Genomic DNA, 72,089 nt, shown 5'->3' with positions numbered 1-72,089 from the left:
AACCTGAGAAGTACGTCATGGGAACCTTTGATTTATAGTCCTTTGATCAGAAGCATAGGTAACAACCTAGAGTTGCAACTGGAATCTGAACTGGGGAGGTGGGGGGGTGTCTTATAGGACTAAGCCCTTAACCTATGGGACCTAACACGCTACCTCCAGCTAGAGAGTGCTAGAACTGAGTTAAATTGGAGTGCACCAGGTCAGTGTCTGCTGAGAATTGGAGAATTGCTTGGTGGTGTGGTAAAATGAATACACATGCTACACTCCAAGGGGCAACAGAAGCTCGTGGATTGGTGCACTCTTCTTTCATGTTTCAGACAGACAATTCTAGGACTCATTCTACAGGGTTTGTTGAAGTGGAGATTTAACCCCAGTTGCACACAGTTATACAGTTATAGCAAATTAAATCACACACCTTTAGACTGGCTTTCCTACATTCCAGGTTTGCCACTTCTTAGTCTCACTTCCATTCCTTTGGTTCACTTCCCATATTGAACCACCTGCACTCAAGCACTGGAGCTAGACTCTGCTTTTGGAGGAACCCAAATTTCCATCATTAATAAGAGAGGTGGATCTGTAGATGCAATTCTGGGAGAGAGTCACTCTGCAGTCAGAGGTAAGGACCCTTACCCCATTTTTGGTGTTTTGAGGCATGATGAGAACCTTGGGCATTTAGTAGGATCACAATTAGGAGGACTCTCACAAGTGGAGGACTGGATTGACTTGCAAGTATATGGTGAAGCATTAGCTTATGGCAGGCATGGGAGACATGACTAGTATGGGGCAGTCAGTGTTTGTTTTAATGATTGTAGAAGTTACTGGCTTCTGGCAACGGCTTTAGAAGCCCAGAAAAAAGTAGCAGCCTCAACTTAGCCAATATCAAGTCAAAGAATATTGTCAAAGTTAAAACACCTCCAGGACAGTATATAAAGAGATCCATAGCTTCTGTAAGCATAAGGAAGACTCTCCTGGAAACTCAGGTCAGAGATGTAATTAATAACAAAGATAACAAAGGGGACAGAATACATATTGTCAAGAGCTCTCTTTGCCAAGTTTTCTGACAGGGAAAGGCTGGACACTTGGGACCTAGACTCTCCACTGAATACTTGCATAGAAAAGCTTGAGAATCCTGAACATACACATTTCCCCTAACCCTTTGGTCATGTGAAAACACCTCCTTTACCCTCTAGGAGGAAACACTGCAAAATTCTCAGCCAATTATGTTGTAGTTGATTTTGAATGGATTGGGTCAGGTAGGGTAAAATGTAGAGCTTGATAGGGGATAATTTATTGAAATGAAGGTGTTTACTCATGAATCACGTTTAATATCTTGGGAAGGAAACATGGGACAAAATTTAAAATGCTTCTAGGAATAGTTCCATGAAACTTGGAAACAAGGATGGCTTACAGTCAATGAGGTAGAAATGTCTGGACTTCCTTAGCAGAGTATGGAGTCAGATTGTTCTGGACTAAGGTTAGAATGCATTTATTAGGGAGACCACAGAATTTACCACTTGAATATACTTCCCAGGAGGACCTAGAGGATGCAATTCAATAAAGCAAAAAGAGCAAATAAGAAAAAAAATTTCTTCAGTAAGAAATAAAAGATGAAGGACACTGGCATGTTTGAAAAGCTCAGTGGTGGTTGCCTTTGTAAATCAAAGTTAATAGTAAGATATGTGACCATGGAAATGTGCTCCCTGGTTTCATTGAATTAAGAGGATTCTGAAATTTCAGAAGCCCAGGAGTTCCAATTAACTGATAAAGAAAAGTGGATATAGTTACTTTAATGGGCATCAAGGTTAGAATGGGAACCTGCATGGCTTGACCTGCAGGGATAACTTGCAATGCTAAAAGACCACAGTCTTTCTAGGTTCAAGATACCTCTACAGATAACCAGGCTGATTCTTGACTTATTTATGGAGAAATATAAAATTGAAAGCTGAGAGCAAAGTGCTGACAGCAGCTGCTACAATCACATTCTCTTACTAGTTTCCAAATCTAAGTCAAATTTTAGACCCAGAGTAAAGGAGAAGACATATTCTTTTGAACAAAAACCCTGAAATGTTACACTAAATATATAAGACAAATATGCACGACAAGAATCTTTCCAATCCTTCCCTAAAGGGATTTATCACCATCCATCAACAGAGTAGGGAAAAATGAATACCCTGATCATGTAGGGATATTAGGAAGGTTCTGAGCTCAAAACTGTACCAGGGGACCCCACACACCATAATTGTCCTCTATATAAGGAGAAATTTATGGAATTCAAGCCATAAATGGAATCACGGTCCATGTCTATCTCAAGTGGTTTCAACGGGTCTGTGGACCCACTCTCTGTTAATTTCCTTGTCCCATAATGAATAATTAGAATGGATATAGTTAGCTGCCGACACTAGGAGGCATATGGTAGGAAGAACCAAGTGTAATGTCCTACACACAATCTAAGATAGACAACAGTATCAATATTAAATTTTATCAAAATGTAATAGAGATTAGCACTAACATCAAATACTTAAACATTACAGGATGGTGATCACTATAATATGCACTATCATGGCTACTTCAGTAAGCAAATGGGCTTTGGAGGAAGTGATGGAGGAATACTATAAGCTTATCCATGTAATTCCATTGCCATCCATTCCACAAATATGGTATTTTTGTGGAACATATTAAAATAGCTTCTGGAATTTGGTATGTAGCTATTGATCTGGAAAATACGCTTTTTCTCAGTATCTGTCAGTAAACAAAATCAAAAGTATTTTATGTGTGGAAGACAGCAGTGTGTATGTAGTCACTGTCTTTTCTCAGAGCTTTCATTTGCACTGCTTTCTGAACATTATATTCCTAAAGGATCTTGACATTCTTGATATTTCACAGACTTCATCCTGGTTCACTATATTAAATATGTTATGCTAAATGGACCTGATAAGGAGGAAGTGCAGATACTCTGGATGCCCTAGTAAGACACATGCATGTTAAAAGTATGAGATGAACCCCCCAGTAATTCTGGTTATGCCATATAAATAAACTAGGAGTCCTTTGACTTCGAGCATGTTAGGCATATTCTCTAAGATTAAGGACAGATTGCTGCAATTTGCAACCCTTTGAATGAAAAAGAGACAGGGCACTTGATGGACCTCTTTGTATTCTGAAGAAAGACTATACCACACTTGAAAACTGTGCACATTCTTATTAATCAGATGACTCAAAAGGTAGCCAGTTTTTAGTGGGGCTCAGAGAAAAGAAGAGCTCTGCAACAGATCTTGCATGTGATTTCGGGATAAATTTCTAGCAATTATCAAGTAATCAGAGGTAACCATGTTGAAAAAGATTGATATGAGTAGTGTATGACAGGACCACAAAAACTGATCCGATTTACTGACAGGATCTTTCACCAACACAAAACAAAAATTCCATTTTACAGTGAAATATGCATAAAAATGGTATACGATGTGAGGATTACCAGAAGTAGCCAGCCTAACAGAATGACAGATTGTCCAATAAATTCTCAGGTGAAGTGATAGCTGAGGAACAAGATGATGCAGATTGAGGATCTGTCATCCAAGATGTGGCATTTATCAAAGTAAATGGTAATGAACATTTGTAATGAACCATCGCTGATTTATGGTGAGGAATAACTAGAATAGGTGAGTCTGGAAACTAAGGGTCGAAAATAAAATTGTACCTTCTTTTTTACCAACACTCTCAGCAGATAGTTTGTGAAAACTGTGTCTCCCATTCCTGCTGCCTTAGGTTCAAGACAGGAATTCCTGAATCTCAAGGCAGGAGGAGGCAGTAGTGTTTCTATCAAGGGGCATAGTAAATATTTTACTTGATCTGAGGCTATAACTACCCCTGATTTTTGGATATTCTCATGCTACTGGAACAATACTAAGAAAGGATGTACTATATTTGTAGGAGGTGCTGACCTTCATAATGAAGAGGAGATCGGTTTGCTGTTACCAATGGAAAGAGGAACTCATAAGTGGAAGACAAGAGATTGCATGAGATGTTTCTTGGTGATTACATGTCCAGTAATTATCATGAATGGTAATTTCAATAGCCCGCCCCACAAGAATAAAGTGACTAAGGGTTATAATGTCTTAAGATAAAAAAAACTAGTTAACTAGTTATCTGGGAAAGAGGAAAGGTAATATAAAGTGGATAGGAGAGAAGGGAGAAGATAAATGATCAATTACAGCCTTGGGACCAGTTGCTGCAGTGTGAAATGTAGGTGGAAGCATCGCTCTTCCTATGTTGAATTTATCTTATAAAATAACTCCATGGAAGCTCTGTGACATTGTATTTAGTGCAAATTATGGACTCATCTCTGTGTGTAAGGGGTGTATCACAGACCTCTTTTACCTACCTTATTTCCTCTGGGCTCATCTTTTCACTCCAGATAGTGCTGTGACAACCGGCTGGATGCAGTTTTAAACCAACACCTCACCTCAGTTACAATATATTGTACACATTTCTCATTTTCTGCCCCAAGTCTTCTCTGTGGTCACTGAATGATTTGCCTGCAGGAAGCAGCTCAGCTATTCTAATGCATATCCAAACATGGAAATTATAGTTGTTTGCTATACTGTATTAACCAAATACTATACAAGTTCAACATCAATGAAGCAGGGGAAAATTTTCCACTTATAGGTGTAAATTTTATGACCAAAGGTGTGGATATATTTCTCTACAGTGGTGAATAATTGAGACAATATCCCATTTCTATCAAAACATGGTTATTCTTTTAAAACTTACTTTTTGATCAGAAATTGTGATCAAAATTAAATGCATTTTATTCAGTTTATCGTGAGCATTGAATATCATGATAAAAATATTTTTTATAAGATGAAATTCCCTAATTTAACTATGATGGATAAATTATTTTGATTTATAGAGTTTGATTTTTTTAGTTAAAGTCCCTTTCCTCTTAATATTATTTAAGTTAATAATCAGAGTATATGAATATTTTCTAAAAAGGTAAATTTTTTTAAAGAAATACATGAAAATAGTATTCAATAACACATTCACTTAGAACATATAAATGACATGGTGGATGTGACTAGCTATAGTGAAGTGATATAAGATTTGAGAATATAAGAATAGAATGTATGGAACAGGAAGTTTTTTGTACTTCAGTACAGATAGTAAGAGTAGTACAGTAAAAGATTATGAGATCCTTTTAACTGCCTGAGTGGACAGAATGGAGCTCCTGAGAGGTGCCCTTGGGTAGAGTTATAGATTTTTAGGCTTCATTATGAGCTCTAGATTTTGACCTGTGGAGAACTGTATTAATTATCTATCTAGGGTCCCTTCAACAAATGATATAATAGTGTTTGGGGTTGTTACTCTAGCTTAACATGTCATTTTAAAGAGAGTAGATGAAGCAATTAGCCATAAACAGAGAGCAGAGAGAGCATTACCAGCCACAGATGGGTCAATAAGTGTTAGTCTAAGCACACAGTAGCCAATGGTGTACTAAAAATGATTTGGAAGGCAACGCTGGTGAGTTCATATTGCCAAAATATGAATTGACTTCTATCGTAAAACTTCACTTGGTGTTTAAAACATGTTATTTTTCTTTGTACTAAAACTTAATATGAGAATTACTAATTATTTTTACTTTTCCTTTAAAACAAAAAAATGTGAAGAACACAGTCCTTCAGGACAAAAATAGACTCTGCTTCAAAATAATTAAAGTAAATATAAAGTAGTTAAGTTACTCTTGCAACTAGTACCTTGTTTTAAGTAGTATTCCCAATGAATTTGATGGTGAGAAAAACCTCACTAATTGTAAACTGATGCTTGTACCTTGTTACAGTAGAAGTAATCAAACTCAGGTCCCTTGACTTTAAATCCAGTGATCTGTCCACTAAGTCACACTGCTTTTCATGGGGCAGAGAAAACTGAAAAGTATCACAAATGAAATTGTCTACCAACATGTATCAGTCTCTTCTTTTCTTTTTTTGTGAGTAAATGTATTATATGTATATAATATATATTTTCTTATATTTTATGTTGTGCTTCTTAGTATAAGGTGGCAAGATGTTGACTGTGTAACAAGGAGTGGAGAGATATTTATAAGAATAAAAGAGAATAAACCTTGAAATAAAGACTAAGAATTTTGATGTTAGATGCTACGATGTAATGTTGACAAATGTATCATATATGATACTGTTTGTCCTATACATCACCAGAAAACAAAGAAAAATAAATTGTATTTTCCTAAATGAGAAGTCATGTTTACCTTTTACGAGTAATATAAAAACACTTCTCATTGTAACATGAAACAATATTTCCCTAAATTTTTAACTGACCAGTTATATGTAGTTTATTTTAATCAGGTTATTCTAGAACCACTTCATTTACTTTCTTTGAAAAAAGTTTAATGCCAAGCTAATCATTCTACTTAATTTATAACCAAATCCAGGATGTACTTCCTATAATATTCTAACGTTGTAGCCATTATGAGACTACTCATAAGAAGAAACAAATATAGCAGAAAGGAGTATAAGAATTTTGATATTCTTAACTTTACAAATATTGGATATTATTTATTTTAAAAAAGGTTTGAACTTGTACATATGCATCTTCCTATTTGAACTTCCATCATATTTATAACATATTATGAGAAGGCTGTCGATGATATAAGCAAGAACTCTGCATCTGAGAACTTTTCAAAACATATATAGATATAGATACGAACCACTTCAAAGTTTGGAGAATGGGGGTCAATCTAAGTTATAAATAGATAAATGCTTTTTAGTATTATATCATTTTCCCAAATGAAAAATGTATACTAGGCAATTCTTAGTATAAAAGGATTCATGCATAAACATTTTAAATATATTAAACAAATCTGTAAATGTACCAAATAAATTTCCTTCAAAAATAAATGCTAGGTGAAAACTCAGTTGTATTTTCTTTTGTACAAAATATCAAATCATGGATATTATATTTACACATTTTATATCCTGATCTGTTATGTTTTACTATTTATATAAGTCCAATTCAGTAAAAATAACTCCTCTTTGCAGCTGCATCATGAATTGTAATTCAGTTGAATACGTCCTTGGAAGCGATATTAGATTGATTACCCAGAACTGGTTAGAACCACTCATGTATGGGAGACCTTTAGCCTTCTGGATCCCTAGGAATTTCTAATAAAATTTATGTGGTTCTTTCATTTTAAAAACATTTTAAAAAGCTGTTGGCTCAGAATGGAAGTGGGAAAACCTTTAAATTACCAATCTTCATTTACTGATGATCAGAATTTCTAAACACTCAAAGGTCAGATGCTTTCCAATGAGTAGATCCCATCTAAAACATCACTGAAATGTGTTCTTATCATCCAGGGAACTAACGTATATAAGTAAATATAGATATGTAATACAAAAGACTAATGTTGACCATTTAAGTCAGAAATTAGAAAACCCTCAAGAAATAGACGAACACTCTGTTGACAGGTCTTGGGAAGACAGGCCCTCTCTTGCGTTCATAGGCTCTCTGTTGCATTTAGGAAAAAAATGATAAAACACGTAAGGAAGGAGAATTTGGCAATAGCTGATATATGTGGCTATATTTATATAATTTATATAAATTTTGTATGTACAGATATTTATATAATTATATGTACTTGTCATTTTGTTATAACATTCTTTTTTAAGTGCTATTTTTTTAGTATTGAGAGCTCTGTGTGTTCGTTTCCTATTGCTGTTGTAGCAATTTACCACATACATTAAAATACACATTTATTACTTTATAGTCCTGTAGGTCAGAACTCTGACACAGGTCTCACTAGGCTAAAGTCAAGGTGTCTGGAGGCTCTAGGCAAGAACCTATTTTCTTGTTTTTTCCAGCTTCTTCAAAGCCAGCAATATTGCCTCTGACCATTCTTTCATAGTAATAGCCCCATCCGTTGCTCCCCAGTTGAAATACCCACGTGATTAGTTTGGAACCCCTTGACAATCCAGGATAATCTCCCATCTCAGGGTCCTTAATTCAAGTGACATCTGCAAAGTCCCTTTTGCTATGTGAGTCAACAAATTCACAGGTCCCAGGTATTGGAACATTAACATCTTTGGAGGGCATTAATCTTCCTACCACAATTTGATATTTCAGGTATGTATTTATATATATTTTTATATTTCCAAACAATCAGTCAAACACAAGACATGATTCCAAGGATTCTAATATTTTTATTGCATTTTTATAAGACCATCTGCTAATTATTTTTATATCTCATATAAGATTAAAAATCAAATCAATTTTTGTCCCATAATCATCCATTCATTTGATATTATGCTTATATATGAGATGACATGCTTTACGTTCAATCTTATTTATTTCATTTCCTTGAACTTTCTAGGTATTATACTGTTTCATTATTATACCATAGGAAAAATTCTTAAATTGCATAAAATACCATATTTATCAATGTCTCTTCATTTACATATGTCTCTCTATGCTTCAACTTTTATATTACTGATGAATAGTATAAACTCTTGGTTTAGCCCCAGAGGGGAATATATATATAAATTACAATGAGAAATATATTAAGTGTATGGATTAATTTGCTTTGTTTTTGGTGCTTATAGAACATTCAAAATGAGACACCAGTATGTAGTTGGTTCCAGATTTCCTAGCAAAAATCCCCTGAATCCCATGCTTAATTGTTAAGTGACTTTGCACATAGTACCCAATGTACCTGGCCTCCATTATCTTAGATGTAGCTAATGCATTGCTTTGGCCAAAAAGTTCGTTTGGATGTAAGATCTTATGGAAAAACCTGAAGGAACTTTTTGACCAACCCAATAGTTAATGTTAACACGAACAATGTAAGTAAAATGCATATATGAATGCCTGCCATTGTTCAAGGGTCAACTATATATATATATACACATATATCTATATCTATATCTATATATATATATACACACATATGTATGTATATATATACACATAAATATAGGCATAGACATACATACATATATACACATAAATATATATGTAAGTATATATTATATTTATATTAATATAATAAAATTTAGCCATAAAAAAGAAGGAAATCCTGCCATTTGGCTGCAAGGATGGATATCGAGGGCACTATGCTAGGTGAAATAAGTCAGACGGAGAAAGACATACTGTATAATCTCACTTATATGTATAATCTAAAAGAGCCTGACTCATAGAAAGAGAAGAAAAAAGAGAATGCTTGAATGCCTGGCACAGATATATACTCAAAAAAGTTATTTGTTACCATATAAGAATAATAAATATCATCATTATTATTATCTATGGATCTCACATGTGAGTGCTACAGTCTGACTTCGAGATTTGAGAACCCTCAGTATTTGAAAAAGTTAAAAATATATGAGATTTTCAAGGGAAAACAGATGAAATGTGAAGAGGAAAAGAAAAAGTTAAAAATCAGACTCACCAAAAATTGTCTAAGATCAGATGACAATGAATTCAGGAAGGATGTAGAGTGAAACAACATAAAATGGAAGAAATCAGTGATCCAACATTCTGATATCAATTAATGTAATCCAACACATCAACAGACTAAAGAAGAAAATTCATAATTATATCAATTGATGAAGAAAAAGCATTTGACAAAATCCAATGCCCTTTCATAACAAAAATTTGCAGTAAACTAGGAATATAGGGGAACTTTCTCAACTTGATAATGACTATCTACAAAAAACTTATAGTTAACATCATAGTTAATGATGAGAAACTTGAAACTTTCCTGCTAAGCTCAGGAGCAAGTCAAGGGTTTCTCCTCTCACCACTGCTTTTTAACAACATATTAGAAATCCTAGTCAATATAATAAGGCAAGGAAAAGAAATTAAAGGTATACAGTTGAGAAAGAAGAAATAAAACTGTCTTTATTCACAAATGACTTATCTATGTAGGAAATCCAAACAAATTGACAAAAGCACACCTGGAACAAATAAGCAATTATAGCTAAGATGTAGGATACAAGGTTAAAGTATAAACTTCAATCAGTTTCCTATACATCTGTGACAAACAAGTGGAATTTAAAATTACAAACACAACACAATTTACAATAGCACCCAAAAAATGCAACATTTAGGTATAAATATACTAAAAAATACATAAAATATCTACATGAGGAAAACTGCAAAATTCTGATGAAAGAAATTTTTAAAAAATAAATAAATGGAGATTCTATGTCCATAGATAGAAAAACTAAATATTACCAAAACGTCAATTCTTCACAACTTGATTTATAGATTCAACACAATCCCAATTCAAATCCCAACAAGCTATTTTGTGCATATCTAGAAACTGATTCTAAAGTTATATGGAGAAGCAAAAGACCCAGAATAGCAAACACAATATTAAAGAAGAACAAAGTCACACAACTGACACTACATGACTTCAATATTTTCTATACAGCTATAATAATCAAAAAGGTGTGGTACTAATGAAAGAGCAGACAAATAGATCAATGAAACAGAATAGGAAGTCCAGAAGTAGCCCCACATTAATAGGGTCAACTGATTTTTGACAAAGGAGTAAAGGCAATACAATAAAGCAAAGACAGTCTTTTTAACAAATGGTGCTGGAACAACTGGGCATCCATATGCAAAAAAAAAAAAAAAGACTCTAGGCACAGATTTACATGTTTCACAAAAATTAGTTCTTATAACCTAAATTTTTTAAATATATAAAATTCTTAGAAAATAACATAGGAAAAATCTAGGTGACCCTGGGTATGGTGATGATTTTTAATAAACAACACCAAATGCATGATCTATGAAAGGAATAATGAATAAACCAGACTCCTTTAAAAACCTCTGCTTTATGAAAGACACATTCAAGAGAATGAGAAGACAACCCACAGACTGGGAGGAAATATTTGCAAAGGTGTGATAAAGGACTGTTACCCAAAATATACAAAGAATGCTTAAAACTTGACAATAGGAAAATGAACAACCTGTTTAAAAAATGGGCCAATGGCCTGAACAGATGCCTTACCAAAGAAGATACACAGATGGCAAATAAGCACATGAAAAGATACTACATATATCATCACTGAGATGCAAGTTAAAACAACAATGGGATACCACTGCACACCTTTTAGCATGGCCAAAATTTGGAACACTGGCAACACCAAATGCTGACAAGAATGTGGAATAACAAAGTCTTATCGCTGGTGGGAATGCAAAATGGTAGTCACTTTAGAAGACAGTTTGCCAGTTGCTTACAAAACTAAACATACTCTTCCCATAAAATCCAGAAATTGCACTCCTTATTATTTATCTAAATGACTTGAAAATTCATGTCCATACAAAGCCTGAACACAGATACTTATAGCAGCTTTAGTCATAATTGCCCAAACTTTGAAGCAACCGATATGTTCTTCACTAGGTGAATTGATAACTAAACTGTGGTATATCCAGACAATGAAATATTCAGTGCTAAAATACAAGATCTATCAAGGCATGAAAAGACATAGAAGAACCTTAAATTCATATTAGTAAGTGAAAAAAGCCAACCTGAAAAGGCTACATGCTGTACAATTTTATCTATATGCCATTATGGAAAAGGCAAAACTATAGAGATAGTAAAAAAGACCAATGGTTGCCAGAGGTTAGAGAGAAGGACAGAACACAAAGATCTTCAAGGCAGTGAAACTATTCTGTATGATACTATAATGGTGATACACATCATTAAAAATTTGTTGAAATCCATAGAATATACAATACCAAGAGTGAACCTTAATATAAACTATGAACTTTGGGTGAGAATGATGTGTCAATGTAAATTCGTCAGTTGTGACAAATATACCACTCTGGTGTGAGACGTTGACAGTGGGGAGGCTATGAGTGTGTTGAGGTAAAAGGTATATAGGAAGTCTGTACTTTCTCTTCAATTTTGCTATAACCTAAAACTGCTCTTAAAAAATAAAATCTATTTAGAAAAAAAATTAAAAAGAAATTGAGGAAGGAGTGATGGTTCTAAAAATTATATAAGAAATAAAATTTAAAGATAACTAGCTTTATTTTTGAGTGGCTACTTTATAACAGGCTCTGTTTTCAACATTTTTGTACATTGTCTCATTACTCTTCTAATGGTCAAGAGAGCCAAAAGACTCTTCAAAAAGATAATAGTAGTTAGCATCTTTAAATCACTAAGGTGTTTTCCACCACATGATACTTTAGGGTCTCACTTTCCTCCTGTATTTTGACTTCAACATGTGTAGGTCTTGTTAATTTTGCAGGTGAGAGAAACATAGGGCACTGAAAAGGCTTATTTACCGTTTAAATGCATTGGCCAGAAAGTGACATTCTCTAATAGTGATTATATTTTATTGGCAAGTACTAGTTACATGACAACATATAGAAACAACTGAGAAATATAATATTGCATTTGGCTTTTCAATCTTTTTCTAGCAAGAACTATATATTAAGTAAGAGGACCCACAGTTCTATGGATGGTTATCTGTTTCTACCTCATAGATTCTGAAAAACTATGAACTTGAAAATTCATGTCCATACAAAGCCTGAACATGGACACTTATAGCAGCTTTAGTCATGATTTAGTCACTGAACTTACCCCTATTTCCCTTCTCTTACAATATTATTTCGTTTTACCCAAGTAATGGAAGGGCAGAGCCAACTGTGAGCGCTCCATAGAACACCTGCTAATATCCCTTTCAAGAAGCTAAAGGGGAACCAAAACTGAGTTCACTCCTCATTAACCCTCAGCTTGTTTTTAAAGCCCATACAATTCAGAAGGTCTCTTTTTAGAAAAAAAATACAAATTAGTTTTTAAAAGGTGAATAAATATTTATAAAGAGAAAATCATGAAGCATTTTCAATTTTAAAAAGCCTACATCCACAAACACTATTTTTTAATAAATTAATAGTACAACACATATCTGTAAGGCTTTCTTGCTATACTTGTTGCTTTAATTCTTATGGCATATAAGGTGCAAATGGAGAGAGAAATAGCCCAAACTCAGATATATTTGGAAGTACAATCACTGCTGATAGATTAATTGGAGTCAAGAGTCATTGAGGGGGAGGATTCAAGGACAATGAGCAACACGTAAGTATAGTCATGCCATTTATGGAGATGGGGCACTCTGGAGAAAGATCACAGTTGGTATTTCTAGAGACATTAAAATTAAGTCAAAATCTTAGTTTGGGAAATTTTAATGTTAAGATGCTTGAAAGATTTCCAGTAGGCCCTTCTACATAAGAATCAAGAGCTTTGCTAAGAGGCTAGGGCTGGAAAGATAACACCACAACTTATTTGAACTTACCTAGTCCCCCCTATCCATTTCTACAAAAATATGAGTAGATCCAATATTTGCTTTCAATTTTGAATAATGATATTTGGACTATATCTCAGTAACTTGTTTCTGTCAAAGCAACGTAGAGCACAATGATGGCAACATGGCATTTTTCATCTTTTAGATTCTTTGTCATTCTTTCTACATTCTGGCACCCCAAACCCACTTATACTATGGGGTAATAATGGAAAGAATTATTATCCCCCCTTTTTTTAATTCCATTTCCATCACAGGAAAAATAATAGCACACTGCAGCATCTTGAGAATCTATATTGAATACAGATAACACTTATCCTTTCCAAATGACACTTCATGGAGGAATTGACGATGTCTACAAAATTTTCTAAGGTTTATATTACAATGGATGTATAATGTGGAGGAATACTCCAGTTCTTCAAAAATCTTGACATTCTATTTAAAAATCTGAACCATAGCCATTTTCTCCTTTTATCAATCCATCCTTCTGAAAATCCTCCTTTTCATCACAATGATTATAAAATAGAATTTAAAAGTTTTCTCTGAGTTAGATTTAGTTATCCTCTAAAATACTGGACCATATAGTACTTAGGATATAAATCACTGATCCTGGAATCATAGTACTTTTTCTCTACATTCAGTAGGTTAGGTAAATATTTGGCACTCATTTAATCAAGTAATTAAACTTCTTTACACCTATCTTCCTTCATAGAACAATATAACCTGCCAAATTTGAAATGTCTAAGATATTAAAATTGGATATATTATTTACTTAGCTTCTGCAAATCATTCCAATATATTAAACCAAATGAATGCAAAACATTTTCCTACCATCAATGATTATTAAAACCCTTTTGAAAGTCACCTAAAAATCCCTGTATTTTAATGGTGACACATATTGAAAATCCCCAGGGCTAAGGTATTTGCTTTGGCTAATTTTTGTGGCTCTGTGATATGTCAACTTTCCCAAGTTAAACTATATTTTCCAGAATTCCCATTCTTGTGTGTCTCTAATTTGGGTGGGCCCTAAGAATGTTTCTTGTGAGAGATCTGAAAGGGTAGAAGTGAAGCTGCAGCCATTTAGTAGCTCATACCCATTAACACAAGGGGATTCACCTGATGGGTATGAGGCAGCAGCTGTGCCTCTACTTCTCTGCCTTCCACTGGACCCTCCTTTGACTTTTCTGACTCCAGGACCAGGTTTGTGTGTGTTTAGCTCCAAGACTAATGCCCCTAGATCCTGAGGGATACCCACACCACCAAGGCCAGAAACAACCAATACTTACGTGGATTTCCCTCTGTCCCATGGTTTGAGTTTGTGCTTATGGGTTCCATCTTGTCCTTGCTCTCCCTCACTTGCTGCCTACCTGCCCTATGGGCATGTAGTTTTAGTATTAGGTGTCAAGACAACAACCTTACAGAGCCTGCTCAACCAACCCTATATAAGGTCAAATTCCTGTAACAAATAACTTTATCATCTATAGAAAAAGACATAATTAACAGCCCTAATTTTAATGAAAACTAGACACTATCCCTGAAATTTAACATTTTATAATTAGTAAGAAGGTAGAAAATATTTAATCTGAAAAATTAATTAAATGAGATGCATGAATGCATCTCTTTTACAATGAAGTGATAATCAATAAATCATGATCTAAGGAGAACATCCATGACCAATTTACACATTCAGGAAGGGAAGGGGAACAAACTTGGGACTCAATCCCTGTTTTATGATTGCAGATAAAGGGAATAAAGTCATACATCAAGGGAGTGAGTGCTGATAACTGGAGCAGAAAGATTCTAAGGGAACGTAGATGTCACATCCAGAGCACAGAGAGAAAGGGTAATTTCACATAAACCATCCTTAACCCAGGAGACAATGAGAAAATAGAGTGAAGAAAAATGTAATTATGCCCTGGAATTCAAAGTCTGAGTTGTTTCAGCAAAAGCCAGGAAATGGTAAGGATGCCAACCAGGAAATAAAACAATTTTTCATGTTTCATCTCTGAGGCATTAGAGAGAAAGGGGCAATAGTTATTCTTTGAAAATAATCCATTAGTGTAAAAAAGGTTTACCCATGATTTTTACACTCAAAAAGTATGCATCAGAGAAAGTTATTAGATTTTCTAAACCACAAGAAGGAAAAAATATATTAAAAACACAAACGCAAAGCAATTAATTCCTTTAGCTTTTGCAGAATAATAAATTATAATGAAAGATTAATACAAATTAGGATAATTGGAATAAGGCAAAAATGTCTATTCAGAATTGAAGCAGATTGACTGAATTTTCCTAAGAAAAGCAAAAGAAAATCCAATTGTAGTTGGCAAGCAAACGAAGTCCACCCACATGCATACTGTAAAGAAAGTTTACTCCTAAAATGCAATGTCTATGAAGGTCAAAAGTAATAGTGTGTGCAAAAATATATGACAAATGCGAAACAGAAAGGATTTTGTGGCAATATTAATATTGGTTAGAGAACACTTTAGGATAAAGAGCATTTAATGAAATGTGATATTTAATCATGATAACATAATCATCATAGAGAAATAATGAACCTTTAGGCACTTCTTGAGATATATGGCAAGTATCATAGTTAACTCTGAAAGTATTTTATATCCCATAAATGTGGCTAAAAACTCCCCAGCCTGCCACCAAATCTTTGTTAGTATATTCCTCCTAAGAAGAGCCTAGTTACAACAGTCAGTCGTGTGGCCAGCAACAAAGAAAGAATGGCAGATGTACAGTAATACAAGGGGCACATTATAGAAAGACAGGAAAGGAAAGAAGTACAAGAGGAAACAAAAACAAAAGTAAATCCCATTAAAAAAAATTTGCAAATTTTTATTATAAGATAATCACTATACTTTAAAATACACGCTGTTTAAATAATCCAGTGCTGTTCATTTCTGGCACCAAAACCTCTATTTATGTGTCCATGAGAATTAGGTCATTTAACAATTAGGAACATCAAAAAGCAGAGTTTATCTGATTAATATCCGATCTCATTATTATTGACAAGAATTATGCCATAAGAATAAGAGGAAACAACACTAGTGACAGTCATACTCAAAGTAGGGTTTTCATTTTAATTGATCGAGTATGCACTTTTATGTGCCTATATTGCATTATATTTTACTATAATACTTCAGTGATCTTGCGTTTATATATTATTTTTTAAAAGTTAGATTTTTTTGTATCTAAATCTATTATAAGAGCACTGGGTTAAACTGTGTAAAATCTACACTTCTTATACAGTAAGCATCTTGATCCTAAAATCAGTTGCTATTCACATTATAGATGGTGATTAAAGTATTAGAACTCTCCTGAATATAATGCATTTTTAAATTATAATAATCTTGGAGAATGTTATAAGTGAGCCTTACATACATATTTTCCCTCAAACTTATTTATTTATTTATTTATTTATTTATTTATTTATTTATTTATGTTTTTGTATTGGAGTATAGTTGCTTTATACTGCTGTGTCAATTTCTGCTGTACAGCAAGGTGAATCAGCCATACATATACATATATCCCCCCTTTTTTGGATTTCCTTCCCATTTAGGTCACCACAGAGCATCGAGTAGAGTTCCCTGCGCTATACAGTAGGTTCTCATTAGTTTTCTATTTTATACATAGTAGTGTATATATGTCAATCCCAATCTCCCAATTAATCACACCCTCCCCTTCCCCCTTGGTATCCATGTTTGTTCTCTACGTCTGTGTCTCTATTTCTGCTTTGCAAATAAGATCACCTTTACCATTTTTCTATATTCCACATGTATGCATTAATATACCATATTTGTTTTTCTCTTTATGACTTACTTCACTCTGTATAACAGTCTCTAGGTCCATCCAAGTCTCTGCAATGACACAATTTCATTCATTTTTATCACTGAGTAATATTCTATTGTATATATGTACCACATCTTCTTTATCCATTCCTCTCTTGATGGACATTTAGGTTGCTTCCATGTCCTGGTTATTGTAAATAGTGCTGCAATGAACATTGGGGTGCATGTATCTTTTTGAATTATGGTTTTTTCCATGTATATGCCCTGTAGAAGGATTGCTGGGTCATATGGTAATTCTATTTTTAGTTTTTTATAGAACCTCTATACTGTTCTCCACAGTGGCTGTAACAATTTACATTCCCACCAACAGTGTAAGAGGGTTCCCTTTTCTCCACACCCTCTCCAGCATTTATCATTTGTAGATTTTTTGATGACAGCCATTCTGACCTGTGTGAGGTGATACCTCATTGTAGTTTTGATTTGCATTTCTCTAATAATTAGTAATATTGAACCTCAAACTTCTTATAATTACTGATTTTATATGTTTTACCAGTGTATGAATTCTTTCATAAATTTTAATATAAAGTACAATATTCAGTTGGGGTACTCAATAAAATAAAAGGGGGACTATAAACTGATAAGTAGAGAAAGGAAGCTATAAACAGTAACCATGGCTACATGACCAATAGGAGAAACAAGAACTATAAAAACTAGGTATATTTTCTTTCTTACTTTTATGTACATATTTACATATATTAGCTAGCTCCTCCTTTTCCTCTTCTTGATAACGTTAAACCTCTAATTCAAGATTTATGTTACAGCACATCAAAACATGATAGGAACTAAGCTTGAATAATATTAATTATCACCCACAAATGGATACAGTGATTTATGGGATTTATATATTCTGTTTTAGGAGAGAGCATAAGTATGTTTTCTATTGTGTAAGAGATAGTTGAACTGTGTACAGTGAAAGTGTTGGGTGTTCTATATTGGTCCTCAGAGGTTTAAATTCACCTTAAGGATGTGTAGGGACTATGCGTCTACCAGGTTGCATAGCATGACTCTATGCAGCTGCATAGATCACAGATGGGAAGCTGGAGATTTGCTCAGGATCCATTTTTCCATGTGGCTTGCACTAGAATCTACTATAAGTTCTCACTAGAATTGGAAGAAAGAAAAGAAGAAAACTTTTTTCTATGGAGGAAGTTGCAGGAAAAACTTGAGCAGAGACAAATCTTTGGAAATCAACAGCACTGATACAGTAGACAGCTAAAATCGGCAATGATTCACAATTCAATTGCTGAGATTTACTGAAGCTTCCAAGAAAGTGGCTGAAAAATCTCTGGGGTGGCAGCTTATAATAAAGTTGCTGAGATTCACTGTGTGTTCCAGATGACCTCCTGTGAATCACCCATTTCTGACATCTTTTTGTGATTTAAGCTTCACTTGACTTACCAACAGTTTTGGTACTTTTAATTCCTTATGATCAATCTCTTTCTTCGTTATACCTAAGGTATCTTCTGCTCTTCTGATTGTAACCTCACTGATTAAATTACTCATTCATATCATATTTTAAAGTATTAATTTTAAAATAAATTTAGTTTATTATTTTGGAATATAATCAAGTTAAATCACAAGATACCATTACAAATTATGTCTGGTATTACTAAGTGGCAGGGAGTATTCTGAGGAAAGGATCTTTCATGATAGATAATTGGAGCATAAAGGATAAAAATAAGTTGGAAAACCAAAGAAATTGTCTAGAAAATTTGGAAAGATACATAATTCTGACCCAGCAACTTTATTCCTGATTAAATACCCTAGAAAAATGCTTGCACCTATTCATATCAGACATGTACAAAAATGTTCATAGTGGCGTTTTTCATTGTATTTAAAAACTACATACAGTCTAAATATCTACCAACAAAAAGATAGATAAGCAAATAATTGTGGTATATTAACAGATAAACCATACAATAATACAATTATTGAACTATAGATACAAGTGACAACTTTTTTTTTTTTATGACCTGGTGGTAACAGCCTTCAAAGCTAATACAGTCATAGTTGGACCACAATCATTACCTCAAGTTTTCTTTCACTTGTTTCTTCAAGTACCATGTTCCCAATTGTGACCATTACTGTACCTCAAGCCTCCTGGGAGAAGGTTTCAGTCAGCAAATTTGGGGGCTTTTCACCATGGTAATGCTAGTGTGTCACCAGCTTAATTGGAGTCTCCAGTTAAAAATGGGGCAGGGAAATAGCAAGATAGAAAGCACTTTGAGAAGGAGGAAGGCATTTAAATAACGTTTATGCTCAAATGAGCCCCTCAAACAAACAAAGCTATCCAGAGTGGAATGTTCACTGCGGCTCCACTGATGAGAGATTTAAAGCGGATGTCTCCTTCTGGAGCTCCCAGAGTCCTTCAAGCTCATGATAGCAAAAATGGAACTCACTGCGACCATCCCTCAACCATCTGTTCCTTTTCCCTCATTTCCACTTCTTTCTAATTAATGGAGCTTCTTTCTAATTACAGGACCTGGGAGTTGTTACCAATTCTTCTGTCTCCCTCACCATCTCCACATAATGACTCATCAGTGAGCTTAGCCAGCCAGCCCACAGAGACTTAATTTAAATTTACTTTCGTTTCACTTTATCTGTTAAACAAGCAGTAAAAATTGCAAAGGTGATACACAAGTAAACTTGGACCCAAGTAACTGGACTTGACTGCCCAATAGCCTCCTTAATTCCTCCCAGAGATGTACCAGAAGAGTGAAGGTCAATGCTAGCCACGTGGAATAAAAAAATCTACTAATTAGAGAAGCCCAGATTTGGGGGTTGTGGGTATTCTGTAGTCTTTGGCCACTGGAGGGGCCATGACAGCTCTCAAGAATTCCCCGTATTACCATATAAATAACTGTGCCCTGCATCCCAGGCACATACTTCTGTGATATTTTTCCTGCTGAATCACCAGGTCTATTGAGGTTTTAGCTCCACATAGTGGTCCATGACCCATTCCCCACATCAATGCTAGCAACTCTACCTTTTACAGAGCTGTGACATTGTTGCCTCCTATCCATGTCTACTGCTACTGCTTCAGTTCAGGTTCTGATCACCCCTTATGCTTCAGCCCCATCCCACTGTAACCCACCATCTGCATTGCAGCCTGTTATCTTTCAAAAGTGCAAACACATTCATGGCACTTGCAGGTTAAAAACACTTCATGACTCCTTGCCAAATAAAGTCCAAACTCCTTACTGTGGTACAAAAGGCCTTTTATGCATTGGTTCCTGATTTTTTTTCTCTGATATTATTTCCCATATTATTTGTCCTACCTGTAATCTCCTTTCCACCAAACACCCATCCTGCAGCTCTGTCGTTGTGCCAGGCTGTTTCTCTCCATTCCTGCCTTTGCACACATGTTATCCTCACTACATGCCTTAGTTATTAAAGATCATGTAGCCCAATGGAATATTACTCAGCCATAAAAAAGAATGAAATAATGCCATTTGCAGTGACGTGGATGGACCTAGAGACTGTCATACTGAGTGAAGTCAGACACAGAAAGACAAATATATGATATCACTAATATGTGGAATCTAAAGGAAGGGTGCAAATGAACTTATTTACCAAACAGAAATAGAGTCACAGATGTAGAAAACAAACTTATGGTTACCAAGGGGGAAAGGTGGGGAGGGATAAATTAGGAGATTGGGATTGACATATACACACTACTTTATATAAAATAGATAAACAATAAGGACCTACTGTATAGCACAGGGAACTCTTCTCAATATTCTGTAATGGCCTACGAGGGAAAAGAATCTAAAAAAGAGTGGATACATGTATAACTGACTCACTTTGCTATACAGCAGCATCTTTTTTTGTGGATCACAAAAAAAGATGCAAGACACAAAGAAACACTGACATCATGAGTCCATTTATATAAATTCCTAAAACAGAATGTTTTGGTTTTTAGAAATGCTTATATTGGGGGCAAAAGTCTAAAGAAAAGAAAGGAAATGTTAATCACAAAATTTTGGTTAATGGTTGCATCAAGGATGGAGGAAGAAGGTTCTGATCAGTGAAGATAAATATGAGGCTTTTGGGGTCGTGTAAATATGCTATGCTTTGGTATATGTGTGATTACAATGGTTTGTGATTTATGATCTTTTCTTTAAAGTGTGTGTGTGTGTGTGTGTGTGTGTGTGTGTGCATATGCGTGTGCGTGTGCATTTCTGGCAGCCTTCTGTCCAGATACCACAGTTTAAGAAAAATTTCCCATTAAAAAACAAATGAGACAAAAAGAAACAGACCAAACAAAACAAACAGCCAAAACAACAACAAACAAACAAACAAAAAAACCGGAATGAACAAAGGAACAGAGCAGCAGCATCCAGAACTAGCAAGATTGCTCAGCCAGCTGAAGGCTACTACTATCAGTAATCTCAAAGTCTTAATACGCTTTCCCTGATTATGATTCCATGGATAAATCCTCAGAAAGTATTTATTCTCAGAACGTGATTATAAATGAATTTAACAACCGAATGATTCAATCAGACATGCACACAATATTATCAGTTACTCACTTTGGAAATTATCATTTTTTAAACCTATATACACACTTTGGATTTTTTCCATTTTAATATATTTGCATATGGAGGGTGTAGAACTATTCATGTCAAATCTAATTTATTATGAATATCTGCATTCTCAACATTCATTCCAGTATGCTAAGCTTGCTATGTTTTGTGCAGACAGGTGGTTATAGGTTTTGGTTGTAGTGAGAAATACATTTTAACTATAGCAGCTATCCTATTCATATTAGGCAAACTGGACCTTATTCTGTAGTCATCAAAAGTGTAAAGTATATTTATTTTGTTACTTTTGCTTTAGTATAAAAATTCTGTTGTCTCTAGTTGGAGTGAGATTTCAATTACAGAGTTTCTCCCCCTCTCTTGACCTTTCTCATTCTCTTCCCAATTATGGTTGGAATGTTGGCTAATAAAAGTATCAGATCACTTCAAAAAGAAAAGAAGAAACAAAGTAACATATTGGTGTCATGTCTATGCTTTGTTTTATAACGGGGCTTGAATCGCTTTAACTGTTGAACTTAATCACCACTACTTTAACCTTTTTATTTTAAAGCTTAAATATATCCATTTTTATCTTAGTAGAATTACCTACAAAAATAATCTTTAATGCTTTTCTGGATTAAAATAATAACTTAACCTAAATATCATTGATTTAATCTTGATCCAAATAAAATCAGAAGCCATTGAAGACTTCTGAGAAGAGTAGTGACAAAATCTAACTTGTGTATTGCGATGTGTTGAAACTGGAACACATAAAATCCATATATATTGGATCTATTTATTCTTTTTTCTCAGGTTTTTAAATTGAATAAAACGTTCTTTAAATTTTATGGTGCTTTACAATTTTCAAGTTTCAAACACGTGATTTGATATAGCCCCATAATAACCCTTTTCCTCCTCTACCCCTAATTTGCCCCTCCCTCCCTTCCGTCTCCCACTGGTAACCACTAGCTTATTCTCTATATCTGTGAGTCTGCTTCATTTTGCTTTATTAACTAGTTTGTTGTTATCTTTTAGATTCCACATATAAGTGATAACAGATGGATGTATTTATTCTTAATTTAACGAAAACTTCACTTTCAATGTGAGCAAAAGCTTTAAATTTTTTTTTAACTTCCCGAATTCTGTAAGAAAGCTAAAGTGTATTCATTTTGAATTCTATCTCAATACAAAAAATTATGTTGATTTTTTTTTCTGATTGGGTAACATTTTGCCAACTCACAGGAGTTAAGTCCGATGTAACTTGTCTAGTGTTTTCCAAAGGGCAAGAAGCTATGTTATGGCAGAATCTCTTGCAAATGAGATACAGATTCTTGAATTCTGAGTGTATTTATTCATTGTGACATGTTATATGTTAGATAAAAATTGTACTTAGATAATTAAAATAATAGAATCAAATGTTTTTCAAAGATATGTTTAACAGCTAAGTCTATATTTTATTGAATAAGTTTTGTTATTTAAAGAGTTTTTTCTTTATGTCTTGAAAACAAAAATAATATAATCAAGAAGGTAATACAGTGGGCATATTTTATATAAAATCTATGCTTGAAGGCTTAATGAAATTGGATGTGAGAAAATTCTAGCCTTCCACTGATTTAAGATATGTAAATTTTGTAAAATTTGAGCATCTGTATCAGAACTGAAAAGTAAGGAAGAACTGAACTCAGTAGCCATATTTTTTAGAATATTTGCTGATTTATATAGTCTGATCTCAGACTATAAGCTTATCTATAGTCATCTAGAAGTTCACCTATAGCAAATCATAAGCTCGGACTGAAAAAGAAACCATACAACTTGTGTTTTACTGGGTAATCTGTTTTTCAGCAACTCTCCTTCATATCTTCAAAGATGAAGTAGGCATTATGCTCTTTGAGTTGTTACATACCATAGAAAATTAGAAGGCTTCCTGATTCATTTAAATAAGATATCAAAACTGGTAATTTAAAGACATCACAAATCAATACTGAAGATCATTCACATTTTTCTGAACAAATGCAAAATTACCAACTCAAATATTAGGAAATGAAGCTAGAAGTTTTAATTAGTTGCAATAAAGTTTTCCAACCCTACTTTAAACAATCAACAAAACAATAAATCAAAAGCTGAATGGTAATACTTGTCAATTTTCATTATATAAATACTCTCATCATTGTCTATTTCAAGTTAACAATGAGATATCACTTAACACAGAGTTAGGAAGAAATAAGCACATAATTATATAGTATTTCCACTCTACAGATGCAATAGTAATAAATTACCTCAAAAGCACAGATAACAGTAAATTTTAGTAAAATAGGAAATTATACGTTTTGAGTATTTGTTGCATTTGTTTTTAACATTATTATTGTAACTTTGTATAATTTCCGTTGTAAAAACATCTGTATTTAGCAACGTGTGCAAAAATTCTCTGAATATTTAACAGTAGGCTATTGCGAGCCTATACAAGCTGGCTCCAGCATACCACTTCATTCACTTATTTATCAATCCGTGTATGTCTTTACTCAACCAAACCTCAAACAGTTGGGGGAGACCCTACTTTATGCCCATCTCTTAAAGAGCTTACTGTGTGTTCTGTAGAGAATCTAAAATTTGCATTGGAGCGGGTTGAGAAGAAAAGAGTTTTTCCATGTTATATGATTTTTTTTTAATGAATTCAGAGAAATTCTTCATAAACCACTGTCCATAAAGAGGTATTATTTTATCATATATTAATGTTAAGAGCACGTAATTGCAGTTTATATTGGAAGGAAAATTTTAATGTCCCTTCATACATTCAACCATTCCTCACAAAACAAAAAATAAAAATCACAAAAATATATACTCCTTTGGAGAAGAAAAATACCCCTCCAGTATAATAAAATAAATAAATAAACAGAAACTTCAATTAAATAGAATTGGAAGACCAGAATGGGGAGCTCTTACACCCTGTGACAATAGCAGAGCCCAACAGGAAGAAGAAAGACTTCTTTCCTGACAAGAACTCAGCCTATGGAGGTCACGGACTCTTTGTTTACCAGAGCCCTCCCAACTTACTTTTTGCCTCTATAAAAGCATTCTCCTTCTCTTACCTTGCGGGGACTTGCACGTGGCTCACCATGGTTGCAGACCCCAAACTGAAATTCTCTGTTGATCCCAAATAATCCCAATCTTTGTTGGAGAAACATCTGGCAGTCTGTTTTAGGTCAAAATAAGAGGTGAACAAAACGACAAAAATAAGGCTTTTGTAAAACTTTATGAAGATGATATACATGCAAATGTTTCTAACTTGTCATAAAAGATTCTTTGGTTGAGATTCTAAAAATAGGTTTTATTTTATATTACTTCAGATAATTCTTTTAAAATAACCATTAGGGAAAAAGTATATCGCTTACAGAGTTGAGAGTTCTGCTCTCAAAGGTAAAAAGAAGTGCATTTTCTCATCAACCTCAATAAACAAGGTACTGTATTTCTCACTGCCAGTTACATGAAGGTATTTTAAAGTCAGTATGAACGATTAAATCTGCTCAAATACCTTCTTCCCAGTGTAAATACCAACAGCTTCCTCTATCTGTTTTGATGTTAAGGCAGTTTCAGAATATTGAAGAGAAACAGAGCAAGAGAGTTCAGTTATATTTACTTACGTGGGATGCGCCTCCTGGATTAAGTACTATGTATCATCCTAGTGTATCTTTGATAGAAAGATATGACTAAAGGGCAACAGAGTCTACATTATAAGTGAAACAATTATTACAGATAAAGGGTTTTTCTTGTTACATTAGAATAAGAGTGTTTTAATGAAGGACATAGGGAACATCAGGTGATTTACTATCAGAAAATATTTCAGGGAAACTGAGAAATTGAATATCTTGTTGACAAGTGTTCTTTATTGTATCTAGTGAACTAATTTATTTTATTAAAAATAAGCAGAGCATGCTTAGGCTATGATGGTAGTTTTCTAAAGTGTTTCTTCAATATTTGATTTGTTTAATTCTGATTGTAGTTAGAATAAGACTACTAAAATTAAGTTGTTGTTTGTGCTAAACTGGGGGGTCTGAAACTAGAAAACAGTTAAGTCTTAAAATTTCAAAAAGTCATATAAGTTACCTTGCTTTTTAATCTGTTATGTATGAAATAAAAAATAGCCATTTGTAGGAAATATAGAATGTTTATGCAGTGGAATATATTGTCATTCAAAGAGCACCCACAGTCTATAAAACACAGGACAAACTCCTTAGAATGACAAACAAAATATGAGTCTATGATCTAAACACATCAAAGCCTACACACACACACACACACACACACACACACACACACACACCCACACACATACACTGTCATACAGAACTACTGAAAGATGTTTAATTCTATCTAATTCATCAGTTCATTTATAAACATTGTTCCACAATTTGGAAAACTGTGATTCTTCCAAATTTAGCTTCCCAACTCCCAGTTGTACTCCAAGAGAGCTTAAATCAGTCAAGAAAAAAAAAAATCTTCACATATTTATCTACTTTTATCCTCCTACCAGTGATATCACTAGTATTTTAATTTATAAGAGATATTATAGATTATATTTTAATCAGTATTATAGCCGTGCTACTCAATTAATGACTTAATCTTTGACCCACACTTTCAAAATAAATTTTCTAGCTATGTTTTACAAGTTTCAGCACCATTGTTTTAGGTCATTTAAAAACAATTTAATGCAAACAACATGAAGCCAAAATGAATTGTAGTTGATTTTATTTCCATCTTTTATGATAAGGTGGTTTTCTTTTTCACATTAGAAATGAAAAAAAGTTGTATATACTTCATTTAAATGAAAAATTTTGTTCCTATTTGGGAGTATGTAGTGATACTAATTAGATATGTACCTAAAGATCAAGTCATAGCCTGGAGATGCTATTGCCTTGCTTCTTTGACAGTATGAGAGAACACATTCATATATACATTCCAAGCTCTTTGGAAGAAGACAATCATTTTGTTTGGGAGCTAGTTATAATTCTCTAGCCCTTTAGTTTTGTGGGATTAATCAACAACTAGGACAATATATATAGATATAGATATAGATATAGATAGATTATATGTATATATATATCCATTGAGTTTTGCTGACATTATCTGTTCTTCACATAGACACTTTTGCTGTATATGTATCATTTTGTTTCTGTTGACGTGAGGAGAGGAAAACCCTATCTAACTGCCAAGCACAGCCCCCATTTCTAACAAAGTGCTTTATATATAATGGGCAACCAGGACTTATTTGATAAATGAATGAATGAACGCATGCTCAGCCTTTGCTATTTAGTATCACTGACTAATATTTTTAAACAGAGTGTTATGTATTAAATATGTGCATAACCTATACAATTCCACTGACTTACATGATTACAACTGAATAAAGATTTCTTATTTAGCAGCTTGCCAATTAAGACGTAATTTAGTTTGCAGTCAAAATGTCTGAAGGAAATATCAAGGGTATACATATGCACTACTTAATGAAAATTATACAATATTATATATTCACCTATTATTATTAAGTTTGATAATGGCATCAAAGTGTTAATGTACTTTAAAAGTCTTCAAAAAATGCAAAATTATTTCAAATGACAAGCTTAGCAGGTCAGAGTGTTAAGTAAATTTTTCCCCAAATTTCACATAAGTAAAAACCAAACAAAAAGATGGAAGGCTTTCAAATCCCATTAAGAATGACAAATATTTTAGAAGGGAGGGAAGATGGCGGAAGAGTAAGACGCGGAGATCACATTCCTTCCCACAGATACAGTAGAAATACACCTACACGTGGAACTGCTCCTACAGAACACCCACTGAACGCTGGCAGAAAACGTCCGACCTCCAAAAAGGCAAGAAACTCCCCCTGTACTTGGGTAGGGCAAAAGAAAAAAGAAATAACAGAGACAAAAGAATAGGGATGGCACCTGCACCAGTGGGAGGGAGCCGTGAAGGAGGAAAGGTTTCCACGCACTAGGAGCCCCTTCGCGGGCGGAGACTGCGGGGGGAGGAGGGGGGAAGCTTCAGAGCCACGGAGGAGAGCGCAGCCACAGGGGTGCGGAGGGCAAAGCGGAGAGGTTCCCGCACAGAGGCTCGGCGCCGAGCAGCACTCACCAGCCCGAGAGGCTTGTCTGCTCCCCCGCCGGGGCGGGCGGGGCTGGGAGCTGAGGCTCGGGCTTCGGTCGGATCGCAGGGAGAGGACTGGGACTGGCGGCGTGAACACAGCCTGAAGGGGTTAGCGCACCACAGCTAGCCCGGAGGGAGTCCGGGAAAAAGTCTGCGGCTGCCGAAGAGGCAAGAGTCTTTTTCTTGCCTCTTTGTTTCGCGGCAGGCAAGGAGAGGGGATTCAGAGCGCCGCCTAAACGAACTCCAGAGAAGGGCGCGAGCCGCGGCTATCAGCGCGGATCCCACAGCAACAGGGGCGCAGAGGGAAAATCGGAGAGACTCCCGCACAGAGGCTCGGCGCCGAGCGGCGCTCACCAGCCCGAGAGGCTTGTCTGCTCCCCCGCCGGGGCGGGCGGGGCTGGGAGCTGAGGCTCGGGCTGCGGTCGGATCGCAGGGAGAGGACTGGGGCTGGCGGCGTGAACACAGCCTGAAGGGGTTGGCGCACCACAGCTAGCCCGGAGGGAGACCGGGAAAAGGTCTGCAGCTGCCGAAGAGGCAAGAGACTTTTTCTTGCCTCTTTGTTTCGCTGCGCGCAAGGAGAGGGGATTCAGAGCGCCGCCTAAACGAACTCCAGAGAAGGGCGCAAGCCACGGCAATCAGCGCGGACCCCAGAGACGGGCGTGAGACGCTGGGGCTGCTGCTGCCGCCTCCAAAAAGCCTGTGTGCGAGCACAGGTCACTCTCCACACCAACCCTCCCGGGAGCCTGTGCAGCCCGCCACTGCCAGGGTCCCGGGATCCGGGGACAACATCCCCGGGAGAACGCACTGCGCGCCTCAGGCTGGTGCAACGTCACGCCGGCCTCTGACGCCGCAGGCTCGCCCCGCCTCCTCTGTACCCCTCCCTCCCCGCGGCCTGGGTGAGCCAGAGCCCCTGAAGCAGCTGCTCCTTTAACCCCGTCCTGTCTGGGCGGGGAACAGACGCCCTCAGGCGACCTACACGCAGAGGCGGGTCCAAATCCAAAGCTGAACCCCAGGAGCTGTGCGAACAGGGAAGAGAAGGGGAAATCTCTCCCAGCAGCCTCGGGAGCAGCGGATTAAAGCTCCACAGACAACTTGATGTACCTGCATCTGTGGAATACCTGAATAGACAACGAATCATCCCAAATTCAGGAGGTGGACTCTGGGAGCAGGAGATATTAATTTTTCCCCTTTTCCTTTTTTTTGTGAGTGTATATGTATATGCTTCTGGGTGAGATTTTGTCTGTATAGCTTTGCTTTACAATAGCTTTATTTTACTTCACTATATTATAGCCTCTTTCTTTCTTTCTTTCTATTTTTTCTCCCTTTTGCTCTGAGCCGTGTGGACGAAAGGCTCTTGGTGCTCCAGCCAGGCATCAGGGCCGTGCCTCTGAGGTGGGAGAGCCAACTTCAGAACACTGGTCCACAAGAGACCTCCCAGCTCCACGTAATACCAAACGGCAAAAATCTCCCAGAGATCTCCATCTCAACATCAAGACCCAGCTTCACTCAACGACCAGCAAGCTACAGTGCTGGACATCCTATGCCAAACAACTAGCTAGACAGGAACACAACCCCATCCATTGGCAGAGAGGCTGCCTAAAATCATAATAAGGCCACAGACACCACAAAATACACCACCAGACGTGGACGTGCCCACCAGAAAGACAAGATCTAGCCTCATCCACCAGAACTCAGGCACTAGTTCCCTCCACCAGGAAGCCTACACAACCCACTGAACCAACCTTAGCCGCTGGGGACAGATACCAAAAACAACGGGAACTACGAACCTGCAGCCTGTGAAAAGGAGACCCCAAACACAGTAAGATAGGCAAAATGAGACGACAGAAAAACACACAGCAGATGAAGGAGCAGGCTCAAAACACACTGGACTTAACAAATGAAGAGGAAATAGGTAGTCTACCTGAAAAAGAATTCAGAATAATGATAGTAAGGATGATCCAAAATCTTGGAAATAGAATAGACAAAATGCAAGAAACATTTAACAAGGATGTAGAAGAACTAAAGAGGAACCAAGCAATGATGAAAAACACAATAAATGAAATTAAAAATACTCTAGATGGGATCAATAGTAGAATAACTGAGGCAGAAGAAAGGATAAGTGACCTGGAAGATAAAATGGTGGAAATAACTACTACAGAGCAGGATAAAGAAAAAAGAATGAAAAGAACTGAGGACAGTCTCAGGGACCTCTGGGACAACATTAAACGTGCCAACATTCGAATTATAGGGGTACCAGAAGAAGAAGAGAAAAAGAAAGGGACTGAGAAAATTTTTGAAGAGATTATAGTTGAAAACTTCCCTAATATGGGAAAGGAAATAGTTAATCAAGTCCTGGAAGCACAGAGAGTCCCATACAGGATAAACCCAAGGAGGAACACGCCAAGACACATATTAATCAAACTGTCAAAAATTAAATATAAGGAAAACATATTAAAGGCAGCAAGGGAAAAAAAACAAATAACACACAAGGGAATCCCCATAAGGTTAACATCTGATCTCTCAGCAGAAACTCTGCAAGCCAGAAGGGAGTGGCAGGATATACTTAAAGTCATGAAGGAGAAAAACCTACAACCAAGATTACTCTACCCAGCAAGGATCTCATTCAGATTTGACAGAAAAATTAAAAGCTTTACAGACAAGCAAAAGCTAAGAGAATGCAGCACCACCAAACCAGCTTTAAAACAAATGCTAAAGGAACTTCTCTAGGCAGAAAACACAAGAGAAGGAAAAGACCTACAATAATAAACCCAAAACAATTAAGAAAATGGTAATAGGAACATACATATCGATAATTACCTTAAATGTAAATGGATTAAATGCTCCAACTGAAAGACATAGACTGGCTAAATGGATACAAAAACAAGACCCGTATATATGCTGTCTACAAGAGACCCACTTCAGACCTAGGGACACATACAGACTGAAAGTGAGGGGATGGAAAAAGATATTCCATGCAAATGGAAATCAAAAGAAAGCTGGAGTAGCAATTCTCATATCAGACAAAATAGACTTTAAAATAAAGACTATTACAAGAGACAAAGAAGGACACTATATAATGATCAAGGGATCGATCCAAGAGGAAGGTATAACAATTGTAAATATTTATGCACCCAACATAGGAGCACCTCAATACATAAGGCAAATACTAACAGCCATGAAAGGGGAAATTGACAGCAACACAATCATAGTAGGGGACTTTAACACCCCACTTTCACCAATGGACAGATCATCCAAAATGAAAATAAATAAGGAAACACAAGCTTTAAATGATACATTAAACAATATGGACTTAATTGATATTTATAGGACATTCCACCCAAAAACAACAGAATACACATTTTTCTCAAGTGCTCATGGAACATTCTCCAGAATAGATCATATCTTGGGTCACAAATCAAGCCTTGGTAAATTTAAGAAAATTGAAATCGTATCAAGTATCTTTTCCGACCACAACGCTATGAGACTAGATATCAATTACAGGAAAAGATATGTAAAAAATACAAACACATGGAGGCTACACAATACATTACTTAATAACGAAGTGATTACGGAAGAAATCAAAGGGGAAATCAAAAAATACCTAGAAACAAATGACAATGGAGACACGATGACCCAAAACCTATGGGACACAGCAAAAGCAGTGCTAAGAGGGAAGTTTATAGCAATACAAGCCTACCTCAAGAAACAGGAAACATCTCGAATAAACAACCTAACCTTGCACCTAAAGCAATTAGAGAAAGAAGAACAAAAAAACCCCAAAGCCAGCAGAAGGAAAGAAATTATAAAGATCAGGTCAGAAATAAATGAAAAAGAAATGAAGGAAACAATAGCAAAAATCAATGAAACTAAAAGCTGGTTCTTTGAGAAGATAAACAAAATTGATAAACCATTAGCCAGACTCATCAAGAGAAAAAGGGAGAAGACTCAGATCAATAGAATTAGAAATGAAAAAGGAGAAGTAACCACTGACACTGCAGAAATACAAAAGATCATGAGAGATTACTACAAGCAACTATATGCCAATAAAATGGACAACCTGGAAGAAATGGACAGATTCTTAGAAATGCACAAACTGCCGAGACTGAACCAGGAAGAAATAGAAAATATGAACAGACCAATCACAAGCACTGAAATTGAAACTGTGATTAAAAACCTTCCAACAAACAAAAGCCCAGGACCAGATGGCTTCACAGGCGAATTCTATCAAACATTTAGAGAAGAGCTAACACCTATCCTTCTCAAACTCTTCCAAAATATTGCAGAGGGAGGAACACTCCCAAACTCATTCTACGAGGCCACCATCACCCTGATACCAAAACCAGACAAAGATGTCACAAAGAAAGAAAACTACAGGCCAATATCACTGATGAACATAGATGCAAAAATCCTCAACAAAATACTAGCAAACAGAATCCAACAGCACATTAAAAGGATCATACACCATGATCAAGTGGGGTTTATCCCAGGAATGCAAGGATTCTTCAATATACGCAAATCAATCAATGTGATACACCATATTAACAAATTGAAGGAGAAAAACCATATGATCATCTCAATAGATGCAGAGAAAGCTTTTGACAAAATTCAACACCCATTTATGATAAAAGCCCTGCAGAAAGTAGGCATAGAGGGAACTTTCCTCAACATAATAAAGGCCATATATGACAAACCCACAGCCAACATTGTCCTCAATGGTGAAAAACTGAAACCATTTCCACTAAGATCAGGAACAAGACAGGGTTGCCCACTCTCACCACTATTATTCAACATAGTTCTGGAAGTCCTAGCCACAGCAATCAGAGAAGACAAAGAAATAAAAGGAATCCAAATCGGAAAAGAAGAAGTAAAGCTGTCACTATTTGCAGATGACATGATACTATACATAGAGAATCCTAAAGATGCTACCAGAAAACTCCTAGAGCTAATCAATGAATTTGGTAAAGTAGCAGGATACAAAATTAATGCACAGAAATCTCTTGCATTTCTATACACTAATGACGAAAAATCTGAAAGTGAAATTAAGAAAACACTCCCATTTACCATTGCAACAAAAAGAATAAAATATCTAGGAATAAACCTACCTAAGGAGACAAAAGACCTGTATGCAGAAAATTATAAGACACTGATGAAAGAAATTAAAGATGATACAAATAGATGGAGAGATATACCATGTTCCTGGATTGGAAGAATCAACATTGTGAAAATGTCTCTACTACCCAAAGCAATCTACAGATTCAATGCAATCCCTATCAAACTACCACTGGCATTTTTCACAGAAGTAGAACAAAACATTTCACAATTTGTATGGAAACACAAAAGACCCCGAATAGCCAAAGCAATCTTGAGAACGAAAAATGGAGCTGGGGGAATCAGGCTCCCTGACTTCAGACTATATTACAAAGCTTCAGTAATCAAGAGAGTTTGGTATTGGCACAAAAACAGAAATATAGATCAATGGAACAGGATAGAAAGCCCAGAGATAAACCCACACACATATGGTCAACTTATCTTTGATAAAGGAGGCAAGCATATACAGTGGAGAAAAGACAGCCTCTTCAATAAGTGGTGCTGGGAAAATTGGACAGGAACATGTAAAAGTATGAAATTAGAACACTCCCTGACACCATGCACAAAAATAAACTCAAAATGGATTAAAGACCTAAGTGTAAGGGCAGACACTATCAAACTCTTAGAGGAAAACATAGGCAGAACACTCTATGACATACATCACAGCAAGATTCTTTCTGACCCAGCTCCCAGAGAAATGGAAATAAGAACACAAATAAACAAATGGGACCTAATGAAACTGAAAAGCTTTTGCACAGCAAAGGAAACCATAAACAAGACCAAAAGACAACCCTCAGAATGGGAGAAAATATTTGCAAATGAAGCAACTGACAAAGGATTAATCTCCAAGATTTACAAGCAGCTCATGCAGCTCAACAACAAAAAAACAAACAACCCAATCCAAAAATGGGCAGAAGATCTAAATAGACATTTCTCCAAAGAAGATATACAGATGGCCTACAGACACATGAAAGAATGCTCAACATCATTAATCATTAGAGAAATGCAAATCAAAACTACAATGAGATATCATCTCACACTGGTCAGAATGGCCATCATCAAAAAATCTAGAAACAATAAATGCTGGAGAGGGTGTGGAGGAAAGGGAACACTCTTGCACTGTTGGTGGGAATGTAAATTGATACAGCCACTATGGAGAACAGTATGGAGGTTCCTTAAAAAACTACAAATAGAACTACCATACGACCCAGCAATCCCACTACTGGGCATATACCCTGAGAAAACCATAGGTCAAAAAGAGTCATGTACCAAAATGTTCATTGCAGCTCTATTTACAATAGCCAGGACATGGAAGCAACCTAAATGTCCATCGACAGATGAATGGATAAAGAAGATGTGGCACATATATACAATGGAATATTACTCAGCCATCAAAAGAAATGAAATGGAGGTATTTGTAATGAGGTGGATGGAGTTAGAGTCTGTCATACAGAGTGAAGTAAGTCAGAAAGAGAAAAACAAATACAGTATGCTAACACATATATATGGAATCTAAGGGAAAAAAAAAAAAAAAGGCCATGAAGAACCTAGTGGCAAGACGGGAATAAAGACACAGACCTACTAGAGAATGGACTTGAGGATATGGGGAGGGGGTGGGGTGAGATGTGACAGGGTAAGAGAGTGTCATGGACATATATACACTACCAAATGTAAAATAGATAACTAGTGGGAAGCAGCCGCATAGCACAGGGAGATCAGCTCGGTGCTTTGTGACCACCTAGAGGGGTGGGATGGGGAGGGTGGGAGGGAGGGAGATGCAAGAGGGAAGAGAAATGGGAACATATTGTATATGTATAACAGATTCACTTTGTTATAAAGCAGATGCTAACACACTATTGTAAGGCAATTTTACTTCAATAAAGATGTTTGAAAAAAAAAAATGACAAATATTTTAAAAACAAAGTTTGATTAAAATGCAGAAAGCTGGAGTTGTTTTTTAAAAGAAACAGTACATCACTTTGAAAGTACTAAGTAAACTAGTAAGATTTTAAGAGGCAGTGCAAAAATACAAGTCAAAATTTGCCTCCGGGTCTCCTTCCTGCATCTCTTAGCCAGCAAAATAATAATAAAAATAATAATAAAATATTTTAAAGTAGAATAATTTTTTACATGAGTATAAAACTATAATTGTCATAAGTTGAGATCATAGAGTTAATTCAGGAACTCATAGGAATGTCAAATAGTTAAAGTTATTTTTATTATTATTATTCCACCACTTTAATCTATGAAACAGAATGCTTTATTATTATAATTATGGTATTCATGTCTCAAAAATATCTTGTTCCAATCAAGACCACAAATTAATTTATTTTACCCAATAAATCTCTGAAAATAATATTTTATTTGAAACATACTAAATTTTGAAGAGCTTAACAAACATGTATACTACCTATGATCTAGGTCTTCTGCTAATACAGGTGATAAAAGAGGAGTTAAAAATTGTGCTCTTCACTCCAGGCTGTTGTAGGTCAATGGGAAATAAAGAGAGCAAAATGTGATCTAGCATATGCAGTAATAGTGTTATATATAGGTTGCTACTGGAACATAAAAATTGGCTCAAACAACTTGACCATCATTTTCTTTGTCTCATATAACAAGATGCCCTTTTACTTTCAATTTTTCTCAATTAAATATATTGATATTTGAAACAGCATAGTACAGTAAATGAAGCAGTATTTCATATTATATCCTATTAGAGTTTTAATTAGCATAACATTTGGTTCTAAAAATTTAATTATACAGCATCCTAAAAATACTATTATATATTGCATTTTGTCACTTTACATTAACCAACAAATGTGAGGGAGGAAAGGCTATATATAGTAACATGTCTGACTTGGGCCTTTAATGATAATTCAAGGGGAAAAGCTTGGTGTGTGAGGAATTACAGGTTAACATACTGGTAAAATATGAGCCTTCAATTGTCCCAAATGGAGGATGAGAGTATAGGCAAGGGCTAGTTATTAGAAACACTTCCTAAACCCTGCTTAGAAAGTGAGGTTTATTCTGTAGGTGATAGAGATCCCTGAATGCATAGAAAGTTAAATAATTTGTTTAATTTTAGAATTAGAAAAATCAATCTGCTGGAAGAGAGGAGAATGGATTTGAGAGGCTAGGAGAAGAGAAAAGGCACTGAAATCACTTGGGGATTATTTTTATATCTACAACCTATGATAAGAGTCTAGTTGTGGCTGAACAAAATAGGCATGCAGAGGAGGCACATGTATTAAGGTGTAACTGAGACCATTATATTTCCAAGAAAAGTTTTTACTTCCCCTTTTATAATGTAAACATGTTGTTTGCTTATAAGGGTTAGCCATGGGCAACATTTCTTGGATCCCCTTAGATCCAGGGAGGATCTGGGGACAGTGCAATGTAAATGGAAGTTACTTTAGCACATTTGTTGGCTGCTAGATGAGTACAGAAGACATAAGGAGCCAGCAGTTTCATGGAAAGTGAAGTTGGAAAGAATCTGAAGATCTGAATCAGGTTATGTAGGGGGTCTTTGATCAAGCAGATGTTTTTATTGCAGAGATCTTTCTTTCTTTTTTTTTTTTTACATAGAATAGATTATCCTAAATAATACAAGGTATAAAAGCAGCAGAGGTTGAGGACTGATTAATGTGGTCCATGTATCAGAGGGAGACAGACAGAGAGAATGTATTAGAGATTACTCTCAGGTTAAGCTGGTAAAAAATTTCCATCCCTTTATATGGCCAGGGCTAGGTATGTAAAAATTAACACTGTAGTTAACAAATATATTTCCTTTTATGTAAAATGTTTGGAAATAATTCTTTCAAATACAATGTTTCCTTTTTTAGTTGATTATACTGGTTAAAGCAGATGGTATTAAGTCCAAAACTGTGAAAGTTCTGTTATTTTACTTTACTTAAAAGCTAACACGGGACTTCCCTGGTGGCACAGTGGTTAAGAATCCGCCTGCCAATGCAGGGGACATGGGTTCGATCCCTGGTCCAGAAAGATCCCACATGCTGCAGAGCAGCTAAGCCCGTGTGCCACAACTACTGAGCCCGCATGCCACAACTACTGAAGCCCGCTTGCCTAGAGCCTGTGCTCCACAACAAGAGAAGCCACCACAAAGGGGACTTCCCTGGTGGCAGAATGGTTAGGAATCTGCCTGCCAATGCAGGGGACACAGGTTTGAGCCCTGGTCTGGGAAGATCCCGCATGTCACGGAGCATCTAAGCCCGTGCGTCGCAACTACTGAGCTAGTGCTCTAGAGCCCGCGAGCCACAACTACTGAAGCCCGCGTGCCTAGAACCCATGCTAAGCAGCAAGAGAAGCCACTGCAATGAGAAGCCCACGCACTGCAATAAAGAGTAGCCCCCACTCGCCGCAACTAGAGAAAGCCCACGCACAGCCACGAAGACCCAACACAGCCAAAAAAAATAAATTAATTAATTAAAATTAAGGAAAAAAAAAAGCTAACAAGTTAGCCTGCCTCAGTTTCATGTGCATAAACTGACAGAACACACTAGAGCCTGAGTTACAGACACAGATGGTTCATTACTCACAAGATCCAGTTAGTGCTGGCTCCCCAGATGCCAATCTCCTCAGGTTGATGAGAGGAGGGTCAGGTATTTTCCTGTAGATGTGTGGGTTTACATCACAGGAAAGGAACCCCCAAATGAAGGGTTTCTAAATGTTTATGAGCTGCTGGCTCATCTGTTCATATCCCCCTCCAGAGAAGGCAATTACTCATTGTCCTGGAATGTAAGTGACTGTCCCCAGGACAGGATGGAGAAGACTTTATTAACCTTAGGATGTTTCTACGGTCTTTCTTTCTTTAGGGAGACACTTTCTCTAACTTCCAAAGCATGTTTGATGTTCAAACATGCTCTTTCTCAGAAGACCTGGATGGTGCAGGAACATGAGAAGTCCAGGGAAAATTGTCTCCAACACATTTGTATATACAACTCAGATATAGATATAGATATATACAAACACACAGATACACACACTTAGGGTTGATTCTCATTACTTGTGAATACAACACTTGCAAGTTCACCTACCCACTAAAATTTGTTTGTAAACCCCAAATCAATAATCAATATGAGCTGCACTTTTGCCTGAGGGTAGAGACAGCAGGAGCCAGTGCAATGTAGTGACAGAAGCTCAGACTTTGAGACCAGTTGGATAAGTTCGATCCCAACTCTGGCACCTATTAGTGGGGTGGCCTCAGGCAAGTCTCTTAACACTTCTGAACCTCATTTTCTCTTTTGTAAAATACAGAACATAATTTACCAGATGAGTTGTTTTTAGTATTTAAGATTATAATCTACGTTATATATAGATATACCTATATATCTTCCATTGGAGCAATGATTCAGTATTTACTAATTCAGTGTTCAAGGTGATTTAACAGACTATAACTACTATGAAAAGGAGCATCAATTATATATATGTATGTATGTGTATATATACATATATGCAATATATACCAAAAGCTCATGCTAAGTTCCTTCCTTTCTCCTTTTTTCTATCCTGATTCATTCAGTTAAAAGGTCATGAGATGAGGTGGAACAAGGTAGGCATCTGTGCTAGTTGGGTAGTGGCAACACTACCCTGGTTGGGTGTCAGAGCCTGAGTAGGATGACAAGAACACCCACGGATCCTGGTGTGGGGTGTCAGAACTGAGGCTTGATGAGGATGTTTACATGGAGAGGGAGTAGCAGTTAATTGCAGTGCAGGTTGAGCTGCCTGGTGCAGATGTCAAAGCACAAGCCATGTGAAGAGTGCACCATAAAGAGTGTCATTGTTTTTGATGGTGAAGGGGAATTGTTTACATACAAGAAGACTGATCAAGTAAATATGATGAAAGCCAGTTTTCTGATGGTCAAAAGCTTCTAGCAGCCCATGCACTACCAAATATTATAAAGGAGGTCACACTAGAATGACCCTTGTGCTATTAGACTAATTTGGGTTTGTCACTGTGTACTTATTGTTTTCAATACATACAGAGAAATGTAGAAAAATATAGTAGTGCATATCTGTTTATATTTTTGTAACCTACAGTTCTATCCACAAAAATATCTGAAAGCACCAACCCCCAGGAGTAGTGAGTACATCTAAAACTCAAATATTTATTTCTAAATATCATTATTAGAGTCAAGTTATATATTCTTGGCAAGAATATCACAGAAGAATGTTTGGCTCTTCTCACTGCATCTCATGAGGCAGTACCCAAGGTAGATTTGTTCTACTACTTGTGATATTAACTTGGATCACTTGAATAAGGTGCTACTTGGAGGAGTACTCCAAGGGCTCCTTAGAGAAATAGCTGATTCCAGGACTGGTGAAAGGATATCTTTTTGTTCCAGGACATTAGAAAGTGCTGAAAGAATAATGTGAACACATCAAAAAGACAAAGAAGGGATTCCCATTGGCCAAAACTGGTACAATGTGAACATCAATGTAGATATTAATAGTAAAAGATTATAACATACTGACTAAAATAGCAATTCATACATACCTACTGATATAAATAAACTGCATGAGACATGAATGAATGGGGAGATTGGAAAGGAATTTTCTGTGGAATAATGGCAACTAATAATTTTCAAGTAATGAAGAATTAGAAAATTATTTTGCCACCATTATAATTATATTAATTCAGGCAAGAAACATTGTAGTTGTTAACAATAGGATATAATATTTGGATCAGGAATGATATTGTCTCAGAGTATGGTCCCATAAAATACTATTAATGACAACGGAAAAAAGAATAAATCTACAGTAGAGAAACGGCACCTTTTTCAAGCAATCAAAGTTAATATTACAGGAGGTGGGACAAATCTGCGCCAGGTACTATTTCATGGGATGAAGTGAGAGAGCAGAACATTCTTCTGTGATATTTTGCCAGGACTATATAACCTGAAATCATAGGGAAATATCAAATACATCCAAATGGAGGAATAAATCAAAAAATGCATGGCCTATAATCATTAAAAGTGTCAAGGACACAGAGGTCAAAGACTAAGAATATGTTCCAGATTGAAAGAGACTAAACAAATGACTACTGAATGACATGAGTGTCCCTGGATTAGATCTTTTTGCTATAAAGGGACATTATTGAGATAATTGTCAAAACTTGAATGGGAAGTGAGAGTTACATGGTATTAATGTATCATTGTGAATTTTCTGATGTTTATGGTTACACTATGATAATATGGCCACTTGTCCTCGTTTATAGGAAATACATACTATAGTATTTAGGGACGATAGGGAATCATGTCAACAAGAATCTCTCAGAAAAGTTTATTGTATGATTCTTGCAATATTTCTGCAGGTTTAAATTTTCAACTTGAAAAAAAAAGCTTAGTCATATATGCAGCAGAGAATAACATTTAGCATATACAGACACCTTTTGATACATATTCTATTTTGTAAAGATACCTATATATGAAACACATTTTTCTTTTAATAATTTATCAGGACATATCTTAAGAGTGTTATTGACTTTAGGCAATCTTATTTGGAGACTTCATCATATTAATAATATTAAAGTATCACCAACCATATTGAATCAGATTTAAATCTGACTGTATCATAGGAGGTTAAGGTGTATTGGGTTGCACTAATAAGCAGACATAATATTGGATATACTGTGGAAGAATAAGTTATTATTTAGAGTTATTATTTTACAGCTATCATTTATATTTTGGAAGACTCAAATACAATTATAATCCATTGAATACACCTAGTCCCTAGGCATTGTATAGTTGCTGATTTGAATATTTTATTATGTAAGACAGCACAATGTAGCTAATGAAGCAAATAGTAAAGATGTCCCCTATTAAAAGGATTAATCTATATCATATTGTCGGGTATGCACTGAGCTAAAAATCTAGACTATTTTCAAAATGTTATTACTAAATTTTGCATTTAGTTTTTCACTATTTTGCAAAGTGATTTCCAGCACTGGATACTTTACAAATTAAAATTTCTCTTATCATTTTTATTATTTTGAAATTTTATAGTTAATGCTGAGACAATTTTTTTTTACTGGGCCATTTTTAATACTTTTAACACAATGATATTATGCATCAATGTACAATTTAGTCAGCTAGAGGAAAATTGCTTTTAAGCAATCCACGGAGAGTATAATTTGTCTTGTATGACTGCATTTGCAAAAACAGCTACTATATAGAACAAAGACGTTCTTATATATTATTACTTGTGGGTTCCCACTGAGCCAAGGAAGATTCACAAAAAGCAAGCACCTAAAGTTGATCATGCTGATTGAACAACTTTGGTGCATTCCCTGGATTTTCTGAAAATGTTTCATTTGTAAATTTCACATCTGCGGCCATTTAAAAGCAATAGATGAGATTCTTTTTATATTTAGAATCAATTCTGTTAAGCTTCCGTGTTCTATCTGTATCCACCTCCTGCACTCCATTTCCTAAATAACCTCCCTGTTCATTAGAAATGCTTTGCAAATACTGAAGCCAATGAAGTGTACTCATATAATTTGTGTTCAAATGGTAAAAATGACCTCAGAGGTACAGAGTTATTTTGTGGGTCTTCCACCTTTGAAGTCATTATTGCATAATTTTTCACTCTGCCTGAATGCCACAGAAACATTAGTAGTGTATTCATGAGTTACTAATGTGGCACTTAGAGGTGAAATGTAAAGACCTCGTCTAACTCTGAATATCTGCATATACATTGTAGATAATTGTGGCTGATAGGAAATATCCCTCCCTGCCTGCTGTTGGGGTCTTCAAAAATGACAAGATATTTAATACAATATATTTCTCAGCATTAACCCCACTTTAAGAATGTCCAGGTGGGCATATTTCAGGGTGCTTGGAACTTCATCATCAATGCTGCTGTTTTGTTGTTTACTTTAAGGCTAATATAAATGTCACATTTTATATAAGACCTACAAGCTGTAGGCATAAATGCAATTCTTTGTTTTGCTTTGCTTTAGTAAGTTTAACCTACTAAATCAATATGAGTTGATAACATTTGCTTAAGAACTAGCTAGAGAGCCCACCTGTCCATAATATTTATTTTATAAAATAATTATCAAACTGTGAAAATAAAATGCAGTAAGCAGGTTGGAACACTTTTGTTTTAAAGCTGGCATGTGTCTACTTAATTAGATATGGTTTGCTTGCTCTAGGTCATTTGCTTTAATCTTTGAAAACAGTAACATTGAATATTTATTTTAATGTTTCAAAGTTTACGAAGTATTTGCAAATGTATTATCTCATTTGATACAACAAATCTGTAAGCTTAATAACTGATGTCTAGATTTTCAGCTACAAAACATTGTTATTTAGAATCAAATGAGACAAGCAGAATTTATCTTTGTTTCTCATTTACATATACTAAACATGTTTTATAAAATTCCAACTCAAACAGAAATTAAATCATTTATGGAATCTGAAATACAAGATAATAATTATTTTCCTATACTTGATCCTACTTTATCAACTGCATGCCTGTAGAAGGAAAAAGGCTTCCTTTCAGGCTAAATAAAGGATGGTAACAGAGACCTGCTTTATAGTTTTGACATTTCATAATAATCCGAGTTTTTGTTCGTTTAATTGTTTAAGTCTTCTCTGAAATGTCAGACTTTATTCAACAGATGTTTACTGAGTTGTTATTTTGAATTGGTTTAAGGGTATTAAAAATACCATCTGAGAGTATATTCTTTTTCTTTTTTATTATGGAGTACTTTTTGAAACGCAGTAATTTGATGATACATGCGAACCAGGGCTCTAGGATCTTAGAGTAAGCTCTACATTTTTAAGAATTGTGGAAACATAAAATTACATGTATTTTTCATAATTTTGAAGGAATGGACTCTACAGCATGCTATGAAACTCATGCTTTCATTGAGAATTTTGGGAGGGGTTTTTGGAAAAATATTTTTTTGAAGGTTAATAACTAGGTTTGGATAAAACTTCCTGTTGAATAAGATATGAGGTACAACCTGGACAGATATAGCACACATACTATGTTGCAAGTGGCTATATTTTTAGCAAAAGTAGGATGGAATCTTACAGTACTCATTAAGATGGTTTCTCAACACTTGTATTTATCACGTGATATTTTCCTAATAATAAATCTGACTTCCTCATAATATAATTTAAACCTATACCCTGCTTCAGCTGACTGAAAACAAAATAAGATAAAAGCAATGCCAGTCAAATATACAAACAACACCATCACCACCACTACCAATACCAACACCAAACACAAAACATAAAGGTATGCTTATTTTTGAAGGTATTTTATTTAAAACAGAAAGTTTTATTTTTTTTTCTTCCCCTAATATGAAGGTTTAAATTTTGGAGGAATTTTCTTATTGGCTTGTGAAAATTTTGTCTATTTCTGACATACTTATATTCTTACCTTCCCCATGGCTCATGAAGAAGCATATGGCCAAGGAGATGGCCATCAGGAGAATGAAGGCCACAGTCTGACTCAGATACTGGTGACCAAAAAAAAAAAAGGCTGTTGGGGGGGCAGAAGTGGAGTTACAATAAGTTATGTAAGTCTGTAAGTTTTGGACTGATAATGAATGGTTGCTAGGAAATAAGGGACATAGGTCAATACCTGGCAGGAAAGTGGCAGTGGTATAGGAGGAAATAGTGCTTGAAGCAAATTCGAGTTCCCGTCACAGCAAAGCCAGTAATACAAATTGTGGAATACAGTACACAGAGGTTGTGGGAGAGATTTCTTTTCATTTTTTGGCAAGATTTTGGACATTAAGTCTAGCAACTTAGTCTTGAGTGTAGTTCATCAGCCCTGCCCGTAATACTTTGAGCTGCCCAAAGTGAATATCTCAAAACAAAAACAAAAGCATATTCATATAATCTTTGAACCCAGAATCTAATTATAAAGCTTATTATTGATTATTTTTCTCCTGTGAACTTTGTTAATCTTCTCTATAGTTTATTTCATACATAAGGTTCAAATTACCTCCAACAGTATATAGAAAATAGTAGCTCCTTATGTTAATTTGGTAGTTTCTATATGATCACAGTACAGTATCATCTAAACTCTGAACTCCTAAAATTGAATGCAAGAAAAAGTATAATTAAAAAAAAAAAAGATAATAATAAAACTATTTGAAATGTGAAGTTTCCTCAGGCTACCCTTCTATTATTATAATTCTTTAAGCTTGAAAATTTATTTTAAGATAACTGAAGAAGTAAGCTCAATGTAAATTTTTTGTACATTTTGCTGCTTAGAAGGTAATAATGATTTTTTTAAAATTATTATTTATTTATTTATTTATTTTTGGCTGTGTTGGGTCTTCGTTTCTGTGTGAGGGCTTTCTCCAGTTGCGGCAAGTGGGGGCCACTCTTCATCGCGGTGCGCGGGCCTCTCACTATCGCGGCCTCTCTTGTTGCAGAGCACAGGCTCCAGACGTGCAGGCTCAGTAGTTGTGGCTCACGGGCCTAGTTGCTCCGTGGCATGTGGGATCTTCCCAGACCAGGGCTCGAACCCGTGTCCCCTGCATCGGCAGGCAGATTCTCAACCACTGTGTAACCAAGGAAGCCCAATGATGTTTTCATTTTTGTTTTTTTCTTAACTTAAAAAAGGAAGAATTCTTTTCAGTGCATTTTTCCTTTCTCACTTGAACACTTTCCACCTGGTCAAAAGATCATTATCCCCTTTCATCTTGTGATTGTCATATACTTTCAATGTTGCCAAAACCATCAAGGAGAGTGATCATTTCACATTGCCAGCAATCTTGGATGACATGTGTTCTATAGCCATTAAATATCAATTCAGAAAAAAATTGCTATGACAAAGATATTTTTGACAGTCCTTACCAACCACTCAGTACTAAATTCATGGATTATGGATGCCTTCCCTACCACTGCAAAACCTACCAGGAGGTATAGTAGCAGAATGAGGTGGTATTCTCACAAGAATATGAAGGGTTATGAGTGGAAGATCTATTAATAATGAGCTGGAGCTTGACACCATGTCACTAGGTACTTACACTTTAAATATACTGTTTTATATATAGGAAAACACTACATGAATTTTTACTTGACATCTACCCAATCACCAATCTACCTACCTACCTGCCTACGTTATCAGTGCTTTGCAGTTTTGATCCAGAAGATTACTACTTGATAAAGTAATTTCAAATGAGAATATTCTCTTAAATCTATTTAGACCAACTTACATTAATATTCTAATTGTCATCCTTTCTGAATATTGGAAACGCTCTTACTTACTCATAGAGAATGAGAAATACTGTGTCATGAATTCTTTAGTTTGGAAAGAATAGTTCCAGGAAAAGTAAGGAACCAATAATAAAGACCTTCCAGTACATGAGATAAAATATATCATTATCGCCACACCCCATCTTTGCTCAGTTACGACAGGTCACCACTTGTGCTACTCTCATTCACCATCTACAATAGACAATTTAGCAGATGTTGAAATCCTTACAGCAGCTTATTCACCACCCAAGGAGAGACTCTTCAATAATATCCCCGAAAACTAGTCATGTCTGTCTGCTATACCTACCATATTAAGAGCCAGATATGAGGAAAACATGGACTTCTTCACCAGTTCTCAAAATTGAGTTAAGTGTAATACTAATAAGTCTATGATATCATTGATAGAGATGCGCTTCTCTGAATAAACTTTAATAAAAGAAATGGCTCTAGAAATAATTTCAAGGAACAGAAACTTAAGAATCAGCTCTTTAAATTGGCTCTGAGTTAGACCTAAGTTTTAATGGCCCTATAAAAAGTACTTTTCTCACCTTCAATAGTTCAGCAAAAATCAGAAACTGCAGACTTACAGCATGTCTTACACTGTGTCATGAGATTCCACACAGCATTGCCTCTGAACAAATAACTCATTTTACAAAATATGGAAGTGCAGCTATTGATTCATGCTCATAGAACTGGCTAGTTGTAAAAATTTCCCATTGCTATGAAGGAACCTGTCTGATAGAACTATAACATGATTTTCAAAAGATTTATTCACAGTGGCACCTAAATTACTCTGTCATCAAAAGAATTATCATCAAAATCCCATCATTGATATGAGAATTATAATATTTACATGGAAATATAAATGACCAAACTAGCCAAAATGATTATGATGAGAAGGAAGTAAGCTAAAGATTAATACAACAATTTATCAAGACTTATTTTAAAGTTACAACAATTAAGACAGTAGTAGGACATTGGTTAGACCATCAGAGCAGAAGTGAAAAACAGACTAACACATATATGGCAATTCTGATTTATGGCAAAGGGAGCTCTGTATTGTAATGAGAAATATTACTAGGTTAATTGGATTTATTTATTAAAAAATTAAACTTGGTTATACCTTGTATTATAAGTAAAAAGGAAATCCAGGTGGATAAAAGGTCTATATATGAAAATTAAAACAATAAATGTTCTAGAGTTCAAGATGCAGTTTTGCCATGTAAAAAGTTAGAAGTTGTCACGTTCATCCTTACAACAATGAAAAGCTGAAAAACTTAAAATTAGCTATTTCTTGTACTCATCAGAAAACTGAGGTTGCAGGGCAAACTGCCACCTCAAACTCTGAAGAGGCAAAAGAACCCAAACAATCACATCTGAGGTCTGCTTACAAGAGCAGAAGCTACTGGAACCATAAATCAATAGGAACACTCAAATGGTAATTTTAACAAACTGCTGAAGCTGAGTGTAGACTAGAGTAAGAGTGAGAAACTCCTCAGATCTGCAGACTTAGTGGGGCTCCAAACTGGGTTTCCTTTTGGGTTTTACTTTCAGGAACCTCACCATGTTCTTATGGTGAAAAGTGAGAAAGATCCCCTTGTGGTTCTGGCAGGTGGAGAGGAAGTGTAACCATTATGAAACACTTGGAGCATTCTCCATAATAAGGCCTGTTCTACAGTGGAAGAGACTTTACCAGAGGTTTATTCCACCACAGGGAAAGATATTTCTCCCACTCTAGCCCCCTCTAACTTTCTTGTCTCTCCTACCTAAATTTAAAAAACAGGGCAAAAAATTTTTATACTAATGGTCTATTTAATTCAGTGTCTATTACCCAATATATCAAGTCTGGATTTTGATGGTTATAAGACATGCTCAAAGGCAAGAAAAAGCACTGTCTAAAGAGACAAAGTAAGCATCCAAATCAGACTCAGATATGACATAGGTGTTAGAATCTGCAGACAGGGAATATAAAATAATATGTTAAAGGATCTAATGGAAAAGTAGATAACTTAAAAGAATAGATGGGTAATACAAGCAGAGAGATGGAAACTCTAAGAAATCATCATATTATAATAGAAATGAAGAATACCTTTGATGGGTTCATCAACAGACTGGAAACAGCTGAAGAAAAAATCAGTAATTTTGAAGATGGATCAATAGAAACTTTCTAAACAAATTCAAAGAGAAAAAAAGTGACAAAAACATAATACCAATATTCTGAGAACTGATAATTCCAAAAAGTGTAAGATATGCATAATTGGAATAACAGAAGGAGGAGTGGAGCAGAACTATTTGAAATAATAATTACCTAGAAATTTCCAAAATAAATGACAGCAACAAACCTAGATCTGGGTAGCTCAGAGAACATCAAGAAGGATCAATATCAGAAAATGTCCACCTAGTTATCCTACCAATAGAGGAATAACATTAGAAATTACAGCAGACATCATCAGAAACCATGCAAGTAAAAAGAGTGAACTGAAATATTTAAAGTGTAAAAGGCATACAAAATACCAATCTAAAATTCTATAGCCAGAGAAATTATTGTTCAAAAGTAAAGAGGAAAAGAAACACTTTTGCAGACAAAAAAAAAAGAAAAACAACCTGCATGAATTCATCACCAGCAGACTTGCCCTGCAAGAAACATTAAAAGAAGCCCTTCAAAGAGAAGGAAAATAACATAGTTCAGGAACACAGATCTGCAGGATAAACAAACAAACAAACAAAAAACACTCGTAAGGATATAACTGATGGTAAAGTAAAATCTTTTATATTTCTTATTCTCAATTGACCTAAAAGATAGCTTGTTTTAAAAAGTAATTATAGTCTCAATGTGTGGGGTGATTACAGCATATGAATATGTGAAATGAATGAAACAATAACATAATGGGCAGGAAGGAGGAATTGGGTATCCTTGGTTATAAGATACCTGCACTACATTTGAAGTGTTATGGAATTATTTGGAGATAGACTTGGATTAGTTATAAAAGTGTATTGCAAACTCTAGGGCAACCACTAAAAATTTAATAAGGAGCAGATAAGAGGAAAGAAAGAAAAAACCAAAATAAATAAAAAACATGGTAGATATTAATCTACTGAAGATGTACACAATCATTTTAAACATAAATAGTCTAAATAGATCAATTATAAACAGAGATTAACAGACTATAAAAAACACAAACTTTTTGTTTCCTGTAAGAAATTTACTTTAAATGTAAAACTCACAAAGATTACAATAAAGGGAAGGAGAAAGATATATTAATAAGCACTAATAAAAAGAGACCTGTGGTACTTATATTAATTTCAAACAAAGTAGACTTCAGAACAAGAAAAATTATCAGAGATAAAGAGGGACATTACATGATAAAGTGGTCAATTATCTAGATGACAATAATTCTAAACATGTATGCACCTAACAACAAGGCATCAAAATTGATGAGGCAAAAACCAACAGAACGGCAAAAGGAAATAAACAAATCTACTTCACAGCTGAAAACTTCAACATCTTCTTTCAGTAACTGATGGACCAAGCAGACAGAATATCAGTAAGAATATAGCTTACCTGAACAGGACTATTTATCAACTTGATTTAATTGACATTTATTGAATACTCCATTCAACAAAGTCAGAAAATATATTCTCTCATGCGACATGGGACATTTCACCAAGATAGAGCACATTCTTCACCTTAAAACATAAATTTAAAATAATAGAAACCACACAAAGTATAGTCTCAGACCACAATGAAATTAAAGTAGAAATCAATTTTAAAAGGTAACTGTAAAATCCCAAATATTTGTTGATTAAGTGATTAATTTCTGAACAATACATAGGTCAAAGAAGAAGTCTAAATAGAAATTTTTAAAAAACAGTATTTTGAAGTAAATGAAAGTGAAAACACAACTTATCAAAATTTGTGGGATATAGTAAAAGCAGCACTTAGAGGGAAATTAACAGCATTAATTGCATATTTCAGAAAATAAAAATTCTAAAATCAATAAAAGTTTCTGCCTTAAGAAACTAGAGAAAGAAAACCAATCTTTCTTTAAGACCCCAGACTTGTTCTTTGGAAAGTTATGTATGAAAAAGCAATGATGAACCTCTACACTTGCTAACCAAGAAAAAATGGAAGAGACAAGTCACAATTTACTAAGGTTTTAAGCAAGGAAGAAAATTGATATTTTTTCCTGTTTTAAAATTTTCATTCTGACTACAGTGGAGAGAATGGATTGGAGATGGGTAAGAGTGTAGGTAGAAAGAGAGATGGGAAACCATTGAAGTCGTCCATGTGAGAAACCAAAGTGGTCTGTACCAGGATCGTAGAAGTGATGGAAGGACCAGACAAATTTACTACATAACTTGGGTATTATAGAATAGACTTGATGATTACTTGGACATAGATGGTGAAAGAAAAAAATAAAGTCAAAGATGACTTATTGGCTTTGGTTGAGTAACTGGGTAGGATAGAGGGCTGTTAACTGGGTCATGGCAATCTGGGAAGAAGTAGAAACTATTTTCTAGATCTATTCTGCTTGAGAGTCCTATCAGACATCTAGGTACAATTAGCAATTGGTTAGGTGGTTATGGATTATAAGTTTATTGGTGAAGTGAGACTGTAGGTATGAATTTAATAAAGAGATGACATTTAAATCTATGGTACAAGATATATGGGGAGAGACACAAAGAGAAAAGAGAGTAAGAAACAAAGTGAGAGGTTTCCAAGACCAAGATTTCCAAGACCAAAATATGTAGCATGAGAAAAGGAACACTAGTCAGCAAAGAGCCTTACTTCTGAGAGTACTAAAATCCAGTAATAATGAATTCCTTAGGGCACTCAGAATATACTTTAAAGTTTCAGAATTTTATAAATTTACCCATAAAACTCCTGCCTAAAATGACTTTTCCAATTCTCGGCCCAGTATAAAATATTGATTATTCGATGCTCATGCAGGTCAATTTCTTTACAACTAAACTTTTTCTGAATTCTCCCTCTCCTCATTAAAGAATATCTGATTATACATTTTCCTTTCATTATAGTTTCAAAGCTTTTTCAAATTTATTTTCATTTGTTACTGTTGAAAACTTTCTTATTCTACTCCTAGTGCCAGATACATGGCATAATCACAGGTATAGAGCACATACTTTATATATATATTACTGATTGAATTAATGCTTATCTCCCTAATCCCACTGAGGGAAAAGCATACACATGGATAATAAAGTCTTATCTCTCCCTAAGACAGAATTAAATAGATATAGAATATTTTAAAAGTATATTCATAAAGTGGCTATTTTTCTCTGAAACGAAGCATGTGGGTTTGGTTTTGAATATGGCCCGTGCAAGTTAAATCATCATGGCTTGAAATCATTTGCTTGTTGCTATAATTTGTCTTATTGAATAAACCATCAGTGTTCTCAGAAAATAAGGCACATTCTTTGATCAACATGTTAATATGATAGTCTTCTCTACAGTAATTTTAATTTTTGTTATTAGGACATATATCTGTAGTTCACTTTTTTTCTTGGAAGGGATTATTGCATGTTTATCATGGCATATGTGAAAGGAGGCATATTACTGTAGAAGAGGAACAGGGAGAAAATTAAAATGTATTGATCTAATTGATTACAAAATAGATTAATCCTGGGTTTGCTGTCAAGAATGAGGTCTATTATTCATTATGATCAAGTCAACTAACTCTTTCCAGAAGTAAAGCCCTTTTTATCAGAAGGTGAAGCCTCTACTGAAGCTAATCCTATGACCTAAGAAAGATTATTGATCCAACATTGAGTAATACACTGTTTTCTAACCCACAGGTTACAGCTCTCTGACCTAAATAACTTCTCAACTGACCTCTTTTTTACATTGTTTGCTGAATTCAGATTTTTCATTGAATCTCAGTGTATATACACCATAGAGAAAACAAAATAAGCTATGAACAGTGTGATTGTGCCATGTTGCTTTTAATCTTGCTATCAAGCTTATATATCAAATCCCTTAAACTTCCTCAGTTTATGAAGAGAATTAATCCCATTGGCGAATCACTATATAACCACTAAATGCATTCAACAAGGAAGAAGAGTAAAGTTTCTTTGGAAAAGAAGAAAAATAAAGGAAAGAACAAGTTCAAAAATGCCAAATAGGACGCTAGTTAGTGGCAGTGAATGTGAAAGAAGCAAGTTCAAAAGAAACTAAAATTTTAAGAATTAAACCTAAGACAGATTTAAACATTGGCTTAGGAAATTAATTATATAAATCTATTAATAAAAATCTGCTTTTACACTTCTAGAAAGGTTCTCCCAAATGTGCTTAAAGGTTTAGTTTTAGACATATTAGTTTATTTGTGGTATATTAACCATCTGAAGGGACACCTTTTGAATATATATATATAAACTGCGCAAAGTATAAAATAGAGCTGCCTTTCTCTGAACACAAATTTTCAAATAATGGTATCATATCCTTACAAGTATCCAGAATATATAGAATGAGTATTATTTGCCAGATTTTTGTTAGGTATCATGATTTTGTATAATCTGTTAATATATCCTTAGGGCTTATAAACACAATCATTAGAATTTTTACAGCAGAATGTAAACATAGAATTGAAGGAGAATGTGTTAATATGTTACTACGGGAATGGCTGTTTATTTTCTTAACAAAGAACCTTTTAAGATGGTTTTCTATACAAAGATTTCCTATCTGTCAAACTTATCCACTCCTACTGAATACCCAGAAGTCCTCTTATTTTATTTTATTATAGAGATTTGGGGGCAAGTTTAGTAGAGAAGGGAAACGTGTATTTGCACAAAACTATACAGTATTGTTGGATTTCAAATGTCTCAGTCAAAAATAATCAACATTTCAGTGACAATATTTGCAATGGCCTAAGAAAACTGTTATTTTCACCATGTAAAAAAGGGCATAATATATTCAAAGTGAAACTGCACATGGATAATATATGAAATTACTACCATAAAATCTTAGAATCTTTGACTATACAGGTTTATTTCCTTGAAGAATAATTTTTTAAAATTAAGATACTTGTAAATGGAATGGTGGGAACTGTTAACAATCTGTCACCCCAAATCAGAAAAGAAGGAATTATCTGGAAAAGGTAAATGTCCCTTGATATAGTAATAAAATTTATATTTGAGTTTAGTCATTTTAATAATGTTCTTTCAAATTATCAATAAAATTCTTCAAATCCAAAAGCAAAATATGAAGTCTACACTAAAGAGCTATAAAATTATTTGAAATAAACAAGACAACAAACTTAAACATGAAAAACATCAGCTAAAATTATTCCCACTTGAAAACAACCAAACTATGCTCAAAATATTACTATGTATGAGGCATGATATCTTTTTTCTTATAAATTTACTCTCAAGGAGAGAAATAATTCTGTGATCATGTGTGTTTAAATGCATCCCCATTCAAATTCATCACTAATATTCTCACTTAAAAAACAAAATATCAAGAGCCAGTTTTCTCTGGGTTATTGTATTAAGAACAATATAAAGCTATTGTCAAAAAATATGGGCTGTATATAAACAAAAGTGGTTTCAGAGTTAAATATCCCAGACACATGTTCAAGTGCTTTTGAGGTAGTAACTCAATCAAAAGGTTGTATCTGATTAGCTTCATTTTACAAATGAAGGAATTGACACCAACAAAGAGGAAATAACCTTCCTGAACTAATCTGGCAAGTAAACCTAGACTCACACCCAACCAATTTATCCACAACATTCAAACATTTCTCTGCTAGAAAATACCATTTATATATATAGGAAATCAGTGGTTACACATCTGGAAAAATTGGTCGTATCTAGATTTCAGGTAGATGGAAATGCCTGAACAGGAAACTTTTTTTATTTTCAGGAAATAGAGAATTACTGCATTATTAAATCTATAGTATACCATGCTAATATATGCAAACAGTAGTTAAGGTATTCCAATTGGACAAGATTGTAGTGGGGAGGAACACATAGGCAAAAATGATTTTAAAAACTCCTGCATAGCTAAGATATGAGTGAGACTGAAAGAGGAATAAGCTTTTAGTGTACTTAGTGCTTATATATATCTTACCCACCTATTATAAACCTGGTGAGGGTGTGTGGATGGGGTCTATGAGAACTCTGCATTTTACACTCATTTGTCTTTAACCTTAAATTGCTCTAAAATAATATCTATTAAACATTTTTTTTTTAAAACTCATAGCTGCAAATGTTAACATTCTCTTAAATGATGAATAGTATTTTGACAAATCATCCTTTGGTTACTGCTATGCACTTCCCTCAATTTGGAGCCCATATCATTATTGCTTTATTGCAATTATATATTATTTAAACTCATCCTATTTTTAAATATGTTGTTAAATCTTATTAGCAAGTCACCTTATTAATTTATTAAAATAAATGTAGCTAAAAGGTGATTTCATTTCTTCTTAAGTGTCCAGTGTTCTCACTCTGTAGTCACCTTTAAGTAAGATTAAGTTTTTAAAACACCCTCAGAAATATATATATATAACATATTATATATTTACATATTACCTATATATGTATGTAATGGTGAAATTAAATGCATCCTCTAATAAAGATTTTTAGGGAAACAGGGAAGAATATTCATATTATGGACAACATAGAAGCTTAATACAAACTCTTAATCAAATGTTCATATTTCTAAAAATGTGTCTTCCTCTTTCTCTTAAAAAGATACAGACTACTTTTTTATTTACCAGAATATTTAAGTTCAACTCACCCTTTCTTCAAAGCAAAGCCCTACAGTTGGCTAAACATATCATCTAAACTTCAATTTTATTGGTACTGAAGCATGCCTCATACAAGAACTTTTTTCTCCCCCTACCCCCAACCAGCCCCCAAATTATCTAGTAGGTTAGAACCTGGAAGGAATCCTAATGCAAAGAGAATGAGATTTCTATTTTTCTACATGCTATATAAATTCAACATATATTTATCAAACATTCACCACGTGACTCAAACAGTTCTAGGTATCGAATATACAGTGGTAAAAATTACAAAGCTTTATTTAAAGTCTAGAAGAATAAAAGAAAACTAGCCAAGTGGAAATATATTTGTGCTATAAAATTATATTGAAATTAATAATTCACAGAACATAACTTTCTGAGCAACTAAAGAAAAATTAACCATGGTAAATTATATTTCACATTAGTTTGTACAAAGAAATGTTTAACACCCTACGCTTTATAGAAAAGGTTATCTTTGCAAAAATGAATCTTAATGAATTTGGTGAAAGAAATATGTTTTAAGAGATATGAAAGTATACTCTTCCCTAATTGGTAAATATGCTATGATAGAAGGAAACTAAGCTGCTATTAAGGGCAGAAACAAAGAAATCATTAAAAATGGTATCTGACAATGGTGCAATAAGGTTTGTATTCTGTTATAATGGAAACAACTAATTATTAGAGGGGTATTTTGATGAATCTTTTCTTCTTGTCCTTTCTGAAAACAATTCAACAATGTAGGAAGTTGTCACTTTAAGAGGTTAAGAAAAATATGCGTGAAACAGAGAACTTGACATTTAGATACCACTTTTAATTTTATACAGACTTCTTTTTCTTGAAGAACTCTAATTTGTTGGTTACTGTATAAGTGGATTTTGAACAAGATAACATTAATTTTTCCAGATTTTCTCAGCTGCTAGAATGTTTCTAGTAGTCATTGAAATAATTCATTCCGCCCAGTGTATTTCTTCTAGTTCCCTTTCTAATCCATTTCTTATTTTAATCATTAATATTTAAATGCAGAAGTAGAATCACTTGAAATTAATTACTAATTTAAATTCTATAAATTACAAATATTTTATTTAACAAAGGAAAAAATAGAGAATTCATTGCAGAAAACTACAAATGTGAGAACTATTCTAAGGTGAATGGATTTTTATGCATTTAAATGCCATCTGTCAAGAAATATAGTTCTATATTAATACTTCAAGTTGAGCATTGCAACTTATACAATAAAATTACCAAAGGGAAGAATATATATCCTGTAAAAATGAACAAAGCAGAAATAGTTTTATTAGATACTATGAAAATTTAAAAAGAAAACACCTTAAGTTTATCCATTCAAATTTATTAACTAAAATACAAATTAAAGAATTTTAATAGCTTCAAGAATATTTCAGGGACTGTAATAAATAAGCAAGGAGATATTTCTTAGATTGGAGATTCGATGGATTAAAAATAATTTATCAGGGAATTCCCCAGCAGTCCAGTGGTTAGGACTCTGTGCTTTCACTGCTGAGGGCCCAGGGTTCAATCCCTGGTTGGGGAACTAAGATCCTACAAGCTGTGTGGTGCGGCCAGAAATAAATAAATAAATAAATACATACATACATACACACATACATAATCAAACAACTTTCTCTTATAGATACAAAAATATTGAATGTATTTTCAGAATATATTCCAAGGCTATCAAGAGGATTTGTCATTTTGTATAGTATTTCTTTTTGAAAGCACAGATTTTCTTTTTTTAATCAACTTTTAAATTTTATGATTGTTTTAGATTTACAGAAGAAATTGCAAATACAATACCATGTCCCATATAACACACATCCAGTTTTGCCTATTATGAACATGTTACACTTGTATGGTATGGTAACTTGTCACAATTAATGAACAAATATTGATATATTTTTATTGACTAAATCTATACTTTATTTAGATTTCCATAATTTTTAACTGATGTCTTTGTGTCTGTCCCAGGATCACATCCAGGACATGACATTACATTTAGTCATCCTGTTTTTTTTAGGTTCTTCTTGACTGTGACAAAGAACTTTCTTTAATTATAATAACTGACTTAAAGAAGTTTCTAATACAGAAATTTAAAAAGTAATTGGTTTGTATAATTTAAACTAGGAATTTTTTTAAAAAGATTAATTTAGTAAGTAATGTGAACTGATTCTCTGAATAACAGTAATGATAAAAAAAAAAAACTCAATCTTTTTTATAGTTCTGTTACCTAGAACTTACAAACCAAGCTATTTTGTTTGCATTTAATCTAAATCTAAATACAAATAACAGTGCCAGAAATTTTTAGCTATTTGCTAAAAATCTTTGTTTACATCTTTCTGGCACAACTGTACAAAATTTGTGTCATATCTTAGAGTTAGGGTAAAAGGAAACCCCTGAAAGGGTCTCCAGTGCAGCAGCATCTATCCCCATGAAGTGGGAGTGCACAGCTGGGAAGTTCTCCCCACCCTGTAGTTTAGGGATTTTTATGGGGGCTTCATTATGGATACATGATCCATTATTTACTCAATTTCCAGCCTCTCTCAGAGGATGAAGGGTGGGGCTGAAAGTTCCAGTTTCTAATCATGGCTTGGTCTTTCTGGTGACCAGTCCCCATCCTGAAGCCATCCAGGTGCCCACCAAGAGGCACTTCAATAGAACAAATGACACTACTATCACCCAGGAAACACCAAGGGATTTAGGAGCTCTGTGTCAGGAACCAGGGTCAAAACCAAAATTCAGAACAAAAGATGTTTGTAGCACCCCTATGAGTCAGGATATTATAAGAGTTTTAGAAGCTCTTTAACTAGAATCAGGGTCCAAGACCAAATTTTAAAACAAAAGATGCTCCAAGCAGTTCTATCACTCAGGAAATTCCAAGGGCTTTAGGAGATTTGTGTTGGAAGCCAGGGGAAGAAACCAATTATATTTCTTATTATGTCGCAGTCCACCCACTGGTCTCTAGTCATGAACTCCTTATAGCAAAATGATCATAAAAGTCAAAAGACACTGGCACATTACTAGAATCCAATTCAGTCATTAATAATTAGCTAGTCCACCATCATATCATACTGAAAGGTCTCCCAGGGCAAGACTCAGTTTTGCACATTTCTATTTGATCTTGTCAGATTCTAAAAGCAGAAATGGTCTCAGAAACATAAGATTTCATCTTCCTTTCAGGAATTTGGTATAATTGAGCTCTGAGATGACATCTCTTGCTGTAAGCTCCTTTTGAGGTATTAATGTAAATTTAAATCTCTCTTATTACATAACCCATTTATTCATTCCTTTATCCCCAGTCACTCTTTCATTTTCCCCATTTATACTTAAAACTTTTCCACCTTTGAAAAGGAAATTAAATTAAGCCACTGTGCTGGTCTAGATTTCAGGCAGTAATATTAATCTAGCAAGTTCTTCCCATTGAGTCCACTCCCGTTCACATAGGGTAGGTTACATATGTGTAGAAAGAGTGGGATAACTTTACTGCCAGGCAATAATACTGAATTCACTGTTAATTCCAATTTTTCCAGATGTGACAAAGGTATAATTTGCCTCATCAAGTCCTTAGGAATTCTGACATAAAGCTTTAAAATATAGTTTCAATTTCTTGCTTAGGAATCATCCCTGCTTCCAGTACTTATAGTTGCAGTCTTGGTCCTATGACCTCTGCATCAAGTAGGGGAAAAAAAAAGTTGAGGTGATGTGAGGAAGAAAGAAAAAGTATAGTCTTTATACTAGCATCCCCCCACTCTTGGCAAGAATTGCATAGTTATACCAGAATCCTCCCCATGTGTTCCTCGGATCCACTAGAAAAACAGAAAAAACTATCCAGTGTGGACCCCCTCTTACTCTTCCCCACATTGAGTGTCAGCACACCATCATGAAGCATGTAAGCCAGCCCTTCATGCTTATCTCCTCCTGTTTTAGACAACCAGTGTTTCAATCATCCATTCTAATTCTCTATCAAACTATTACTCTGAGGAGGATATCACTCTGCCCATTGATGGACATTATGGGCTGTAAAGTATGTTCATTGGTCTGAATAAATGATGGCTGGCCATCCAAATTGGCACAGTAAATTCTATTCTAGTTCTTTTGCATTTCTCTGAGCTTTTGCATCTACCACCCCTTAAGCAAAGCCCAGTCCAGAATTAGTGTCTATTCCTGTCAAGAACTGTTTATATTCCCTCAGGGCTACCAGCATCAGTTTCACTTGCCAGCTATGTTCAGGGTCTTCCCCACAGGAAATCTGTCACACAGCCATCTGCAGTCTGCATCTCTTCTGCTGACAGACAAAACAGTTCTTATTGACATTTTTGTGCTTCAGAAGGTGTAAGAAGACCATGTCTGGATTCAGCCTGTCTCTGCATTGTTGCAGTACCTCCATGCTGACGCATTTCATAGAGCCAGATGGCCACCTTAAGGGAGCACATGGGGGTGTCTGCTTGTCAATTCCCATCACTTTCTGAGCCTGGAAGGGAGTTCTTCCATTGAGTATCAATATGTCCTATATTACTGCACCCCTTACATTTCCATAGGGCTGTGTCCCATACAGGCATCCATTTAATAGGCCAGCTCTCTATTGCCCTTCTATCTGACCATATGGTCAGACAATTAGCCATTGCCAATAAGTCAGTAAAAAGCCAAACATGGGGGCTTTTTGCCATTTTTAAACTCCTTCATCATTGCTAGGATTACTGCATGCAATTCAGCCCACCAAGCTGATATTTTTCCTTCTTTGATCAGAATGGCATCCTTAAAAACAGGATGTTGTCCATTCACCTTGGAATTCCCATCCGCAAACCAAGCAGCTCTTTGTTGGTCAGTAGAGAGCTGTTTATAGGGCACTGTCCAAGTGATGATAGAATCTTGCAACTCCTCATTCAGTTCCAAAGTCAGTCCTAGGGGAAAATAGGCTCCCTGTTCCTGAATACCTCCTCCTTGCATTCCTTAAGTAGCATAATTCTGTATAAACCATTTCCATTTTATTATGGATCTTTACCGGGGACTGACTTCCCCAATACAGCGTTTTCCTAAATCACCAAAAATATTATGGGTATTTCACATTTCAATATTATTTCATGTCCTTCAGTTATAAGAGTAGTTTCAATTAATGTCCAATAGCAAGCTACTAAGTGACCCTCAAATGGAAATCCTCTAGTCCAAATTCCCAGTAGTTTTCAATAAGAGGTGCTCACAGGATTTTGCGATAAGCTCCAGCCTTTGCTCCGTATACAACTTTTATACAGAGAATTTGTCTGCACTGTATTCCAGTTTCTATTCTACATTGTGTGGGTTTGGGCAATCTTATTTGTTCTCACTTAGCATGTACAATTAATATTATTGAATGACCAACTTACATACCTTCTGTTTTATAATACTAGATAGAGGAAATGTTCCTCAGTCAGACACGATGTCTATCCCCATAATATACTCAGGTAAAGGAGATATAACTATTTCCTAGAAAGCCTGTTCAAATGTACCAATTCTTCTCCAAACTTTTGCCTTAATCACAACAACACTTATGTTCCTATCTGTAGCCTCCATTAGAACTTCATCAATAGGTATTGATTTTACAGTACTAGGTAGGGGAATGGTCCCTAGTATGACATGATATCCATTCACATAAAACATTTAAAAAAAGGAGACACAACTTCTTACCTAAGGTATGTTTAAATATTCCAATTTGCATCATAATCTTATCAATCCTTGCCTTTTTATATTCTTCTAATCTAATTGTATCCCTCATTGGAGCTTTACAAAAGGGTTTTTGTCCCACAGTCTTGGGGCTCCCATATCACTTTATAGGATATGAGGATTGGCTTTCCTCCAGTTTCCAATAACATGTTCCACATTTCCATTTGAGACCTCACCAGAAGCATCTTTAATATTCATATTTCTCTCTCAACATTCTGTTCATGACAATATATGTATTCTCTAAGATTACAGAAAATTTCTTTATAGCTCTCTTCTTTTCTTTCTGAGTTCTCACCAGAATCTCCTTTAACATCTACATTTCTACCAACAGTCTCTTCAAGGCAGTCTAGGTTTTTTCTATCGTGCACCTCAAAACTCTTCCAGCCCCTAACCCTACCTAATTCCAAATCCACTTCCCTCAGCAGCACTACACTTTCCGATACCAAAATTTATATTAGTTACGATCTGTTCCAGGCTTCTCTCCTTAGCTTATAGATGACAATATTCTTTCTGTGTTTCTTCACCTTGTATCTCTGTCCAAATTTCCCCTTTTTATAAGAACAACAGTCGTTTTGGGTTAGAGCCCACTGTAATGACCTCACTTTCACTAATTACCTCTGTAAATATCCACTTTCCAAATAAGATCACATTTGGAGTTACTGGACATTAAGACTTCAACACATCTTTTGGGGGAGCACAGAATTCAACCTATAACAATAGCCTATTGAAAAAATAGTTTATCATATTTAGTAACAATTATATGAAAACAATAGAAATCTACCTTTTTTTCTTAAATAATAATTAAAATGCATGATTATTACACATTTACCATCAATACACTTCCTAAATTACCACATATTTTTATTTAAATATCTCACAACCATGCATTCTAATTCACATCTAGTAACTGTAAAGTTTAAAAAATATTGAGACATTTTCTACCCAAATAGAATAGTCAGTATCCTTGTCTGCATAGACATCTTTGATCCTGCCACATGGCTAGATTGGCTACAAGTGATAGAATCTTAGGATATGATTTACCATGACATTATTCCTCTAGTTTTATTGCTCCTCCATGCACTTCACCACATTATATGGGAGCAGAAATCTGAGGATAATTGTGAGATTACATTTGCATGAGCTGTGGTTGATATCTGAGGGTAAAGGTCAGCCAAGCTCTTATTTCACTTGAGTGAAAAAAAGTTACTTTATATGGGGAATTTTCTAGGTGCTTTGACATCACAAATACTATCACACATGACCATTTTTTTTGTCCAAGAACTCATAGTCTTTGGGCCAATCCTATGATAGTATGGGAGGCTTTTTGTACAATGGTGACCACTAGCGTTCCTTTAGCCTTTTCTATCTGGGTTATAGCCAGCCTGTGCAGTAGCACCTAAACCCCTGGAAAGACATATTGATAAATGTGATGGCAAGAACAGTGAGAAAGTGAACTATTATCAAACTCTGAAATTTATTCTGAAACAAGCTCTGACATTTTCTAAATCCAATCAAGAAAATGATCCCATCTACCACTAGACAATGAGGATCCGAGAATAGTATATTAGCCAAATCTACAGATTTAGTTTCTCTGCAGTGTCATTTATTTCTGTAGTGAAGTTACAGACTTCTGATAAATGTATGGGAACAAAAGTGTAACATCTTTCTCATACTAATGTGTAGGTATTTTGCTGAGATGCTGGTATGATGCCCTATTTTGAACAACTGCTTTTCTCCTTTCAAATACTTCCTATGTTAATTTTTTTTAAGGTTTACAAAATTCTAAGTTTTTTTTTAGCTAAAGTTCCAGGCCATATTTTGAACCACATGGCCCACTTTTCCTGCCTCCAGCAGGGCACAGTTCGAGACAGCCTGTGGAAAGATGTAAGCTGCCAAAAATCTTCCTTCAGTTTATTAGTGTATCATAATTTGAGATGGGAATGATGGATCCAATGATCAGTAACTTGTACTTTTACTGTAGTGTAGTATTGGTTGCTACCAGAACCTGATATGGTCCCTTCCATCTGTAGTAGTTTGTTGTTGTTTTCTTCCTGGTGAGGTTTCCATTAAATGAAGTGTCTAGGATCCAGGCTAAAGTCCCATGAAGATGGTCAGGAGAATCTTTTTTTTTTTTAATCTCCAATTTAGCATATTGATTATAAAGCTTAGTACTGTATAAGTCCTCTATCCTCTAAAATATCTGACCATATCTTTTTGGAAGATGTTATAGTCAAGGATTATAAAACTGGCTCCTAATCGCAGGAGTGTCCCAGTAACATATGGAAAGTATAGGGGATCAACAGCCATCAGGGTTAAGAGTAACACTTTAGTCCTTGAAGTCAAATGTAAACTTCTACCTGAGATAATAAGCCTACAATCACTGGAACATATTTGAATCTTTGGGATGGGGAAAACTGAATAAAATCCAAATGCAAAAATCTCAAAAGACTTCTGAGGCTCAGGTTCCAGTCTCCAAATAAAGCGGCAATCTTTTCAGATAATCTTCAGGACTTTATTCTTCACCTCTAGGGAATGTACTAGGAACATCTTCAGATATTCATTTTATACTTCCCCACCATTGATGTTTTAGGTTAGTTTTCGAGTAATCTTTCCTATAATGGCATGTAATAGCTTGCCAAATTCTATTTAAGGTAACTTGGTCTCCAGAGATGATCAACCCTGCCAGAGATGATCTGGTGGTTCTGGTGTCTTAGAAGATGATCAAAATTTTCAGAACATTTTGAATGTTACTAGTAAACTTATTCCAACTCAGGATTGTTATTAGATGTCAATTAAATGCCTGGATAAAATCAATGGGGCAAATGGGGTTTGAATTTCTTTATGGACCACTGAAGGATTTTGGTTACTGTACCCTATTTAGCATAGAAGCCAGTCAAAAGCATTTCCTTTGGCTTCAGATGTTTGTTTCTTGGTAAGCACATTTATTTTAATCACAACTCTTCCAGTAGTGAGGGCTATATCATGAAGCAATTCTTAAATCCAAATGCAATTCTTGGGCAGTGTGGGAATTCCATTAGTAGTTAAAAACCTTTCCTGCTACTATAATTCAAAAAATCATGTACCACTTCAGAGGCATACCTAGTCTCAGTGTAGATGCTGACCCTTTAGAGAGTTGACATGTTCCAGTAAGAGCTATTAGCAGAGCCATTTATGTTGATTTAATGTCTAGGAGACCATTGGATCTTTTAATCTATTGAAACAAGTAATACTATATTTAGCCTCGTATTTTTCCTCCTTGTTTAATGTAAAAATCATCTACAAAGAGAATCAAAATGAATTATCAAATGTCTTTTAAAATATCAGTTTTAGGCAAGTGAGCTCATGAAGAGCTAACTAACAGTCCCCGGGTATTATTTCATCAGGAATGCCCATTAATGTGGAAAGATTTAAGCTGCTGAATGAGTGCAGAATTATGTAAGAAGGTGATAGTCTCCTATATTATATGAAGTTAACAAATTACCAGAAAATGTTGTTTATTATCAGAAGTAAAGTTTGGAGAGGGTAAGGCAATAATAAATTTAAATCATTTCCCAGAGCAAAATTGGCAGACTAAAATTCTACTAACTATGAGGAAAAGGCTACAGCCCAAAGAGAGTAGGTATGTCATAGATATTGCACGCAAAATTACACTGTAATATGCTATAGTCTATGATGTCACTTTGTTAATGAGTGGATAATACTAAAACATATTCAAATGTTTCATGTACAAAGGACAGGATTTATGATAAGCAGGACACCACAGAATGGTGAATAACAAAGAAAAACGTAAGGGCACAAAAGAAGGGCACATTGTGATTGAAATTCTCATATTCCGGTGCCTCACCTTTGGAAAGGCTATTTCAGAGAAATTGGCACCAACTGATAACTATATTGTAGGAGAGGGAAAAAACCTTTTTCCTCTACCCCTCTAGGTTTTCTGGTGGGAGCCTCATAAATTAGACTGACAAAAGACAGATTAACAAGAGAAAAACAAACAGAAGTTTATTAACATACGCATCACACATACACAAGGAAGCACTTAGGAATGGGTAACTCAGAGGGGTGGTTAAAACTTGGGCTTACATAGCATTTTAGCAAAAGAACAATAAAGTTTTAGATAAAGGACAAAACAAAGGAAAAAGACAGTTTCAAGCACGGCAAATTGTGGGAAGACAAATACATGGGGGAAACTACTGGAAGATGAAGGCTAGTTAGCAAGATTTGTTATATAGATTCTTCTGGTGCTCTCTCTGGGATGATAAGGATCTAGATTTGTCTCTGGTGATTAATTTCTATCCTTTCTGGTAGAGAGGGGAGGGGGATACCTTTAAAAATTTACGTCCTGCTTTTACAGAAACAAGGGAAGGGCAGAGAGCTTTTCTTGTGTCTGCTTTTTCTCAACTGGCTTTAGCTCAGAATATTCAGTATGCCAAAGTGGCATATTTGGAGGTGGCATATTCTGCTACTCTTCAGTACCTTGTCATTCTCAAAACTCCCTAAATTCTCTCTTGGTGGTTGGTTAAGGAAAGTTCTTAGTGACAAACAGTCAATCCACTACTGCTTGCTTTGATGATGTCATGCAGCAGATGATGGACTGGAGATTAGCAGATTTGTAATTTATCTTGGGAGACACAATGACCCTTTTCAGCAAGTTTTTCTAGAAGATAAAGAGATTCTTCTGCTAAAATTTCTTTAGCAGATGAACAAAGTATTAAATCATCCACATTTTAAGAAAACTGGTGCCTCTCTTGAATGTAAGTTATTTCAAGTATTTATACAGACAGTGAGAAAAACACGAAGGTGCTTTAGTACACCCCTGTGACACAACTATCCAAGTATATTGTTGATTTTCTCAACCAAAAGCAAACAAGAAATAAATATTGACTTTTTAAATGTACAGCTACAATAAAGAAAGATGAACAGAGTTCTAGCACAGTAAAATAAATAGCATCTGAAAAACATAGGCAAGAAAAATATTTAGATTGGTAACCACCAGAAAATTAGATATAATAATCATATTTATGGCCCCAAGAACATGAGCAAAATGATAGCCTTGCCCATGAGATTTCTCAACTAGAAAAATAGGACCTATAAAAGTTGTGATCAAACATCTCTGTACAGAGTTCTTTATCTTATTGTTTTAGAGCACATTAAGGGAGTGTGAACAAAGGTTTTCTAGGGTCATTATTGTTAGAGGTTTATCACTGAGAATAGAGAATATGTCCTTATTCATGTAGTACACAAGATAGAGGATTGTTCTGATAACTCAGCTAAAATTAGTTAAAGCAATCTAGAGTCTGAGTTATCAAATCCAAAATGCGTTCAGTATAAAATCAGACTCAGACCCTCAAGAAAGGGAGATGCAAAGAACCTCAGGTGGGCTCTACCTTCATTGAGGAACATGATCAGGCATGGAGATAGACTTATTCTCAATCGAAGTCTTGACACCAAGTTCTACAAAGGAACATTTGTTATGCGATTGCAACATGCATTCACACTTTATTCCCAAGGTAATGCAGCTCAAGAGGCAGCTTAGGAAAGGAATTGCTCTACTACCTGCTGGGGTGAAGAGCTTACACTAGATCATAAAGGACATGGGGTCATGGAAAGTGAACCTAAGTGCAATCTTACATGTCCAAGGTCATAGGGTATGTGCAGGTGCACATGTCCAGGTGAGAGAGAATTCTCATTGAGTAGGAGCAGGATGCAGTCTCTGGGCTGAAGATCAGTCACTCTTGTGTTTAATTATATTTCAATGAATTCTCCAGGGGCTTGGGCAGCAAACACCAAAATTAAACATCTTAATTTAAAAACAAAGATAAATTTTTATTATACAGATAAAGTTTTATTCATGAGGAATAGAAATTACCTGAAATCTAAGGCCTATAGTTTGATTTTTTTCAATTATCTAGAAAGGGTAATCTCCCTCTTTGGATGATACATTTAAATATTCAATGAAGTGCAGAAAGTATGATAAGTTCATACCAAAGAAGACTGAGGCAGTTTTGCCTTTCAAATGTAATAAATTTACCTTACACTCAATAAATAATTTGAGTATTGCTGTAAGCAGTTTATTAACAATTCTGAAAATAACCTACCACCTGTATTATAGTATGTTACATTAAAATATTTTTCTTAAATTTGGTGCAGCATACTATCAATATTATAAATGATGTGTTGTAATTTAGAACATTTCTAAACCTAAGCATTAATGTGCAATAGTGCAAGTATAACAATAAAACTTAACTTAGCAGATTGCTGTATCACAGCAATTTATTTTTATTTCTAATAAATTCTTTGCACTTATTTCTATACAAATTTTATTTAACTATAAAATGTGTGAAGCATCCTAAATAATTATAATTTACATTTATTTTATTTATTTATATTTATTGGAGTATAGTTGCTTTACAATGTATTAGTTTCTGCTGTATAGCAAAGTGAATCAGCAACACGTATACATATGTCCCTGCTTCCTTGGATTTCCTTCCCATTTAGGTCACCACAGAGCTTTGAGTAGAGTTCCCTGTGCTATACAGTTTGTTCTCATTAGTTATCTATTTTATACATAGTAGTGTATACATGTCAATCCCAATCTCCCAATTCATTGCACCCCCCTTCCCCCCTTGGTATCAATACATTTGTTATCTACGTCTATGTCTCTATTTCTGCTTTGCAAATAAGTTCATCTATACCATTTTTCTAGATTCCACATATATGCATTAATATACGATATTTGTTTTTCTCTTTCTGACTTACTTCACTCTGTGTGACAGTCTCTAATTCCATCCACGTCTCTGCAAATGGCACAATTTTGTTCCTTTTTATGGCTGAGTAATATGCCATTATATATATGTACCATGTCTTCTTTATCCATTCCTCTCTTCATGGACATTTAGGTTGCTTCTATGTCCTGGCTATTGTAAATAGTGTTGCAATGAACATTAGGGTGCATGTATTTTTGAATTATGGTTTTATCCGTGTATCTGCCCAGGAGTGGGATTGTTGGGTCACATGGGAGTTACATTTTTAGTTTTTTAGGGAACCTGCATACTGTTCTCCATAGTGACTGTATCAATTTACATTCCCACCAATTGTGTAAGAGGGTTCCCTTTTCTCCACACCCTCTCCAGCATTTACTGTTTGTAGATTTTTTGATGATGGCCATTCTGACTGGTGTGAGGTGATATCTCACTGAAGTTTTGATTTGCATTTCTCTAATAATTACTGATGTTGACCATCTTATGAGCTATATGGCAATCTGTATGTCTTCTTTGGAGAAATGTCTATTTAGGTCTTCTGCCCATTTTTGGATTGGGTTGTTTGTTTTTTTTGATATTGAGCTGCATGAGCTGCTTGTATACTTTGGAGACTAATCCTTTGTCTGTTGCTTCATTTGAAAATATTTTCTCCCATTCTGAAGGTTGTGTTTTCATCTTGTTTATGGTTTCCTTTGCTGTGCAAAAGCTTTTACATTTCATTAAGTTCCATTTGTTTATTTTTGTTTTTATTTCCATTACTCTAAGAGGTGGGTCAAAAAAGATCTTGCTGTGATTTATGTCAAATACTGCTTTTCCTAAGTTTTCCTCTAAGAGCCTTATAGTGTCTGGTCTTACATTTAAGTCTTTAATCCATTTGAAGTTTATTTTTGTGTATGGTGTTAGGGATTGTTCTTATTTCATTCTCTTACATGTAGATGTCCAGTTTTCCTAGAACCACTTATTGAAGAGACGGTCTTTTCTCCATTGTATATCCTTGCCTCCTTTGTCATAAATTAGGTACCCGTATGTGCATGGGTTTATCTCTGGACTTTCTATCCTGTTCCATTGATCTATATTTCTGTTTTTGTGCCAGTACCATACTCCCTTGATTACTGTAGCTTTGTAGTATAGTCTGAAGTCAGGGAGCCTGATTCCTCCAACTCCGTTTTTCTTCCTCAAGATTGCTTTGGCTTTTCAGGGTCTTTTGTGTTTCCATATGAATTGTAAAATTTTTTGTTTTAATTCTGTGAAGAATGCCATTGGTAGTTTGATAGGCATTGCAATGAATCTGTAGATTGGTTTGGGTAGTATAATCATTTTCACAATATGGATTCTTCCAGTTCAAGAACATGGTATATTTCTCCATCTGTTTATGTCGTCTATGATTTGTTTCATCAGTATCTTATAGTTTTCGGAGTACAGGTCTTTCTCCTCCTTAGGCAGTTTTATTCGTATGTATTTTATTCTTTTTCTTGCAATGGTAAATGGGAGTGTTTCCTTAATTTCTCTTTCTGATTTTTCGTTGTTACTGTTTAGGAATGCCAGAGATTTCTGTGCATTAATTGTGTATGCTGCAACCTTACCAAATTCACTGATTACTTCTAGTAGTTTTCCGGTGGCACCTTTAGGATTTTCTACGTATAGTATCATGTCATCAGAAAACAGTGACAGTTTTACTTCTTCTTTTCAAATTTGTATTCCTTTTATTTCTTTTTCTTCTCTGATTGCCATGGCTAGGACTTCCAAAACTATGTTGAATAAGAGTGCTGAGAGTGGACATCCTTGTCTTGTTCCTGACCTTAGTGGAAATGCTTTCAGTTTTTCACCACTGAGTATGAGGCTTGCTGTGGGTTTGCCATATATGGCCTTTATTATGTTGAGATAGGTTCCCTATCTGCCCGTTTTCTGGAGAGTTTTTATCATAAATGGGTGTTGAATTTGGTCAAAAGCTTTTTCTGCATCTCTTGAGATAATCATATGGTTTTTCTCCTTCAATTTGTTAATGTGGTGTATTGCATTGATTGATTTGTGTATATTGAAGAATCCTTCCACCCCTGGGATAAATCCCAGTTGATCATGGTGTATGATCCTTTTAATGTGCCATTGGATTCTGTTTGCTAGTATTTTGTTGAGGATTTTTGCGTCTATGTTCATCAGTGATATTGGCCTGTAGTTTTCTTTTTTTGTGACACCTTTGTCTGGTTTTGGTATCAGGGTGATGGTGGTTTCATAGAATGAATTTGGGAGTGTTTCCCCCTCTACAATTTTTTGGATGAGTTTGAGAAGGCTGGGTGTTAGCTCTTCTCTAAATGTTTGATAGAATTTGCCTGTGAAGCCATCTGGTCCTGGACTTTTGTTTGTTGGAAGATTTTAAATTATGGTTTCAATTTCATTACTTGTGATATGTCTGTTTATATTTTCTAATTCTTCCTGGTTCAGTCATGGAAAATTGTACCTTTCCAAGAATTTGTCCATTTTTTCGTGGTTGTCCATTTTATTGGCATATAGTTGTTTGTAGATGTCTCTTAAAATCCTTTATATTACTGCAGTATCAGTTGTGATTTCTCCTTTTTCATTTCTAATTTTATTGATTTGCATCCTCTCCTTTTTTTTTCCTTGATAAGTCTGGCTAAGGGTTTATCAATTTTGTTTGTCTTCTTAAATAACCAACTTTTAGTCTTATTGATCTTTGCTGTTGTTTTCTTCATTTCTATTTCATTTATTTCTGCTCTGATATTTATAATTTCTTTCCTTCTACTGACTTTGGGTTTTCTTTGTTCTTTTTTCTCTAGTTGTTTTAAGTGTAGGGTTACATTGTTTATTGAGATTTTTCTTGTTTCTTGAGGTGAGACTGAATTGCTATAAACTTTCCTCTCAGAACTGCTTTTCTGCATCCCATAGGTTTTGGGTCGTCATGTTTTCATTGTCATTTGTTTCTATGTATTTGTTTATTTCTTCTTTGATTTCTTCAGTAATCTCTTGGTTGTTCAGTAGTGCACTTTTTTAGTCTCAATGTAGTTGTGTTTTTTACATTTTTTCCCCCTGTAATTGGTTTCCAATCTCATAGCATTGTGGTCAGAAATGATGCTTGATACGATTTCAATCTTCTTAAATTTTCCGAGGCTTGATTTGTGACCCAAGATATGATCTATACTGGAGAATGTTCCTTGTGCACTCGAGAAGAAAGTGTATTCTGCCACTTTTGGGTGGAATGCTATATAAATACCAATTAAATCTATCTAGTCTATGGTGTCATTTAAAACTGTGTTTCCTTATTTATTTTCTGTTTGTTTGATCTGTCCATTGGTGTAAGTGGGGTGTTAAAGTCTCCTACTATTATTGTGTTACTGTCGATTTCTCCTTTCATGGTTGTTAGCATTTGCCTTATGCATTGAGGTGCTCCTATGTTGGGTGCATAAACATTTATAATTGTTATGTCTTCTTCTTGGATTGATCCTTTGATCATTATGTAGTGTCCTTCCTTATCTCTTGTAACAGTCCTTATTTTAAAGTCTATTTTATCTGATACAAGTATTGCTATTCCAGCTTTCTTTTGATTTCCATTTGCATGGAATATCTTTTTCCATCCCTACACTTTCAGTCTGTATGTGCCCCTAGGTCTGAAGTGGGTCCCTTGTAGACAGCATATATATGCGTCTTGTTTTTGTATCCATTCAGCCAGTCTGTGTCTTTTGGTTGGGGCATTTAATCCTTTATATTCAAGGTTATTATAGATATGTATGTTCTTTTTACCATTTTCTTAATTGTTTTGAGTTTGTTTTCATGGGTCTTTTTCTTCTCATGTGTTCCCACCTATAGAACGTTCTTTAGCATTTGTTATAAAGCTGGTTTGGTGGTGCTGAATTGTCTTAGCTTTTGCTTGTCTGAAAAGCTTTTGACTTCTCCAAAGTATCTGAATGAGATCCTTGCTGGGTAGAGTAATCTTGGTTGTAGGTTTTTCTCTTTCATCACTCTAAGTATATCCTACCACTCCCTTCTGGCTGTCCGAGTTTCCCCTGAAAAATCAGCTGATAACCTTATGGGGATTCCTTTGTATATTATTCTTTGTTTTTCCCTTGCTGCTTTTAATATTTTTTCTTTGAATTTTTCTTAGTTTGATTAATATGTGTCATTGTGTGTTTTTCCTAGGGTTTATCCTCTATGGGACTCTCTGTGCTTCCTGGACTTGGATGACTATTTTCTTTCCCATGTTAGGAAGTTTTGACTATAATCTCTTTAAATATTTTCTCAAACCCTTCCTTTATCTCTTCTCCTTCTGGGACCCTTATAATTCATATGTTAATACGTTTAGTGTTGTCCCAGAAATCTCTGAGATTGTCTTCAATTCTTTTCATTCTTTTTTTCTTTATTCTGCTCCTAGGCTGTTATATCCACCATTTTGTGTTCCAGCTCACTTACTCGTTCTTCTGCCTCAGTTATTCTGTTATTGATTCCTTCTAGGGTATTTTTCATTTCAGTTATTGTGTACTTTATCTCTGTTTGTTTGTTCTTTAGTTCTTCTAGATCTTTGTTAAACATTTCTTGTATTTTCTCAATCCATGCCTCCATTCTATTTCTGAGATTCTGGATCATCTTTACTATCATTACTCTGAATTCTTTTTCAGGTAGATTGCCTATTTCCTCTTCACTTATTTAGTCTTGTAGGTTTTTACCTTGCTCCTACATCTGTGATGTATTTTTTTGCTGTCTCTCTCTCTCTTTTTTTTTTTTTTATGACTGGGATTGTGTTTCTGTTTACTGGTTGTTTGGATTGAGGCTTCCAACACTGGAGTTTGTAGGCTATTGTGTAGAGCTGGGTTTTGGTGCTGAGATGAGGAACCCTGTGAGACCTCACTCTGATGAATAATCCCTGGCATCTGAGGTTCTCTGTTTGTCCAGTGGTTCGGACTCAGAGCTCCCACCGCAGGAGCTTTGGCCCGACCCCCAGCTTGTGAGCCAAGATCTCACAAGCTACGTGGGGTGTCAAAAAAAAAAAAAAAAGAACAATAGCAAAGTAAAAAATAATATTAGGAAACTAACAGATATGTTAGAAAGAATATAAAAATAAAAATATAGATGAATCAACAACCAGAAGGTAAATCAGTACCACAATACCACAGTAGTAAAAAAGAGGAGGGAAAAGAAAAAAAAAAGGGGGGGGGGGAAGGCCTTGGATGTGGAGGGTGGGGCCTAAGTAAGGGCGAGGTTTGGGTGGTGGGCGGGGCCTAGGCTTAGGACCCACAGGGCTGGAAAAAGCCCTGGCAGCTGTGGGAGATGAGGCTTAGGCTCAAGGAACAGAAGGGGCCAAGGTGTGGCCCCCAACCCTGGTCTCAGAGGGCAGGGGACCTCACCTGGGAGCCCAGCAGGCTTCCTGGGCTCGAGTGGGTAGGGCAAATGTCCTCCACTCCTCTCCTGCTCCTCCCAGATGGCTCCTCCATCCTGCCTCTCCTGATCTCCCTGGCCTGCCTCTTATGCCCCCAAGGACCCACGCATCCTGGTGGGGGCTTTGGAGGGGGCTATCGGCCTGAGAACTCAGCAGCCTCCCCGGCCAGAGTGGGCCAGGCGACTGCCTTCCACTCCCCTCCTGCTCTTCCCAGAGAGTCCCTCCCGCCTGCCTCTCCTGATCTCCCTGGCCTCAGGGGTGCCAATCTGTCTGGCTTCCACTTCTCCTCCCACCTCAGTCCCTCCATGTCCTACCA

The sequence above is a fragment of the Balaenoptera acutorostrata genome, chromosome 5 (genome assembly GCF_949987535.1).
Source record: "Balaenoptera acutorostrata chromosome 5, mBalAcu1.1, whole genome shotgun sequence".
Lineage (NCBI taxonomy): Eukaryota > Metazoa > Chordata > Mammalia > Artiodactyla > Balaenopteridae > Balaenoptera > Balaenoptera acutorostrata.
The sequence above is the reverse complement of the archived record's forward strand: the minus strand, read 5'-3'. Positions refer to the sequence as shown.